At 43.8% G+C, this 72,089-nt stretch overlaps 1 protein-coding gene across 6 annotated transcripts; it reads right to left on the bottom strand.

The window, feature by feature from the left end:
- Nucleotides 1-11,777: 11,777 nt before the first annotated feature.
- RAD9 (cell cycle checkpoint control protein family) lies at nucleotides 11,778-70,412 on the bottom strand. Of its 6 annotated transcripts, none has more exons than XM_086797095.1 (11): nucleotides 70,278-70,389; nucleotides 14,919-15,064; nucleotides 14,671-14,790; nucleotides 14,457-14,565; nucleotides 14,093-14,347; nucleotides 13,864-13,979; nucleotides 13,710-13,774; nucleotides 13,307-13,602; nucleotides 12,871-13,030; nucleotides 12,668-12,747; nucleotides 11,778-12,577 (listed from the first exon to the last, which is right to left on the bottom strand). In XM_086797095.1, exons 4-11 carry the CDS (start codon nucleotides 14,542-14,544, stop codon nucleotides 12,393-12,395), a joined length of 1,245 nt encoding a protein of 414 aa, XP_086653221.1. In that variant the 5' UTR covers nucleotides 14,545-14,565; nucleotides 14,671-14,790; nucleotides 14,919-15,064; nucleotides 70,278-70,389; the 3' UTR covers nucleotides 11,778-12,392. The 6 variants fall into 6 exon arrangements, with proteins under 6 accessions (XP_086653221.1, XP_086653222.1, XP_086653217.1 ...); XM_086797096.1 differs by lacking the exon at nucleotides 14,919-15,064 and adding an exon at nucleotides 36,061-36,168 and having other exon boundaries at nucleotides 70,278-70,383; XM_086797091.1 differs by lacking the exon at nucleotides 14,919-15,064 and having other exon boundaries at nucleotides 70,278-70,412.
- Nucleotides 70,413-72,089: the final 1,677 nt, after the last annotated feature.

The raw sequence follows: 72,089 nt of genomic DNA, 5'->3' as shown, positions 1-72,089 counted from the left end.
CATGGAATAATCTATAAGAATCTCCCTAAGTCATGTTTTTAGGTGGCATTCAAGGCTCGAAGGATTGTCTTGGGTTTAGGGTGTAGCCATTTATATGGTAGTGATGTGTCAAAGTAGGCTAATAATGGGTTGGGGCACTATACACACTCTTATGACTGTGTGTAAGTGACCTTATCATGTCACTTTACTTGTATTTCATTCATCCTCTACTTTTGAGTGTTATGCTTCTCTCTATCTCTCCTTACTTGCTACCTGCAACTATGTGTGTGTTTTGCTACCTTCTTCTTCACTCCAAAAATTAGTTCTCTTGGCCCTCACCCCCTTGTTATCTTCCCCTCGGGTTGCTCTTTTCACTCATTATCTTAGATTGAGCCATCCTCTTATAGGTGGAGAAGGTATACCTATAGTGTATGTTAACTAGGTTAACTATAATAAAAAAAAATCAAGTTTTGGGGCTCATTTGCATGTTGCAAGGTTTCCATAGACATCCGAGGGAGTTTCACATTAGGGGGCATTTGAACATATTTTGGGCCTTTTACTAATGAAAGTAATTAGCAACGGACCAATAGAAATAGAGGATTGTGCACATTTGGTCTCCTTTGAATATAGGGAGGGAGACTAGGGTGTAGGGAGGGGGACTAGGCTTTCAATACTAATAATTTCACTTGTCCCTTTAAAAAAGTAGGGGGTTTAGGATAGGTATGGTCCCACCATTTTCGTGGCTCAAAAAATCTTTAAAATTTTGATTTTTTCTAGACCCCCCCAAAACTCACTTTTCTCCCCAAAAACCCATCTCAAATTTCATTGTAGTCAAAAATTTCATTTTCAAGTCCGCTTTCCCTTTCTTTTCCATCTCATTCTCATTTGCCCAACCCTAATGAAACCATCAAAGCCTGAAACCCTAAACTTTCTCCTCCATCTTAATCTCCCTCCCTTCTCGGAGCTCACCTTTCTACTCTAGCTTCCAAGAAAAGAACCAAGGAGAGATGGCAATGGAAACCCAAAGCTATCAACACCATGGGGAGCCCTAACAAAGGGCAAGGCAAAAATTATCCAATTCATGGTGCCCCATGACTATATCCAAACATACCATGAATAGGATATTCCTTCCACCTTGAACTCAAAAGCCTATGATGCAATTGAAGGCTATGAACCACCCATTTCCTTACCATAATCAGCATCCCTCTCAAGCCTTGCTAAGTGGGCCATAAATAAGTATCTCACCCTTGCTAGATGAAGAGGGATACCAATTAGAAAAACTCGTGAAAACTGTCAAAGAAAGCAAAAAAAAAAAAGAGTCAAGGAAAGGAGTTGAGATGGGCAAAGAATAAAGCAAAGGGATGAAGACATGTGAAGAAGAGTATGCAAGAAAGCCAATACTATTTATGTAAAATGGTTCTCTAATCACTAGACTATCTAGGTACATCTCAACATAGGGGGGCCATGGTGGGTGAAAACCTGGTCCATAATATGGCCCATTGCCTTAATTGCTAGTAATCAAAACACAACTAATTAAGCCACTCCATCATTCTCACCAAAAAAACCTTGTCATAGCTGTGCATGCACGTTTTCTTGTTCACATCTGTGCACGCACGTTCTCATCTGCACATGCACATTTCCACGTTCACATCTACACACACATTCTCATCTGTGCATGCACGTTTATGCACATTTCCACGTTCACATCTCAATACACACCTTCGGAGCTGAGAATGCAGGTACATGCCATGTTCTGTGTACGCACATTCCCAAGAATGGCCTACAAACATACGTACCCACCTACGTACATACGTACCCACCTACGTATATACGTTTTCAAGAATGGCTTATGAACAATACGTATCCACTTGCGTACGTATGTTCCTAGTAAATACTATAAAAATAGAGGGGCCCCCTCTCATTTTCCACTATTCACTCTCCAACTAGCCAAACTCTTGCCAATTTTATCAAAAATCCTCCTTGCCTTTTCTAGCCCTCAAACCCTCCACTATCACGGGCGACTACTGGTGCAGGCATAGCAGGGGCCTCTGAAACAACCTATTCAGATCTGTTCTCCTGACACCCACCAAGAAGAGGAAGGCCACCAAGGTCGACAAGCTCTTGGAATACCAAGTAGCCACCAACTTCTCCCCACTAGGAGTGGAGCTGCTCCAAGAAGTCAGCGGGGCTACATGATTCACAGCCACCTCCTGTCTGTCAAGAAGGTGGAGCACAAGTTCACCCACCACACCCCCATGAGTGCTACTAGATTGCCACAAGAATAGAAATCATGGAACAGTTGCACAAACTCAAACTCGGTAGGCTGGCATCTCTTCAAGCTTGGGGCCTAGACCTCAGCACCACCTGCTTTCGATTCATATCCTTTTATGACACCCACCTCAATACTGACACAATCCATGACCTTGGCCCCCCTCATAGTCAATGTGGTGCATGAAGTCTTACACCTATGCCAAGCTGCTAAATAGAGAGTCCTACCGCCCGTAGAAGGCTGAGCAGAGCACAAGGAATACTCAAGGATATCATTAGGGGCCTAGTCACAACAAAGATGGAGTCAAATGAGAGGACATTACTCGACCTAACCTACTTAACCCATCTCGAGTCCTAACAAAGATGGAGTCAAACCGGAGGACATTACTCAACCTAACCTGCTTAACCCATCCCGATTCGTCACCATGCTAAGCAACCTCTAATGGACGGACATCCATGTATAGTAGGTGCAACCTCTCCCTCCTCGCCTACCTTTAAGCAAGGTCTACCAGTGAACTGGGCCAACCATTTTCATCATCACTCCACAGAATCTACACACATCCGCGGCAAGTTCGGAGCAGCCATGGTCCTCAGAAGGTTCTCTACTACACCATAGGATGGGAAGAGCTCTTTGAACCCCATAGCTACCAAAGTGCCACCACGTCAAGCAAGCCTCCTTAGCAACAAACTCTAGTAGCTCCCTCCCGTGCTGACTCTCCTAAACCCAAAATCAAGAGACCTGCCACCGAAGCAAATCCTTTACTGAATTTTTGGAAACGAACCTGGACACCCCCACACGACCACCAGAGTAGGCACAAGTGGTAGCCATGACCTAGAAGAGCTAGAATAGTCTGATGCTACCTCCCACCATTGGTCATTCCCTAGGACTAAGGCAGTTCTTCAGGGACGTGATAGCATGTAATTTGAGGGGAGTAGATTATCCAGTTCTTAAGAGGTGCAAAAGCTTACAAAGACCCACCACATGTTGGATATAGGAAGGGCATCTCACGTCGCCTAAAAGCTTCTCCCAAGCCATCTTCAACTCTCAGGGCTACCTCCTAGACCACCTGAGTCGACTCTTGAATCAATTGTCATCTTTGCAAAGAGAACTAGAGGTCCTACAATACAAAAATAAAGGGAGCCAAGGAAACTAGATCATAAATACGGGAACCCTAGCTACTACCATTGCACTCCAAAAAGCCATGACCATGGCACGCAATAGATTGTAACTCGTGTGGATGAGGTCCGCAAAACAACCAAATGTCTAAGCAACACCAAGATTTCTAGAGGGAAATTGAAGCTAGGTACCAAACCATCGCTCTACTCAAACATACTATTACAAAGATGAAATCTATATCCTAGTCAGACCATGTCACCTTAAAGACAGAGAGGAAGGTCGACAGTCTTATGGATGCAACTACCGACCTCCCAAACCTCACGATCCCTCCCCAACCACCCTCTGGCCCTCCTTGAAATGCAACACAAAACCCTCTAGCTAAATCTCCTCCAACACAACATCTTCCTTGATGAACGAGCTTCCCACCTCCACCTTCTCCACCATCCTCTTCAAAGTCTTGTACAACTTCCACACCACCCTTACTATGCTCTTCTTCCAGAAAGCAGGAGTTTTTGCCTTTTAGGGTGGTTAATAGTCCACGAAGGGTTAGAAGATTTCTCCAGCAAGCGCATAAGTTGGACGCACACATGAGTAGCAGCATGGCGTGGATGAGGCCTATCACCATCTTACCACAAAGCCAAGCACATTGTATGCAACCATTGACATTGTCATCTTATATCACAGAATCTGGAAGCAGCCTGCAACTTAAGCACCACCTCTTACACTATGCATGTGGCCTACCCCCAAGATGTCTCAAATGAGGAATACAAGGAGGCACTTGAAGTTTATCGATCTACGAAGCCGACACTCAAGGTAAAGGAGAAGAGGAAGAGAACACCACATAGACACTGCCAAAAAAGGACAAGAATGACGACCTCAAGCAACAAAGAATTTTTGGAAACGAACCTAATGGACACCCCCACATAGCTGCCAGAATAGGCTCAAGTGGTCACCAGGACCTAGAAGAGCTAGCACAGTCTGGTGCTACCTCCCACCATCGATCATTACCTAGGACTAAGGCAGTCTAGGGATGTGCCAACACGTAATTTGAGGGGAGAATATTATCTAGTTCTTAAGAGGTGCAAAATTTTACAAAGACCCACCACAGGTTGGATAAAGGAAAGGCATCTCACCTCGCCTAAAAAGCTTCTCCCAAGCCATCTTCAACTCTCAAGGCTACCTCTAAACTTTCATGTCACATTCTCCTCTATGATCCATAATCTCGCTCAGTATATGATCAAATTTTAGGCATTCCAAAAGGAGCAGACGAATGCAGAGCCGAGCAAGCACTCCTCCTGGCACATGTGAACATTTCCCAACTAGAGACTCAGAAGAACGCCGCCACCCATCGCCCTTAATGATAGGCTATAGGTCCCAATCCTTGTAGCCGACTCTTGAATCAATTGTCATCTACAAAGAGAACTAGAGGTGACAACACAAAAATAGATGAAGCCCAGCAAACTAGAGCACAAACAGAGGAACCCTAGCTACTACCGTTGCACTCCAGAAAGCCGAGACCATGGCACGCAATAGATTGTAACTCGTGGGCGAGGTCCACAACCAAATGTCCAAGCAACACCGAGATTTCTAGAGGGCGATTGAAGCCAAGGACCAAACCATCGCTCTACTCAAATAGACCATTACAAAGATGAAAGCTAGATCCCAATCAAAGCACGTCACCTTAAAGACAAAGAGGAAGGTCGACAATTTTATGGATGCAGATATTACCAACCTCCCAAACCTCACCATCCCTCCCCAACCACCCTCTGGCCTCCTTGAAATGCAGCATAGAATCCTCCCAGCTCAATCTCCTCCAACACAACATCTTTGTTGATGACGAGCTTCCCACCTCCACCATCCTCTCCAAAGTCTCTTACACCTTCCACACCACCCTCGCTATGCTCTTCTTCCAAAACACACTGAGCCCTCCACCATATTTTGCTCCCCTCACCATGTCCTCTGCCTAAACCTCCAATCCTAGTGCAACGTCCTTACCTTCTTCAAACGAGGATGACTTTATCGATCTTTTTGTTCCCACTAACTTATGCCCATACCTTGCATACACAAATATCATCAGTAAGGCCATTCAGTGGATGCACACACATCTCACCACTACAAAGACAAGCACATAATCTGGAAGCAGTTGTAACTTATGTGCACCAGCAAAAGCGCATAAGTTGGATGCACACACATGGGTGTGGCAGTTGCAACTTATGTGCACCAGCAAGCGCATAAGTTGGATGCACACACATGGGTGGCAGCACGATGTGGATGACCACCATCTTACCGCAAAGGCAAGCACACTGTATGCACCGTCAACATCATCGTCTTATATCATAGAATCTAGAAGCAGCTGCAACTTAAGCGCCACCTCTTTGACACTGTGCATGTGGCCTACCCCCAAGATGTCTCAAATGAGGAATACAGGAAGGCACTCGAAGTTTGTTGATCCATGAAGCTGGCACTCAAGGTAAAGGAGAAGAGGAAGAGAACACCATGGACATTTCCAAGGATAAGAATGATGACCACATGCAACAAAGATATTTTTCCAAAGAAGGCCCCCCAACATGATTAGCTGCCCGCGTGTGACGGGTGCCCCAGGCAAAGCTTCGCAAGTGCCTTCAACATCAGGCCCCTCTTCAACTACACATGCTTCAAGAAATTTTTCTGAAGGCAAGGAAAAAGAACATGCCTTCTTGAACTCCCTTCCCCTAGACCACCAACCCTCTACATCAGCTCCTCCTCTCCTCGCTTTCACCTCACTACATGCTACTCCTCCTTAGACTACCCCACTTGCATCTCCCTGCCCTCCCTCCTCTCATCTCCCAAGCTACCCCCACCACTTACCTCTCTAGGGGACATCCTCAATGGACTCACCAAGGCCTTAACCCGGTAAGCTGATCACCCCTCTCTCCCATCACAGGTCTTGGAAGAAGACAAAATCCTAGAACCCCTGTCAAACAGTACAGCAAATGCATCCATGTGATTTCCCATTCAACTAACGTGATCCTCTCAGGATTGATATTGACAGAGCCCTCACAATCCTAGACTAGTGACTCTGCCCCCCTGACTCCTAACAAGATCACTGCTCGCCTCGATATATGCCTCGATATTGACAGAGCCCTCACAATCCTAGACTAGTGACTCTGCCCCCCTAACTCTTAACAAGATCACTGCTCACCTCGATATATGCCTTATCAAACTTTCTTTGGAACAAAAGTCCAATCAATGGTCTAGATCTCATCGCAAGAGCGACAAATGACCATAGACCAGGACAGCCCCAATAATGCAAGACCTCATAGGGGAGCAACCTATGTGGCAATAGCGACCCTACCTTCTCCATGCATAGTGTTGGAAGGAGTACTACTATGCTCCAAGGTATCTCATGATAAGCCCTCTATATTTACCAATCGAACGTAAATGGCCTCTTCGAGCAAGAACCTAAAGCTATAGTTCAATTTTCCATGGATACCTCTACATTGACACCACCCCTACTCCTACATGAAGAATGGATGCTTCACACAATGTGCCACGATTACGATGCAGTGCCGAAACATGGTACCATCCACTTTTTCAAGCTCATCATCGACCTTTTGGTAAAGTTCCCTGATTGGCATGGATTTGATAAAGGTCAACTGGGCATGGCCTTCGACATCAACAAGGTTCCAACTCTTCACCAAATACTTGGCTACTATAAGCGAGTAGAGTGGGATGCAAGGCTGGCACATGCTCACATTCAAAGATATGTTTGAAACAGCCTTCAGGACGTCCTACAAAGCCTTTCATCGAACCACCCATGAAGTCCCACTTTGACTTTTACTAGAACTTCAGCAGCTTCTACCACTACCTCCCACACAGAGCTTCACTGTCAATTCTGAGGACAGAACCGTAATTAGGGAGGGGAGTATGTTAAAACCACATTGGCTAACATTACTCCAAACATGCAATAACATCTTCAAGCCATATTTTTATACTGTGCAATGTGCTTTATGGGAAAACTCTGAGCTTATGACTTGTGTAATGTCGGAAGATCATCAAACACTAAGCTTACAACTTGTGTAATGCTCGTAATTTACATTTAAAGTAGGAAATTAGCCTAAACTAACTTATTGGGCCACTGGACATTATTTGGGCGGCCAGGTATTATACAAATGAGTCTTGTATATAAGACATTTTGACTAAGAAATGACATAATCCTACTCTCACAATTAAGTTTGAGTCTTCTTGCTCTTGTGATTCAAATAACTTGTATGCTTTCTCTTCTTCTTTGTTAGATGTATGCTTAGGGATTATGTGGGTGAGTGATGGTGTTGATGTACATCCTCTTCTCCCTCTCTCCTTCTCTTTTCAACTCTCTCATGCTCTCACTCATCGTGGCATCGAAGTAGAGGTCGAGCTTCCCATAGCTCTCTCTCTCTCTTTCTCTCTCTCTCTCTCTCTCCCCACACAATTATAAAGCTCCTTTGTGGTGACAACCAAGGAGGCAAGGTTGAGAACCCTAGCTCTACACAAGAGAGAGTTACTCTACCAAGAATGGCTTAAGGTGCAAAAACCGGTAAGACCCTTGCATTCTCCTCCCCTTCTCCCTATCGAGTGTTCTCAATTGGTGTGAATAGTACACTATTAGGCATATCTACCTCTAGGCTCACGTCTCTAGACCGTCTGCAAGGCACACCTCCAAACTCATGTGTCACATGTCTAGACTCATGGCTCACATGTCCAAGCTCGGCTCATGTTTAGCTGGACTTACGACATCTTGTTTTCGTAAGACTATAAGCTCAACCCAAGAGATAGTTTGGCATGGATTTCATAGTTTTTTGAGAATTTATAGACTTAATAGGAGATAATTAAGGTTTCGAATCCTAGCTCAACCCAAGAGATAGTTTGGCATGGATTTCATAGTTTTTTGAGAATTTATAGACTTAATAGGAGATAATTAAGGTTTCGAATCCTAGTTTAATGTGTTTATGCAAGTAATTAAGTGCTTTTTGATTGTTTTTTGTTGATTTTGCATGCTTCTAAGCTACCAATTTCAACAATGCATGAAAAAATATAAAATGCATGAACAAAAATTAATATTTCCACTATAATCCTTAAAGCTTATGTTTTCGGAATTAACCACAAGCATTAAGGTATTCCTTGGCTTAATGTAACAAGATCAAAGCCATGTGGGCTTAAGATCATGCAAAAAAACAATGAAATCATGGTTTTTTCCTTCTTCCAAGATATAAAATATGATTCCCTAATACAACCAAGCTTCAAAACAAAATAATACACAAGAAAGTAACACATCCAAATCTCTAAAATCGTATGCCTTTCAAAGTATGACCTCCTAATCGACATCAAAAAATATTGGGTGATCCGAATAGCTAAGAATGGATGAAATGACGAAGCTAAGCCCTAAGCTAGTCCTCGGCACAGCGGCGCCAAATATATTCGAGTCAAGAGCTTGTCTTAGCCTTGAGGAATCAAGTGTTAGTGGGTCTTGCCTTCAAGCCACAAATGTAACTCCTTGATGTGGGTGCCATAGCTCGCCGCATCCTCGCTCTATTGTTACACCAAAATGCTCCATGGTTATGGGGATGAAGGAAGAGCTCTCTTTGCCTAGATGGAGGCAATAAGGGATTAGCCTTTGGCGATGGTTCCCTCTCACAAAAGGTGGATGGAAAAGAAGCTAATGAAAGGGAGCAACGTACAATCAAGCCTATTTAAGCAACAGCATGCAAGAATCTAATAGCATACGAGCAAGTAAGAGTAGAGAAGAGAAGAGCTCACAAGTATTCTATTGCAAGGGAATAAATGTGTATTTCTTGATGTCAAAATTGACTTACATACAAGTGACTAGTTTTCACACAAGGTCGGCCAAAACTTAAAAATGGTTCGGTCCACTATTACTAGTCTTAAGAAATTATATGTATATGCAGTTCTTAGACAACTCATGGTAAGGTCGTTTTATATGTTCCAGTGCCATCTTACAAAAGGTCGATGCCTATTCAAGCACATAAGATGACAAAACACCTTACGATAGGACTAGACCATGTTAACCATAGCTAGTAATACCTAACTATATGTTTCTTACACAAATATACTTAAGGGCAATATCCCATGCTTTTGTAGGATTATTATTAATGCGGACTCATTTGCATTTGCATCGATAACATGTAAGGATTGAATAGTTTTTTTTTTGTATAACAAATACTTCATAGGGTCTTGCTTCTCTTCCTTCAACATCCTATAAAACAAGTATGTGCTTCATTATTTACTTTCAACATTCATACCGAATTTTTTGGCACAACTATATCGATAGAAAACATGAGTTTGGGAGATAACATCGTGTTATTTGGAAACAATGTTAAATGCACTATCAATGAGGAACACATTTTAGGGTTCTAGTAAATAGATTTTAGATGTTCGATGTACAAAATCTAGGCAAAACCTCATGTGGTGTAGCCATCACCAAATCATGATTTGTGAGTCCACTTCAATAGCAACGGTGTTGTCATATTCAATGTGAGTGCCAATGTTGCTAGTAGAGACAAGTGGCAAAATAGCTTGAATATGATCGTGACTTCTAATGATTGGGCAAATATGGACACAAGCAAAATAGCTTGAATATGATCTTGATTTCTATTTATTTTGCAAATGTGGACACAAGCAAGATTTGGCGTACAAGGTTGAACTCCTAAGATTTTTTGTATTTTAGTACCAAATCTTGGCAAAACCTCATGTGATGTGGCCATCACCAACCATGACTTGTGAGTTTATAGCAATGTCATATTAAATGTGAGTGGGAGTGTTGTTAGTAGAGAAGTGGCAAAACAACTTGAATGTGCTCTCAATGTCTAATGCCTAGGAGATGTGGACACAAGCAAGATTTGGCATGCAAGGTTGAATTCCTAAAAAATTTAGTGTTTTCAAAAAATAGAAAAAATAGTTTTTTGGAGCACCAACTAACTATTTCAAAGATGCCAAATGTATGTGAAGCTTGCTTTTGATGGCCAAGTAGCATCAGCAACCCTTTCCATCATACCCTCGCTCCACAGCCAAGACTATTCTTTAGCTCTATGGAAAGGTAAACATTACCAATGTGTCTGTGGTTCTTCCCACTCGTGTCATTGAACTACAATTGTAACACAGAGATATGGGTATCAAATCAATTAAACTTCCAAAATTTGTACGATTGCTTATGTAATACCAGAACCAGGTGGCATTCATTTGCCCAATTCTAAGAGAGATAATGTTCCTTAATGCAAACTCGTCAGGTAAGAAAATGGCAAATCTCTTCCGTGTATAAGCTGAAATGATTGCTACAAAATTCTTGCAAATCAACCATTAAGCTGCTTGCAAAGCTTCCTTAAGCACTTCTAATGCCCTAATTAGTCGATCTGAACTACCAAAGAGATGATAAATTGGCCAATGCTCAATAAATTAATTTTTAATTATTGCTTCGAGTTTCATTTGGATCATCAAGAAAATCCTCAACTGTGCTCTCAATTCGACCACGATTAATTGTCTAAGCTTGATTCGTAATGGTTTGATCATATCAAGCAACAGCAAACTATGACTTAGTACTATTATGAGCTCCGAAGGGGCTAGTGTTATGATGTGAAACATAATACATCAATATATCAAGAACAGGTTCACGAGCATATAGAGTGAATTCTTAGTAGAAACTATATACAACATACGAGGTGATGATGTGCTATGCAATACTCTCGTATAGGAGACTCAACAGCTCTGATAATCTTCTATAGTTAGTGTGTGGTTTGAGTCATGATATTTGGGTTGACTAAAGCTCATGGCAACTTTCCAACAAAAAATGAACAATTTGTGTCGTCATTATTTGGGGAAGTTTCCTGGTCATACATTGTAGTTCATCATATTCAACATCGTCCAATTTAAGGTGCACTTTCCTAGAGAAGGAATTTCTCGCATGGCTTGAGAGTGAGATCTGTCTCAAAGATCTCCAACCTCCATGTTGGGAGGCAAGCACATCATGTAAATCCATCACCTCAGGAGTCAACAATTACTTTTACACATGATCTTAACATTCAGAGCTTGCCTCTTTGGCTATAGCCCAATAATAGTACCCATAACTCTCTAAAGTGAGGTATTGGGTTCGAATCTACCCTAGTGGCATCAATACCCTCATATTAGCATTCAAAGATTGCACAATATACATGGATGATGTATGCACATTATGTTCAAAATAAGATAACTTTCACATATTTGCTATGCATGAGCATACCAAAAAGTACATATTGCTATGCATGAGCATACTGAAAAGCACATATACTTCATCCACTTGAAATATATTGACAGCCCAGTATGATTTGACAAGCATTGGTCCTATGAAGGGTGCCATGTTACTTGCTTGTGCTAATTTTGTGTACTTATGGACATATATAACCTCTTCAAAGAACTAGCTGAGATTGGTAACAAGCAGTGATCCTACGACAGGCACCATGTTGCTTGCTTGCGCAAATTGTGTACTTACAGCAAAAAAGAACTGGCTGAGATTGGTAACAAGCATTGATCCTATGGCAGGTGCCATGTTGCTTGCTTGCGCAAATTGTGTACTTAACAGCAAAAAAGAACTGGCTGAGATTAGTAACAAGCATTGATCCTATAATGGGTGCCATGTTGCTTGCTTGCGCAAATTGTGTACTTATGGACATATATAACCTTTTCAAAGAACTGGCTGAGATTGGTAACAAGCATCGGACTCCCCCCTCCCAAAAACAACTTGGAAATCTTATTTTAAGTCCTCAGCACAAAAACTTGTTGGAAGCCCTTCATCCCCAACAATAAGCATCCCAGAGCACACGACTTTGGACCCATGCCTAACTTCTAAACGTGCATGAGCGCATTCTCGATTCACCAAAACAATGGCTTTCAAAAGAATGAGAAGTCCATAAGTCAAGGATTTGATAGCTTGTGCTCATCTCCAGTCCAAATGCACAGGAAAAGCTATACAGGTTCTCATCCCTTTCCATCACATGCACTTCACACACAAATCAGCAACATTTTATATCATGCCTCTTCTTTGGGGTGGGGTTGACTGTACACATAAATCATCACCGTCGTCCTCATCTTCATCTTCCTCAATATCTGCACTTAACCAGTTGCCTGGATTTTTTTTTAAAACGATGTTCTGATCACTCGAGATGGTAGGCACTTGCTCACCTTCAGACCAAAGAAAGGAGATCAAGCCTGTAAAAGTGTCACAACACGCGAGCCTACAGCATGAAAGATCCTTTCGATAATAAAAAAGACTTGACTTGAAGATGAGGTGCGGCAAACCTGTCCCTTCACGTGTTTCCATTACATTAGGAAGGCAGTCAGGATCGCCCCTTACTAAATCAGATGAAGCTGGTGCCCTTCTGACATTGATTAAAGAACCACAAACACTGTTGGCATGTCGGAGCATGGGCTGAAGTTCAAAAAGCATACAACAAACACATAATACCATGCTCACTCCATTTAATTGATATATATCTGGATACAGATGAGCCATTCTTCCTATGGTAGTGGCTTGATTGGCATTTGATTGATGAAGCTGCTGCTGTAGACCAACAAGGATCTCCTCACTAGCATCATTGCTGTCTTGCATGTATACAGGCCCTCTAGCAGCGTCTCTGTTGTCCCAGCTTTTTGTTGCACTTCCTGCCATCAACATGTGCAGAAATCCATCTGTATCAACTGACAATGATTATATTTCCCCATCAACGTGTGCAGAAATCTATCTGTATCAACTGACAACAATTATATTTCCCCTTTGAAGTGAAGCTTAGTACCAGGTTAATCCTAAAGAAATCTTCCCATTGAGCTATAGCAGCAAAGCCCTATGGACAAGCTCAGTATCAAGTTAATCCTTCAGTAATTCGTCCCTTCCAAGGGAGATTTCATAGCAGTAGAATTAAACCAAGATAAGATGCATACCAGAAATCTCAGACCAGATTTTTGTGTGATCCGAGTCTTCACCAGCAGACTTTGGTGTTGATAATGAAGTTCGCTGCACTCTTTTAGAAGAGGACCTGGGTCCTAGAGCATCATGTGCAGTTGACCCATTTGCCTGTGAAGTTGGTCTTGAATTAACTGCCGCCTGTAGGGGAGCAAGCTCACTACTTTCAGCTTCCGTCAGCTGCGAGCCAAGCATGGTTGCTAACACAAGGGTTGCATCAAAATCTGCATGATCCGAGTCATCCAAGCCGAATCTCGGTGCAAGAAGGATTGGGCTGGCAGTTGTAAAGAGGTTCTCAGCTTTAATCCCATATTCACATTCTTACTTTGCACAGACCATTCTGAACTAAAAAGGAATAGTAGTTATAATGCAGCTCCATACTTGCCAGCCCTTTCAAAAAACACATGCATGTCTGCTTCGGATCCTTCACAGAAGGCAAGGAATGCCTGAAAACATAGGCATTTTGTTAGAGGTAACAAATCAAACTTCAAAAGTCTGATTTATGGTGCTATACATATGCCACCCCTTCCTTTACCTTGAGCTCCTTAAGGCTGAACGTTACATCAACTGCAGCTCCTCTGTGCACATACTCTTGCAGCTCCTCAGCAGGATCAATCCAAAGCTGAGTATGCAAAGCTGCATCATTATTCTCTGCAGAACAAGTGTGAATGTTCAAGAAAAATGAACAAATAAAACTTGATTGGTTCTCGTGAGTTCCAAAATCCACAGTAAGGATACATAGCAAAACTTGTAAAAACGTCCACCTTTCACAGGGTCAATATAGCTCCTTAACTCAATAGCTTTTCCTTCTGGAGAGGTCCTCGAGGCTGAATAAGACACAGGTGAGGGCTCTGTAGCAATGAGAGTGATTTCTTGAAGTGAAGACTGAAAGTTTGCAAGCAACCGATTGAGGTCACAAGGCTTGACAACTAGGTGACTTGGAAAGCTTTTGCGATCCAAAGCAACATGTTGCATTTCAGGTTCATTAGTACAGGTGGTCCAGTAAGTTTTCCTGATGCCTGCCACAAGGCACAGAAACTCTCAGACCACAGTGTTGACATGCAATAAATCCTTCTTTTCCTAGGTTAAATCTTTATGACGATTGCTATATGAGTTGCTTAGGCTTACCATGCAAGCATTCCAGAGTCCACTTTACTTTTGTAGCTGCCATATCGGGTAAGCTTATTGCTATCCGCTCCATGCTGCTTGGTGCCATTCTAAAAACGGTGCAAACAGCCTTCAAACATAGCCACATGAATCAGGGGATCATTGTGCTACGGTCTGCACTGGACACTGCTAGACCAAAATATGAAATCAGAAACATATCAAATCAACATTATACCTTCAAAAGCACACTGCACTGTGCAACTGGAACAAGCAATCTGTATGCATCAAAAAACTTAGCCTTGAAGGATATTGCCAGAAATGCTGAGCGTGACGCATTCAAAGTCCGTAAGATAAGCTGTCCACACAAAAGTTCATTGAAATAAACTTCATTATTGGTAGAGGCAAAGAAACATTAATATTTCTTCGGTTTGCCTTTCTTAACAATAAACATATTGAACATAGGTCACATTGCAAAATACTTGCATTGAGGTATACCGCAGGGAGCCTTGTTAAGAATATCGTCTTGAAGACACTCTATACTGCAGCTGTGTTATCGTCATCTTTTTTTGTTGAGATTTCAACAGGTTAAAGTTTTGTGTCAAGTATATATCCTGGGCACTGAACCCTACCTATGAAGACAAGTCCTTATTACGATGACAAGTTGACAAAACCACACAAACAGCAGATTGCAGCATTCTGAAATGCGAAAGATGATGAAAGGACAACCAGTAGATAAGACAATCACCAGCTAGGAATTGGCGGACAAGAAGAAGACAAACTCAAAAATATTATATGTTGTGTTTTCACACATGGGCCCCTTCGGTCATGGGTGCCTAAGCCCGGGCACTTGTCTTACCCTCTGGCCTCACCAATGGGCTGTCCACAGCCCATGGCCCCAAATAGCCACTATAAACCCTAATGTATGTTGCTAGTTTCCAAGCATTCACACATACAAGCTCCTCTACCTAAACCTATGAATCTAACAGATACCCGTTCACCCGGCTACAAGCCTAATACGTGCCTGAAGCATCAATACATCATTCAAGATGGTAACATCGGTGTGTGGGACAAGTACGGTGGACAAGTGCGGGACGTGCAACACATGGCCCTGAGCTTTCTATGGTGGCGCACTGGGTGACATGTCCCTCAACAAGGGCTCACAAGGGACCAGGTGTCCAACCACAAGGATTGCACTCTCCCGTACAGTTATGTCCACGGCATCTAACATTGATCAGCTTTCACTGGTGTATTTTGACCAGATGTGAGCAGCGTTGACATGTTTTACTTTTGAGGAGTATTGACCAATTTTGGCAAGTGAGAAAAGGCAATGGGCTTTCTTCTTCTCTCACATGCATGCATACATGGATGGATGGCTGGAGAGCAAGAGAAAGGTGTGACCAGCAGAACATGAGGCTGTACTAGTGTCTCTATAGGTTTTGGGTTGCCCACAAGGCCGCTTGCAAGGAAGGGGGCAGCTTCAAAGAGAGAGACTGTATGGGTTGTACGGACAGCAGGCATAAAAGGGCATGGCTTAAAGGAGGCATTGACTACCTTTGAAGAGTATTGACCAGTTTTGGCAAGTGGAAAAGGCAATGGGTTTCTCCTCCTCTCACGTGTATGCATACATGGATGGGTGGCTGGAGAGCAAACGAAAGTTGTGACCAGGAGAACGAGAGGCTACAGTGTTTGTATATGTTTTGGGTTGCACACAAGGCTGGCTGGCATGTATGGACAACCCTTGTCTAGGGGCATGTCAACTAGTGTGCAACCACAGGAAGGCCGGGGCCATATGTGCACGTCCCGCACTTGTCTATCGGCTTGTCCCGCACACCGATGTAAACCTCTTGAATGAGGTATTGATGTTCTGGGCACATATTCGGCTAGTAGCCGGGTGACGGCACCTATCAGAGTCATAGGTCCAGGTAGTGGAGCCTATATGTGTGTGAGCCCATCATATGCATGGAAACTAGCAATATATATTAGGGTTTATAGTGGCTATTTGGGGCGATGCGCTGTGAATAGTCCAATGGCCAGGTCAAAGGGTACGACAGGAGGCCACAGGAAGCCCCATGCATAGGCACCCGTGACAGTCTACAGAAGGGGCCCACGAGTGAAAACACAACATATAATATTTTGGGTTTTGTCCTCTTCTAGTCTGCCAGCTCCTAGCCCTAGTCCATTTGTTTTCCAGCCCTATATCCCCTATTTAAAGGTGCTCCAGGCCTTTGTTTCAGCATCTCAGACCTTTGCCAAGAAGCCCTTGCTTGTACACATGCCCTAGGCAGCCCACAAAACAAGGAATCACAAGGAGAAGAGTGGTGGAAACTAGTCGACCTGCTGTGAACAAAAACACAGCCTGTAGGAGGGTCACCAGGAGGATTAACACAAGTACCGGTGCTGTCCAGCAGTACACAGCAGAAAGACTGCGGGGCTGCCATCTTCTCAAGTGCTTTGCAAAGATCCTACGTCAGTTGTTTGGTGCTGATTTGCAGCCACAGTCAGTCCCATACATATTCAGCCCAATAAGGTGTACTGTCTCCCACTTCTCTCTTTCATTTGTGCATATGAAATCGTCAAGTTTAAGTTCAGAATTTGTGATCTACTCAAGTTAACCATTCTACTCCAAGTCTTCTACATGCTACATTGCTACATTTGTCACATAGATCCCGCACTTGGATGCCGTTTAAGGAAAATGCATACTTATGGTAGTGCTACATGTCACCGCAAACCATTTCCCAAGGATGGAGCTGTTAAATTACAACTCATACATAGTGATGTATGTCGTCCGATGCGGACACCATCCATGGGGGGCATCTTTGCTTTGTCACATTCATTGAAGACTACTCAAGGTTTGCTTGGGTATATCCTTTGAAAGTACAAGCAGATGTGTTCACATGCTTTCAATACTTTGTGGCAATGGCTGAAAATATGTCTGGATGTGAAGTGCAGACACTTTGCACAGATAGAGGGGGAGAAAACATGTCTAATGCATTCAAGGATTATTTGCTTAAGAACGGCATTAAACATCAATGCAATATGCCTTATACGCCACAGTAAAATGGTGTAGCTGAGAGAAAGAATAGGTCTCTCATGGAGATGGCAAGATGTATAGTGAAAGCACACAAGTTGGCTCATACTTTTTGGATGGAAGCCATCATGTGTGCAACCCATGTGTTGAACAGATGCCCAACAAAAGCTTTGAAGACCATAACACCCAAATAGTGGATTATATGGGTACATTTGGGTATTTAGCATATGCTCATGTGCCAGAGCAACTCAGAACAAAACTAGATGATAAAGCAATCAAATGCATCTTTGTGGGCTACAGTAATGAGAGCAAGGGATACTGTCTCTATAATCCAGTGACACCCGGATTTTTGTCAATAGAGATGTGGTATTTGCTGAAAACTCAGTTCAACCCATGCTCAGCTTGTATAAAAGTCATGATACACACTCATAGGACATGTTTGATGGGCTTTTACCCATAGCCATTAGTAGGAATTCAGTTCAGCCAGCCCCCCTATTCAGGATATGCCTCAAGTTGAACAAGATGTAAGACATATGGAACACCTTCTATGGAAGAGACATGTTGTCAGGGAAGAGCGAACTATTGGGATTCGGAGTCGTATGTGTACATGTCCATCTCTTGTGCCCACCCTATGTATCCACCAATGTGTAAGTGTGTAGGTGTGAACACCTGTCTAGGTGTAAACATCCCTTAAATATGTAAATGTGCTTATATGTGTGAACCTATTCTCATGAGTAGATTAGATAAGTGTGTGACACATAAGCAGTGATGCCATGGCATATGCCAAGTGTCATTGTTTAGTGTGTTTGAATGAGTCAAAAGGCTTCCAGCCTACAAAAGGGCATTGTACTTTGTGAAGAACATTAACAATGAGTCGTGAAATATTATCTGTCTCTAGAGCATTGCTACATTCTCTCTCTCTCTCTCTTTTTCGTAATGGTTGGTTGATTAGATTATGAAAATGTAATACAAAGCAAAGGTCGCATGACCAACTATACAAACATGTACATAGAGGCTGTCAGACCGCGCACGCTAAAAGTCCACATGAGGCATGCCCACCGTACGAAGAGCATGTAACCAGGGGTTATGCTTGCGCCCTGGTAATATGTGCATCAATCAAAGAAGAAACTTGCCAAAGCAATAGACCACGAACGCGCTCGACATGACCTTTCACCCCTGATTGTGAATCAAAGATGAAAGCATTTCGCATGAGCCAATTATGCCAAAGACCCAACCATCAAAGGAAAACAAAGAAGACCTCATGTTGCAGCTTGTTCCCCCCGGGATGATCATGTCCAAATACCCACTGCCTAGGTGACAAAGTGTGTCCAGTCACCATTTGCCACACTGAAGCGAGTAACTTCCATATCTAGCAAACCACCAGGCAAGAAATAAACCTATGCCAACTAGATTCTGGACAAGTCTGGCAAAAGAAACAGTTGCCGTGCGAAAGTCTCCGATGCCCAAGGAAACTGGCCAAAGGCAGGTCCCGAACCATGACTCGCCAAATAAACACTTTGCCCTGAAAAGGAAGCTTTGAATGCCAACCACAGAATAGGATGCACTTCCACCAGGAGGCCGTTTTCTTAACATTCCATACTTTATTACCTTTTTCTGCAAGCCATCTCTTCTCTTGGACCAAAAGATGATATACGACATTGGCGGAAGCCTTCAACAGCCAAGCCTTGCGACCCAACACCCGATCATCCCATGCATGAGAAGAATTCGTCTGAGGAAGGCGCCCCAAAGACTGCACTTGTTGCTGCAACTGCAACCAAATACACTCGTAACCTCGGGGGACACGAAATCTATGACGAGCACGACTGAATGATAACATTCACGCTATATATGCAAAGTACTATTGCTAAAACCTTGGCTAGACAAATAAGGAATCAAAATTCCAGACACAATGTTTCCTACGCAAGTTCAGCCTCACAGGAACCATAAACCGTTAGCTATACCTAGTATCATTCGGGAAGATAGTGAGGATAGGACATCAGGAAGTGGGCAAACACCCTTCTTGCTGGAAATAATGTTTAGTGAGGGAATGCCTGACCCCATCGAAGAGGAAGTAATTCCATCTTCACAGTCCCTAGTCAAGGGGCGATGTCTCGAAAAGTACCGTTGAATGTGTCTAAGCTAATGGATTTCATGTCCTCTGAAATCAGAACCACGATCATATCCAAATTATACGGAGATCCTGAGCTATTCTTAGCTCTTCGGGCATTTCTCAATGGAGAACTAAAGGCGGGGTTACCACAATTTGCAAATATGGATAGACCTAACACGCTTCAAGATGAAGGGGAACATTGGGATCTACAACCCAACCCAAATGAAGATTCGGTACCCTTTACTGCCACTATTGTAGCCCACAGATATGCACTTAGTGGCTTTGTCATCAAGCTTACCTCGCAATTGTTGAGGTACATGTGCATAAGCAATATATCCTAAAACTCTAAAGTGATCAACTTTAGGTTTCCTCTCGTGCCAGGCCTCATATGGCGTTACGGTTTTCAATGCTTTGGTAGGACATCTATTCAATACATGTGTAGCACACATGATTGCCTCCATCTAGAATTTGTGAGGCAAGCCTTTGCCTTTAACCATGCATCTAGCCATTTCCATCAATGATCTGTTCTTTCTTTCAGCATACTTTTATGCATAAAAATCAATAATGATAAAAGTAACACTTTTATAATAATAAAAAACTCTTTTATGCACATTTTGTTGAGTAGAATATGGCATCATGCATTGATGCTTTATGCCTTTTTCTGCCATGAAAGCTTTGAAAGCAATGGACATGTATTCCCCCCCTCGATTTGTACGAAGGCTCTGCACTTTGCAACCTATTTGATTTTCAGCCTGTGCCACAAAATGTTGAAAACATGCAGGATTTTGCTTTCAAGGGATACACTCAAGAAAATATGGAGTGATCATCGATAAAGGTTACAAAGTATACATGCTTTCCAATAGATGGTGTTCGCATAGGACCACACACTTTGCACAATTTGTAATTTCCAGACAGTCCTTGTTGATCCATCTTTTGGGAATGCATTTTTGTGCATCTTACCCAATATGCATCCTTCACATACATGTTTTGGTGGCAATTCTACATGCGGCATGTCTTGCACCATTTGATGCCTTTGCAATAGCATCAGACTGCCATAATTCACATGACCAAACTTGGCATGCCACAATTTTGCCTCTGGCATGGCAAGTGTACCGTGTAAGAGTGCTAACTACATGAGCATCACGCTCTCTCCTGTCAAACTTGTCAAGCTGATATAACCCATGGTACAATGTGCCGGATGTGACTAATGCGTAGCTACCTTCACGGTCTTTGACTATTCACTTGTCATCCTCAAAGTTCACTACATATCTTCTTTTAGCAAAAGAGGAGACAGACAATAAGTTCTTCTTAATCCCATGCATATACAATACATCTGGAAGACATAAGTCTCACATAGTTACTACCATCCAATTTGTCCTCTTGGGACAAAACCCGAATATATCAGTTGTATTTCCAGCCATAATGCTGAAATCTCTTTGTCAAGAGATATGCAAACACTTGCAACCAAGTACGTTGTAAAAAGCACCTGTAGACAAAAACCCAATGCACCGGAGTGCTATGCCAGGCAATCACACGTTCTTGAGCAAACTTTTTGCCTCAATTCAAGGTTGCAGTAAATGTTTGGAGTATCTTGACAACACAAGCAGTGCAAATCTCTCCACGATCAATGCATAAACATCCAATCAAGGCTTGTAGAATGGAAAGCCCCAAACTTTTGTGCACCGGAGAGCTGAATGATGTGCCAATTGCACACAAATGTGAAAAGCCCCAAATCTCTATGTACCTTGTAGCTACAATTGTGCAATTAAGCACGAATTTTTGAAAACCCCCAAATTTTTGCAAAGCCTACACCTTTAATTTTTTCAATTAAGCAAAAATTTTGCAATTGTGTGCATGAAATTGTCTTGTTTGCCTTGAATTATGCAATTAAGCATGAATTTCAAAAAATCCCCAATTTTCACTGCATCTTGCACGTGAAATCTTACATTGTATAGTTGCCTGCACTTGGAATTTTGCAATGAAGCATGTAACTCACAAAAGCCCCAAAACAAAAATCCTCAGATTTTGTGAGTTACATCAGCCAAGAAACGTAGAGCCCAAATAACACAAAAAATAGCTCTGTGTCACGTCAGCCACAAAGTGGGCTAAGCCCTGCTGAGTTGCGTCCACCGCAAGGCCGGGTGGAGGCAGTGATCCCCACACTAGTATCGTTGGGTGGGGTGGTCGAATCAGGCCACTAGTGGGTGGCGGCCCGGGAGGCAGTGTTGGCGGTGGAGTAGAATAGAATGGCGCGAGATGGAAGCTTCGCGAATGGACGGATAGAGGCGCAGAGCTAGGAGGTGTCTCACGCGAGAGGAAGTTGCCACCAGAGTAGCTTTGATACCACTATTGGCCGAGGAGGGGAATTGTAGGAATTGAACTAGGGTTTGGCACAACTACACACTCACACAGAGAAGGAGGTACACACAATATGATGAGAGATGCAAAGAATAGATTGCATTGGAATGTGTGGAGCTAGAAGGTCAACTCCATAATATCATAATACATCTAAAGTAGAAGGTGTCCTTTCACACTAGATCTCCAAGGGGAAAAACCCAAAGGAAAAAAGTGCCCTTGGTTAGCCCATGTTCACATGTGGCACTACTCATATCATATATGCCAATAAGTGATAGAATGTGCAGCGGAAGAAGGGAAAGTGGAAACACAAGAGAGAGAGAGAGAGAGAGAGAGAGACAGAGAGAGAGAGATGGAGAGGAAACACAGGGGAGACTTCTCCTCAATAACACCACCAAAAGGAATACATGTCCCTGAGCAAGAGGGGAGAACCTCGTAAGTGAGGGACTGCAGCTAGACAAGCTAGGCAAGCAATGCAAGCAGTGAAATATGAGGAAGGCATGCCGGCTATATATACCCCTAAATGAAGGCAGCCGACTGGTGATAAATACCTCCACGACTGGGGAAAATTTCAAGACCATAAAATGGGGAATAAATATGGGTAAAATATATGTGAGGGGTGACCAGCCCCTCAGACTAACATGGTCAGCCCTAGACGCTAAAATAGGACACCAAATAGGAAGCCAGCAAGTAGGGGATGATGTCTAACAATAAGCATCTATCAATCAATCATAAGCATCATTGTACGTGCTACAATCTCTCTCTATCTTTGAGCATTTTTGTGTACCACAGATCCCGGACATTAGGTCCAAGATTCTTAAGGAGTGTCACGACACCCCGCCTGCCCCTTTTGCTACCCCCCCTCCCCCTTTGCTGCCCGCCTCCCCCTGCCTTCTTCAATCCCCACCTGCCCCTCTGCTACCCCCGCCTGCCCCTTTGCCCTTGTTTCCCCAGCTGCTCCCCACCTTTGCCCCCCTTCCTCTGCTCCCGTTTTCCAGGCAGCTATTTTATCTGGATTCAAGTCGGCCGCCCACTTTTCTTGATTGGTCTTATGGCTTTTTCTGCCGCAGCCAATCTCTCATCACCCCCACTAGCCGGGAGAATCATCAATTTTTCACAAGACGAGCTCACCTCTCTCCACCACGACGTTGACCTTGAGGTCCACACTACCCTTGTTGCGAGAGTTTATGGTTCCCACCCCTCTCGTTCACAAGCCCGTGAATGGCTTCTAGCAGCTCTCCCTTCGGAGCTGATTGTGCACTTTCAGGATACTCGTTTACTTGGTCGAGGATTCTTCCAGGTGGACTTTCATTCTTCAGAAGCTACTTCTCAAGCTTTGGCTAGCAGCCCCTTTCCTCTTGATCCTAGGAAGATTTTCTTCTTTCAGTACCACGTGGGCTTTGATCCAGTGGTGGAGGATCAGCGCCTTACCCCAGTCTCACTACGGTTCCCTGCTCTTCCTCGGTCCTATTGGAAGCTTATAGCTTCCGTAGGGGCATTCTTTGGCCAGGTTCTAGGGGTACCAATCCTCCCGAGCTCTCCTGCCTCAGCTTCCGCGGCCGTTACTGCCACTCTTGATGGTTTACCCCGAGTCCTTGTGCTTGTTCCTAATCCATCGATTACTGATGATCATGTTATGCTTCAGAGACCTGACGGATCTCATTTTCGCCAGAGGATGGAGATTGCAGGCACCAAAGCGATAAAGAAACTCTCACATAAGGATGGATTGGGAGCCTTTGGATTCCATGAGGGAAGCTTATGTGGCGTGGTCCTGCCCATCAAGGCCTTCTGCAGATGCCGCGACTCCAGCTGCTCCTTTGCCACAGCAGATCACACAACATTGGGTTGTGGTTAGGGATGGCAGGCACCTTCGGACCCCCGTACCTGCCCCTTCACCCACACCCCCTGTGGAGCATCCTAACCCCTATGCAGCTCTTGCCTCACAGGATGTTGATCCTTTTTTGGAGGATGAGGCCTTGCAGGCACATGATCTGGCTCCCTCACAGGAGGATGCTGCATTACAGTTACAGGATGATTGCACCCTTGAGGATGATGTTGCACATTCGCATTGTCCTAGCTTTTCCCCTGAGTGGGAGAGAGAGGTAAGGTTTACATCGTCAGATTTTCCCTCTTCTACCTATCCGAGACGTACTTCCGCCTCTAAAGGGGGTCCTTCGTCGACCACGAGATCTGGTCGTTCCTACTGTGAGTCTTTATGAGGATTGTCTCTTGGAACATTCAGGGTCTTGGGGGTTTTTTTCTGCGTCGACGGAAACAAATTGTAAAAACCCAGCTTCATTGTGCATGGACCTATGGATATATTGCTCTTGCAAGAGCATAAACTGGATGCTAGTCACTGTGGGAGATCAGGCAAGCTTCTCTCGGGACACACCTTTTGGTCATCGGCTGTTGGTACCAAGGGTGGTGTTTGTATCTCTATTTCAGCTTTGATCTTGCCTTGCATCATTGGACATGGTGTCATTTTGCCTGCGAGAGTGAAGTGGATCCTTCTTATGCAGGATACTACACGCATTGGTATTCTCAACCTCTGTGCTCCTAACCATAGAGGTGAGAGGATTACCTTTTGGAAATCTCTCTTTACATTGATGCCTCTAGCCGACCATTGGATTATTGGTGGGGATTTTAACATGGTTGAGATGCCAACAGATAAAAGAGGTGGATATGAGGGCTTGGTGCATCCTCTTGAAAGAGCGTCTTGGGAGAGGTTTATACTCTCCATTCATGGTAGAGATTGTTGGCATGAGGATGACATTTTGAGGAGTCCATCCACTCTTCTTTATTCATGGTCTAACAGGAGAAGAGATGTAGGATGTATCTATGCACAGTTAGACAGATTTTATTTTTTATTTTTATTTTTATTTTTTTAAAGCAGGTACAGGAAATTTATGTGGATGATTGGGTGCTTGACAGAGGTGGACATACTTTGATTGCTACAGGCACCTCCAAATCGGCTCATTGCTCGGTGGTTTTATGTATTAGAGATCCGAATTGCCATGGATTAGCACCCCATGTACGCATCCCTGATCATTTGTTTTCAGATGCAGAACTATCGCGTCGTATGCTTGATATTTGGAGATCTCATGACTTCTTATAGGCCTCTCAAAGCCTGGCCTCTGCTCTCTATGATATTAGTGACTTTTATCACACATGTGCCCTGTCTAAGAGGCAAGAGGCCTTGGACTTAGAAAGGGCTATTAGATGTAGATTGGCTGCTGTGCAGAAACAGCACGAGAAACATCCTCATGCTCAATGGGTTGCAGATTCTTTATGTACTGTTGGAGCAGAACTTCATCACTCTCTTGAGCAGCGCGCGGAGTACCGTTTCCATGCCCAGGAATCCTTTTGGACACAGATGTTTTTGGGATGAGATTTGGGCTGAGATAACATCAGCTTTGCAGGCGATGTGGGACACAGGTTCTATGCCTTCTTCTCTCACTGAGGGGCTTATTTATCTTATTCCTAAGAGTGGGGATATTGATTGGCCAGTGGAGACCTATCACCTTACTTGGGACTACCTATAAGATTCTTGCTAAGGCAGTGAGCATCAGGTTGCAGCCAATTTTGCAGGATGTTATTCATGATACCCAGAATGGATTCTTACACGGCAGGAGCATCTTTGATAATATTTTCTCGTTTTGGGAAGCCGTCAAATGGGCTAAAGCGAGCAATCAGCCCTTAGCCATTCTGCTCTTGGATTTTGAGAAGGCCTATGATAGAGTGGATTGGGACTTCCTTGAGGGTACTCTTAGTCATATGGGCTTCCCTCACAAATGGATCAAGGGAGTTTCATGCATGTATCGTGATGCCCACAGTAGGGTTCTTGCTTGCGGTGATAGAGAAGAGCAGTTTCAGATTTCTCGCTCAGTACGATAGGGCTGCCCATTAGCCCCTTTATTATATATCATAGTTGCAGAGGCCATGAGCATCTTTCTCCGCTCCACTGCTGGTATTTCAAGATTGAGGTTGCCTCTTTGTAGTCATGAGGAGTTGGTTGACTCTAAGTTAGCTGATGACACAGCCCTGTTTTTGGAGGCTTCACATATATGCTTATGTTCCTTCCGGGTAGCACTAGAGAAGTTCTGTTTGGCAGCAGGGGCATTCATTAATTGGCACAAATCTGTTGGTTTTTGGGTTAGTGATTCACCGAGAGTTGATTGGGGTGCAGAGCTTGGTGTTACTTGGATCAGCAGAGGATGCACTGCTAGATATTTGAGATGCCAAGTTGGGATTGATATTTCTCCTGCACAGCAGTTTGCTCCGGTACTTACGAGTATCCGGAAGAAGCTCCTCCATTGGAGCTCCGGGAGATTAGATTTAGCCTCCAGAGCTTTGATGCCTAATTAGGTTTTGCTTGCCTCAGCTTGGCTTATTGCCTCTTGTTGGTGCTTCTCTCGTGCGTGCATTGGCCAATTGCGGAGATTGATCCGCAATTTTCTCTGGTCGGGCTTGGATGGCACCTCAGACAGGGCGTTGCTTTGCAAACTTGTGGTCACAGGTTTCCTACCAGGCACTGAGCCTTGGAAGGATTTTTTCTTGTCTCAGATTTCCAGATGTACACCCAGGGTCGGGAGAGACTGGATGCCCAACACACGTTTTTTGTTCACAGAGGCTGATATTAGGGCACCATCTTCCCCTCTTATTGCAGCCATCGTCAGAGCATGGAGAAGCATGAGATATTTTTTGCGACAAAGGCTTCCTAGGTCTTTGGACGAGGCTGACCGACAACCTATTATGTGGAACAAGTTCATTAGGGATGAGGCTGGTCGGCCACTTGGTGCATCTCGTTATATGCAATGGTCAGGATGGGAGAGATGCGCATACACAGTTCTTGCTTGGAAGACCTTTAAGAGTCTTCCGGAGGATCGGAGAGTTACATCCACTCGGCATCTTAGGGGCTCTTGCATTCGTATTGATCAGATTGATGCAGCTATCCGCATGAGTGGCTTTCTGGGACCTTTCACGGAGACTATCATCCGAGTTGGCTGGGAGTTATTTCGAGGATAGGCATACCTATGCAGGTCATTGCTCTGCCAGGCCAGGAGGATACAAATTTCCTCATTTATTCTATCATGCATGCTGGGAGATTGAGGAGATGTAGTATGGAGGAAATTATACCAGATACTAGGCTTAGTCCAGTGAGATTTGTTGGTCGCTCGGGGAAGCACTGGTTCATTGACCCTTCTCCTCAGATAGTGACTCATGGCTCTTGATGTTTGTGGCTATATGGTGGCAGTCCTATCAGGATATCTTCAGTGGGATCCAGGTGGGAGTGGATTGATGCCTTCGATCCTTTGAAAAGCCTTCCTTTTTTCAGTTTCACTGTTCGGAATGCCAGGCTTCTCCTCACTCGACAGATGCATACGATCCCTACTCTCAGGCCTCATTGGGAGAGCTATGATATTTCTCCAGTGATACAGCGCAGATATTGGCATAGCCTTTGGCACTCATACAGAAGGAGCCAGATGTCTCATTTCTTTTGGTTATTCTTACATGGTGGTCTCCCCAACGATCAGTGGAGATCAGTTTTCAGTGTAGCACCTTCCTGTCCTAGATGTGCGGCAGATTCTAAGTCTGTACAACATTGTCTATGGGGATGCAGCATTGCACAGCAGATTTGGGGTCCTGTGGCCCAACTTATGGGCAAATTGAGCGGCCGAGCCATGCATGTGACTTGGGGGGCAGTTGCTTGGCTCTCCCAATCCGGTCCGCAACTTTTTTATGAGGGCAGTGGCACAGATTCTGTTTTTTTCATTCGTAGAGGTATTGCCCAGCATGGTTTATTGCAGGATGTTCCTCACTCTGATTATACACCCCCTAGACAGAGGATTGACACCAGTTGGGAGATTATTGTCAATATTACAGCATGGCAGATCTGGAGAGCTAGATGCACGGAGGCTATTGAGATTTTTGGGTCTCAGTGCATTAGTACTATATGGGGTGATATCATCCACACTCTTATGGCTACTTGGACTCGCATTCAAGGGCCCTCTCATTCTGCGCAGGCGAAGCGTGTGATATTTATGCGGGAATGGGACAATGGCATCTTCTTTTCCTCTAGTACCACAGGTCTTACATGGCATCATGATGCTCCTCAGTGGTTGAAATCACCTTACATATTGGGGTGATTCTATTCTCTTCCGGCTTATAGCTGTGATTGTTGCATGTTTTTCTCATACTTAATAGAAGTCTCTTTCTGGGGGGGGGGGGGGAAAAACCAAAATTCCATTAAAACCAAGTTGAAAACATACATAGATGTTAGGCTAAAGTCTAAGTCATACAATGCGAGGCGCTCTAGGCGCATGTAGCCGTAGTAGTTAGTACAAGTGGTGCACAAAAAAGGGAGACTAGAGAGTTGGGACTAGAATCTAGATGGAGAAGTGATCACTATCAAAATCAGAGCTCTCGCTAGGATCATCTACATCAGAAGAGTGCCTATCAGAGCGCTTGCAAAAATCACCCTCGCTAAGGATGCTGCCCTCGTCATCAAACTCGGGCTCTCTAAGCTCCTGTGACAAGGCAATCGGAGCATCCTCATTTGCAAGAGTGGAGGAAGAACTACCGGAACCTCATCGTGTGTTTTAAAAAATTACTTATAAGCTTAGGTATTTCCAATTTCGAGATATGGAGTATTTTAAAAAGGAGGAAAGCATCATAGTACAGAGGAAAGCTCAACAACCATAGACAAGTAAAAACAAGACCATTAATCTCAAAAATAAATAAAAAAATATTTTAAAAATTTTTTTTTTTTGAAAAAAAAAATTAAAAAAAAATTCTCCAAAAAAATCCATACGAGTCCGTACGGTATCGTGCCGTACGGTATTCCATACGGTATGCTGTCATACTTCGTACGGAGACAACTATGACCCCAGTGCAGGGTGCACGTGACAATTGCCTTTACTCAGGTGTGAACAGCCATTACAAGGTCACAAGACAAACATAGAAAGACAAACATAGAAGGCAATTTGATGTCAAAGAGAATGATTGGGTATTGCTGAAATTTAAGAAAGCAAGACTTGCAAAGAGGCCTGGCAAAGAGGGTGCATACCCTAAGCTTTGCAACCAGGTACTATGGGCCTTTTTGAGTGATCGAGAAGATCAATGTAGTGGCTTTGAGGTTGGCATTGCCTAGTCATTGGCATACATGTAATATTGTGGACTGGCTTTCCATTGGAACTTGTGCCTGTGTGTACATGCCCGGAAATGCTTGGAGGATTGGTGTTCCATTGGATCAGGTACCTCGTGTACTTGCCTGGAACACGTCTATTTTGGTATAGTCTCATGAACGGGGATTGTCCATACCAATGCTGCATTGCATAGCATCTTTATGTGCTTGCCTGCAATTGAATTCGCATATGTTGCTTTCGTGCTTGCCTGACTAATGTTAGTTCCGGATAAGAGGACTCTCGCTCGTGAACCGAGTGTGTGAAACTATCTTCTAACATGGTTATGTTACGTGGTCAATATTGGTCAAAAACCTAGCCTTAGGAATTAGCATTAATTTATAAGTAAGTGTATACACAATTCATTAAGTTTTGGGCGACCAGAACTCACTTATAAATTATGACCAACCCTGTGTTCGGAGACACTGATGTCTCAAGACGAACAAAGCTCAATGCCCACCGCCCAGACCTTATCCCCTTTGTTCAAAGAGAGCAACTAGCCATGTGTCCATCCCAGATAGCACCACAAGTCACTTGCCCTCTCTGCGCCTGACACCCAGGATGGACATCTCATCACCACTCTCTTCACTCTCTCTCTAGCAGTAGACGCCTCCCTTCATGAGGCCTTTTGGCTGTATTTTCTGCACTTTTCTCCTTCCCAACTCCATATTCAAGTTTAGTAGTGTATTTTCCAAGCTTCCAAGAGTGTTTCTAAGTGGTATTCACTCTCCTAGGCACTCCAAATGACTGAAATTCAACAAACCAATCCTTTCTTTTGCTGTGATTTATGGTCTTTTGGATAAAAACCCTAATTTCAACATTCCTTTCTCAAGTTGAACCATAGGGGAAGCTTTCCCAGGGTTCCCTTCATCCTCTTTAGACTTTTGTCACAAAGGATTGCGACAAATTGAAGATTTCAACACTCTAGATGCTTCCATCGCGAAGACTTGTGCTGTCACTCTACTTGCAATTGGTAAGCTTTAAATTTTAATGCTTAACTATGGAAGCAAGTAGCCGGAGGGAGGAGAAAGACTCCATGTTCACATACCTTGTGTAGTGTTCTCTTGTCCTATATGCTCTCTTGCAAATTGTTGCTACCATGTGTTGGTGGAACAATAGAGAGCAGATGGTAGGGAACATGGGCACTTCAGAGGGTAGTGTGAGTTACATATCTACACCAACAACCATATTGTTTGCATATTGAATTCATATGCATTGGTATCGAAATCTGGTCAAAAATGCCCATGACACTATGTACTTGATTCTCCCAAGATTAATATACTCTATTTGAGGGAGGGATCGGCCATTCCAGCTCATTGTGCGCCTCTTGTCAATTCAACAAATTACATCTTGTATTGAGCATGTTGTCCATAAAATCTTAGTGTATTTAATTGTAATGATTAGCATCATGTTCAACTAAGTATTCCACACCGACCGGTGAAATTACACATGTTTCTTGGAATCACATGAAAAGGAGTCGTATGACCTCTGAGATCTAGGTGGTATCCCGTCGAAGATGAGACTAAGGATACGACCACCGAGATCGAAAGGAAATCCAAGCCAAGACAAATCCAAAGTAATGGCTCTCCAACCGCCTGGGTCAAATGAAAAATGTAGAAAACCAATATCGATGATGAGACTAACTATGCTCCCGCTTGGATCAAAAGGAAATCTGAGGCATGAGAACTCCAAGACAATAGCTCTATGACAATCCAGATCAAACGAAAAAAGATAAGGACCCACCATCGATGACGAAGCTAGTCGTGTATCCTCTAGGATCAAAGGGATAGGCATGGTATACATCACGGACTCCCAAAGCCAATGTAATAGTAGCTCCCGGGTCGAAAGGAAATCTCTAATCTGAGGTAAAGCTCACCAACCCATTCTCACAGTCAGTGTGAGAATCCGGTATTAAAGATATCCACCAAATGAGCTCAAAACTCATGGTCCGAATGTCAAACAGTCCTGGCACAAATGAACCATCGTGTAGGCGAAGACCTGAGAGTATCGCAAGTGCATATGAATGTGATACCACATAATTATCCACCATGCATCTCAAGTGGCATATGATGCACCCAAAAATGAATGTCCCGGCTCCAAAGAGAATAGGATCGTGTCAACAATCATGGAAACCAAAGGAACATATCTCATGGTCAACATCGTGCAAGAACAAATGGCTCTCCAACTGCTTGGATCAAATGAAAAAAGTAGAAAACCAAGATCGATGATGAGACTAACTATGCTCCCACTTGGATCAAAAGAAAATTTGAGGCATGCAAACTCCAAGACAATGACTCCATGACAATCCAGATCAGATGGAAAAGATAAGGACCCATCGTCGATGACGAAGCTACTGGTATATCCTTTAGGATCAAATGGATAGGCATGGTATACATCACGGACTCTTGAAGCCAATGTAATAGTAGCTCCCGGGTTGAAAGGAAAGCTCCAATCCGAGGTAAAGCTCACTAGCCCATTCCCAGTGTTAGTGTGTGAATCCGGTACTGAAGATATCCACCAAATGAGCTCAAAACTCGTGGCCGGAATGTCAAACAATCTTGGCACAAAAGAACCATCGTGTAGGCGAAGACCACATAATCATCTACCATACATCTCAAGTGACATATGACGCATCCAAAAATGAATTTCCCAACTCCAAAGACAATAGAATTGTGTCAACAATCATGGAAACCAAAGGTACATATCTCGTGGTCAGCATGGCACATATCTCGTGGTCAGCATCGTGCAAGAACAAATGGCTCTCCAACCGCCTGGATCAAATGGAAAATAAAGAGAACCAATATCGATGATGAGACTAACTATGCTCTCGCCTGGATCAAAAGGAAATCTGAGGCATGCAAACTCCAAGACAATGGCTCCATAACAGTCGGGATCAAATGGAAAAGATAAGGACCTATCGTCGATGACAAAGCTACTCGTGTATCCTCTAGGATCAAATGGATAGGCATGGTATATATACATCACGAAATCCCAAAGCCAATGTTATAGTAGCTCTCGGGTCGAAAGGAAAGCTCCAATCCGAGGTAAAGCTCACCAACCCATTCTCACAGTCAATCTGTGAATCTGGTACTAAAGATATCCACCAAATGAGCTCGAAACTCGTGGCCAGAATGTCAAACAATCCTGGCACAAAAGAACCATCATGTAGGCGAAGACCAGGGTGTATCACAAGTGCATCTAAATGTCATATCACATAATCATCTACCATGCATCTCAAGTGACATATGATGCACCCAAAAATGAATGTCCCGGCTCCAAAGAGAATAGGATCATGTCAACAATCATGGAAACCAAAGGAACATATCTCATGGTCAACATCGTGCAAAAACAAATGTGAACTAATATCATTATCCACTGATGTAACTTGTATCAATGTGTGTCTAGGCAAGATCCAAACCATGCACCATGTACAAATCCCTCTATGTGTGTGTGATCCTCTAAGGTAAAAATATGATCAACAGGGTCACCATAAGCGTCATCATCACTGAAGACGGACAATGTATCCACACATGAGAAATAAGTGAAATCACTAACCATGGAATCCCCAAGGTCACCGAAGTCATCCTCATAAGTATGGTCTATCTCCATCAATGCTAGATCTAAGAAAATATCCAAGTAAAATGCAAAAACTCTCTAGATCTAAAAAGTCATATTTTGTGTCCAAACTATGCCCAAAAGGTGTCCCAACCATTGGGCTACAGTCTGAGAGCCTGTAGGGTTACAAAATCCGCTCTTAATCTGCCCATATATTTGCTAATGAGAATATCCATGTCTACCAGCATCAGGATTAACAGATGCACATGACATCCCCTCCTGCTAAGCTTGGAGCACTAGGGTAATCCATACACCTTTGCTCCAATTTTGTTCTAATCCAATTGAAGACTGCACTTCATATCCATCGGCTCAATCCCCAAGCTCTCTAACTTGGTCTTCAAGTTCTCTGACTTTTTCATCAATTTGTGTTGATATATTATGTGTGTAGCCATAGAAACTAGTATGATCATCGCCAAGAAATCTATGGTGGTTGAGATCTCATGATAGGATTTATAGGGTATATTTTACCTTCCATTCAAAGGTCAATGTTCTTCTTTCCTTATTTTGCCGAAGATTATTTACCTCTAAGCTTGTTAATGTATTTTGTTTGTTGTGCTTTCACACTGATGCGTACTCCTTTTCAAGCTCTATGTGTTAATGATAAATATCCACATCTTCTGAATTACATGTAGTCTCTTTCTCCTCCTCACAAGATTCAGAGAGATCACCTTCTTGGAAACTACCAGATTGACCTCATCCTGCTCCAAATAGGATTTGAAAAGATCCACCTGCTTGATCTGTGGTTCTGGTTTTGGTTTGGCTTCTAGCTCTAGCTTTGGCTCTAGTTCGGGTTCCGACTCTGGCACATGAATCCCAGGTAATGACACCTCCTTAGAAACACCTCCTTTTGTGATCACATCTCCCAAGAACTCTTGTTTTAGAAGCTCTCTTTTCATTGTGTCACTCATGGGCTACTTCACAACCCTAGGTGATTCCTCCTTGGACTTTGTTGATGCTGCCATGAACTAAACCCATGTTTCCTTGAGTTGTGCCCATCTTTGCTCGTATAGAAGCTAGCCTTGATGCGCCTGTTCTTGAAGCTTTACTTGATGTGCTTCTTTATCGCGTTACTAACGGTCCTCTTCTATGAATTGTTGCCTATACTCGGCGATGATTTGTTCGTACTCGGCTTGGCGCTCTTGTTCCCTTTTGTATCGTTCTTCATCTTCCCATCTCCAACGACTCTGCATAGTCTCATACTCACACCGTAACTCTTCTTTCCACACATCATTGCTCTCCCATCAAGGTGAGGTTTTGGTGGAGGGAACAGAAAAAAGAAGTCTTTTCCTACCTAGGTTAGACCTAGGCTAAGTCTTGTGTAGATTCTACCCTACATGCAACCTATGCTACATGCAAAAATGGGCTGAAATCCTATAAACGAAAACCCTAATTTGGTTTTTCCACTTTCCTCATTGAACCTAGGACTGAAAATACTATTGCTAAGGCTGAACTCATTCAAAATATGAAAACCCTAATTTTGGTTTGCAAATCCTAAAACACAAACCCTAATTTTCAACATGCATAGGTTCTATATAGGCTCATGCAGGATTAGCCTAAGCTTTGATACCAATGTAACATGAGTTTCGAAAGCATGTTCATGATTAACGCTAAGCAAAGAAGATTAACGCTAATAGCAAAGACACAGAAGAGAAGGAGAGAGAGACCTAATCTATTGTATATTACCAAAACATGCTATATATGCAATGATCTTGTGGATTCACAGCTTCGTGTAAATGGTCTTGCTTATTCATAGCTTCATGATGCATACCAAAGATCCCTACAGCCCTCTACTTGCAATCAACCAAGAGAAGCTCCTACTGATCCACCATTGTGTCGTTGCTGGCTTGCAGACTCTGACAAATGTATCCTCTTGATCTTTAAATGATGATTCTAATGAATGCCTAATAATCCTATTTATAGGAAAAAAGTATGAATTCGTATTCAAGTCGGTTTTGCCTATTTTTCACACAAAATATTGTCCAAAAAGTCATTTTTTGTGTCCAAACTATGCCAAAAGGTGTCCCAACCATGGGGCTATGTCTTGGGCACTTCCGAGAGCCTGTAGGATTGTAAAATCTGCTCTAAATCTGCCCATATATTTTGCTAATGAGAATATCCATGTCTATGAGCATTGGGATTAACAGATGCACATGACAAGTATAATCATGCCTCCACTATAAGATCTAACCACAGTAAAGTCATCACTAACCTCACGCTCAATGCCTGCTCAAATATATGCACTATACCCACATAAATGCTGTTAGGTAAACTATGAAAGCTAGTTGTAGTGATATCGTGAATGTCACCACATGTGAAAGTCCTAGAAGAATAGCCTAACACATCTAACACAAGAAACTCAAGCCTATGCTCATAGATATCTCATGACTCCCCATGCGAAGTATCACTAATCTCGTAAGTACAAATGGATGTAATAGATACATCACTAATCGAATGTTGGGCCACATGATCATGAAATGCATCCTATGATCCCCAAGAAGATAGGTAGGCCTAGGTGTACCAACACTCGTAATGCTCGATGACATGCCTGCCCTCAAAATCATGCCCACATCATCCTCATGTGCATGTATGTTCATGTCATCACACGCATATGTATGACTATCATCATGTGCATGTATATCATCATGTGCACGTGTGTGCGATACATCAATATCATGTGTGTGTGTGTGTGATACATCATCATGTGTATGAGTATACAATACATCATCATCTAGATCTGTGTCGATGTAATCTACATCATCAAAAACATAATCATGGTGGCTCAAGAGCAAGGTAGTTTCAAACATACAAAACGTACGAAATGGCACAAGTTTAGTACGTGGTATAGAACGTTGTCGACCGATAAAGTACGTCAAAAACATTACATACTTTACAATGTTAAAATCATATATATGTGTGTGTCTGTGTGTGAGAGATTGGTCGAGAAAGCTCAAAGTCTATATCTAATATCCTTTGATAGACAAGGAGTGATGTGTCAACACATGTCACATTCTAGCATTTCACCCTATCTAAGAATTTCAAAATCAGCACTCACAACATAACAATGTCTAGACATACCCAAATACACCATGATTGGAATTTTACAATTCAAAGTAGATAGTAGAAACAAATGATAAATCAAAATCAAATGACAATGTCACATTTGTCTGATGTCATGAGAGCAATTGGGCTATACAAAGCGATCGCCAAACATAATAAATAGAAAAAAGGACACGGGGGAAGAAACCAAAACACCAACGTTTTTTAAGTTTGAAACGTTTGGAAACGTTCAGAAGTCCAAAAAGTACTAAATAATAAAAAATGGGTTTTAAATGCAACCTTGCTCAAGCGTGTAGGACACTCAAAGTCGTCCCATGCGAACAATGTCGAACCATCTGTGTTGAGGTAATCAAACAACAAGTCGATGAAGTCGCCGTGTCAAACCATCTGACACATGTATCCTCCTCATCAAAAGAATGCCTCAAATGACTAGGCAACAAACCCGCAAGCTCGAACATCAAACAATGGCATGAGTATGCCGCCTCATCATAGCATGAAGTCAACAAATGAGGGTCTAGAGGTCTAAGCCTCGAAGTACCAAAAGTATGTGTGAATGCGACAAAGGATATGTGAATCATGACACAAAATGGCAACTCGATATATCAATCATAGAGCCATGAAGTCAATGCATGAGCAGCCCTCCTAAGATCAGGATCTGAGATGGTAACATAGTAATGTCGATGACGATGATGGTGTATAGTGTGTCAGTCATCAAAGGGATAGAGACAATAAGAATAACCCATAGCGTGTGCAAACACCACCCAACACACTCAAAATATGTGAAAACACCACCAAACACAAAACGTGTGAACAAGGTCTACAAAAGCCCCCAAAAAGTGCGAATCAAACCCGCAATTGCGCTAAGCGTGTGAACAAGTCCCAATTGCAAGGATAAACCCTCACACTACACAGGGTAAGCTACGTGAGAGCAACCTCTTACAAAAATTAATGTAGAGGAGGTGTGAAAGCAAGAGAATGGGATGGGGTTAATGGTCTGCATATCAGAAAGCTAATGGGTTGGGCAAAGGGTTATAGAGTGTAGGTTTGAGTGGACAAAGTGTGGGAACCAAATTCTTGGCAAGAGTGTGAATGGATCCAAAAAGAAACCCTAGAATTGGATGGTAATAGACGCCTCCTTGCTCAAAATTTTTCTTCTCATGCTGGTGCCACTCCCCCCTCTCTCTCTTGTGCTGCTGGCAGCCAACTAGCCTTTTCTCTCTCTACTTAGAGAGCCATGGTTTCACTGTGCTGAGCCTTGAGGAAGGGCGATGAAGCCTTCTTTTTAAAAAACTATGCAACTTCCTCTGTGCTGAACCTTGAGGAAGGGCGATGAAGCCTTTTTTTTTTTAGGTGTGCCGTGTTCTCTCTATGCTCAGCCTTGACAAAGGGCGATGAAGCTTATATATATATATAACTATGCTGTGCTATGCTCTCTCTGTGCTGAGCCTTGAGGAAAGGCAATGAAGCTTTTGTTTTTTTGTTTTTTTATTACTGTGCTGCACTTAGTGATCGTCTCTTCCTCCTTGCGCTCACCACTGATCTGCATCACGCGCTTGTCTTCCACCTTCTCCTTCTCTACCACCTGCACCTTCACATCCTCCTTGGCCAGACCAGGTAGGTTGGCCTTGAAGATGTGGGAGTCCGGGGTCTCAGTCTAGTCCACCTGCGTATTGGCCAGCGCAGCCACGTCTCGGGCGAAGCTGGAGTGCTCCGGGAAGCTAGCCCGCAGAGAGGAGGAGAAAGATGGGAAGGCAAGAGAATCGAAGAGGAGTGAGTCGAAGGGGTTCTCAATCTCCTCCTCGTTGCGCTAGCCACTGAATAGGTTCCAAGAACGCAAAGGTGCCCAATGCAAGCTCCTGTACAATGAGCTATTGTGCTCTGACCTGCCAATGGCAATGGCAATGGCAATGGTGATTAACAGATATTATTTGCAACATAGGCTACTGTCAGGGCAAGAAGTGGTTACAGATAGATAGCAGTGTGCAACATGACGACAATGCTTCACTCTTGAGCCAGTGGCCAACCTCTGACATTCATTTTGTTCATTTTCTTCCTTTGTTGCTGCCTCCAAATCTACTGAATTGATTGCTTCCTCTGGAGAGCTTGGCATGCCTGCCAGCACTTGAACCACCCTGTAATGGACTTTCTGTCTCTTGTGGTTGAGAATTTGATGTATCCGCTTGGATTTGCTAGGGCCGCTACTAGTGCGCTTAAGTGAACTTATGTGCAAACGATGACTATGTCCGTTGTGTGAATGAAGATCAAAGTGTTGGCCGCCTGGAAGTGAACAAACAAGCTCTCTCTCCGTCTTTTCACAAGGTCACCATGGCCAAAACACCAGCCTGCACAACTGCTCCAAGTGCTACAACTTCATTTGGGCTCCTCTCCGACCTTTGAATCAATTTGCTTGCAAGTCTAGCTTGAGTCTTTAACTCCTTTTAGCTATAGGCTGTAGACTACTTGAAATTCTGATCTTTGAGTTACATTTGGTGTCTCTACTCTGCTATCTCCATATTATCTCAATTCATGAGATCCCTAAAGAGAATCATTCATGCATGTAGAAATAAGTAGAAGCTTTAAGGTTTGCATCACAAAGCATTCTGCATTGCATAGCATTCATCCCATGTGCATGTAAACCCTTGCATAAGCCTAAGAATATTATTCCACCATTTATCCATATTTATCATCTAGTTGGTAGCATTTATTGCTAAGTCGGCCAGCTTATTAGCATAATATTCAGCATTATTAGCATGAACAAGTCGTGTAGCAACAGTTGGCCAGCTCTATAGCCAGCCGACCAGCCACTCATTTCCATATAAATAGTCATCGTTTTGCATCATTCCATTATCTCAGCATATTTGAAGTATGAAGGCATTCAGCCAGCAAAAAACGCATCATCATCATCAGCCCAAGGAAGAAGCGTTTCAGTCCGTAAGCGTTTCTCAGCCTCCAACAGATTTCAGCATTCATACACTTTATCGTTTTCTCCATCCTCCCGGGTGAAGGTAAACGTATCATATTCAGTCATCCCCCTTGCATATTCACAACCTAGAGGCTAGAACAGTCCCAATTCAGCCCATCTCTCAACCACAATTTGCAGCCTTCCTACAGCCCCTTGGAAGAGTGCATTGGCATTGGGATTGAACATCATTGGTGCTTCTACAATAGTGTGCAGTCAGCCCGACTCTTGGTCTTCCGAAGGTCTTGCATTTGGCTTATCTAGAGTCCAAAGTCGGTCATTCTCTTCAAAGTAATAAAGCAAATACTCCTAGCAATAGGAAGGCCCTTCAATGGGCAATTTGGGACCCAATAAGACGTACAAATCTATCTCTCTCTCTCTCATCTCTTAATGTGTGAAGTAATAACATGGATTGCTTGCTAAAGACTCACGAAACTCAAGATAAAGAAGGTGGTGTAAGACTTTGTGTGACAGGATTCTACATCTACGCATAATTCTGTTGCATGTTATAGCGTGTCCCACGCATTACTGGCGTGTAAATCCCACATAACAGTGTGTATGAGTCCCACATGTAAGGGTCGTAACACTTGCATGTAATTAGGATGCTTGTCACATGCACGCCCATGCCATGGCTAATCTCCAGCATGAACAACATAATTCCTGTTCAGTAAAGCAATTAAGACAGCCAGCATCAGTATTAGAACCATCATCATCAGCATCAATATTAGACCCATCATCATCACCATCACCATCACCATCACCATCATGGAGGGTCTAGGGATCCAATCGGCAACCATATAGGCCCTAAGGCAGCAGTCGAAAGCCAGCCAAGGACCCTAGCAAACAATCGGCAACAACCAGGTTAAAGGCCAGTAAGTGTGGGCAAAACAATGAGCAAAGCGCAACATTTAAGACATATTTTCATGAATATTCCATGCCCAAATCTGGCAGACAACAATCCTGTTGGCCAACCAACACCTCAGCATATTATAAAAGAAGAAATCATCATTCAATCATTATTCAAGTCAGTCATACCAAAGTAGAAGTCAACATTATTCATGTAGAAGGGACCAAATGTCACCCCTCCGGGGCTAACCAAGGGCCCAAGCATGTACAAACATAAAGTCACCTTTTTGTACCATATTAAATACAGAAAACCCTGACACCAATCTCTCTTCTTCTCTCTCTTTCTATCTTAATCATGTTTAAATCAGCATCTTGTTCTTAATCAAGCTTAGGGTTGTGGATCAATACAGCAAAGGCTTCCGCGCATGCAAAAATGCTAATCACATACAAATCCATAGTGCCAAAGTGATTACAAGAGGATGCAATAGCCTTTCATAAGCCCAAATCTATGTGAGCAAAAAGGATCCAAGATTATGCCGCGTGATCAAAAGGTAATCATAGATCAAAAGGTGTACCTACATAGGCCATTTTATAGTCTCAAGGCCACATGTGCCCTAATTCCATGTGTATAGGCATGTCCTAAGCCCATGTGCATGCGCACCCTAAGTTGTTGCTTCATTACAACTGCTACAATAGATTGTGTATGGCTAAGGAGATTATTGGCTGATCTTTGTGAGTGTCAACAGACACCCACTACTAATCTCATTGACAGCCATAGTGCTATGGCCATGGCACAAAATCCCATATTTCAAGCACGTACCAAGCACATTGAGATCCATTATCATTATGTCAAAGAGAGATTACATGCAAGGGAGATCAGTTTATCTTACTGCCCTACACAAAATAATGTTGCGGATCTACTTACAAAGGCTTTGCCTAGAGAGAAGTTTGAAGCTTTCCTAAGAGCTTTAGGCTTGCTCTCATACAAAGAGTCGTCTGCTACCTTGTACAGGTTCACACTTACACTACACGGGGAATTTGCAACCCTCTTGAATGATGTATTGATGTTCCGGGCAGGTATTAGGCTAGTAGTTGGGTGAACCCATCATTTGCACGGAAACTAGCAACATACATTAGGATTTTTGGGTCCATGGGCTGTGCACATCCCCTTGGCCAGGCCAAAGGGCAAGACAGGAGGCCACAAGAGGCGCCCAAGCTTAGATGCACATGATAGAAGGGGCCCATTGGCCACGCCAAAGGGCAAGACACGACACTGCACCAATGCTTAGGCGCACATGATGATAGAAGGGGCCCATGTATGAAAACGCAACATATATATTTTTGGGTTTGTCCTCTTCTAGTCGGCAAGCTCCTAGCCCTAGTCAACCTGTTTTCTAGCCCTATATTCCCTATAAGAAGGTGCTCAAGGCCTTTGTTTCAGCATCTCAAACCTTTGCAAAGAAGCCCTTGCTTGTGCACATGCCCTGGGCAGCCCACAAGACAACGAAACGCAAGGAGAAGAATGGTGGAAACAGGGCGACCTGTGCTCTCCAGCACTGTAAGAGCAAACCACACCCATAGTGGATGGTTTATTAGCGGTCAGAAAGAGCCTTGATTGCTGCTATGGCAACTTTTGACGATGAGAGAGAGCAAGAGGTACACGAAGGATTGGCAGCATTGACTGACATGATGATCAGGAGCGGAATGCCAAATCCGGCAGCTGTCTTAGTTAGCATGCTGCCCGAACAGCATATACAGATGTTTCAAGCTATGATAAAGGATGTTTTTGCAGCCCGTGGGCTGGCTGTCCAGCAGCCACTGCACCCGACCACCTTCTCCGACGACGACTCCTTTATCTCCAGAGCATGCTTTTTCTTAGGAGCAACAGAAACTTAGCAAGCTAATGCTATGGCCATGCGCCAGATGGAACTCTAGTTCGACGCTCAAAAACATGACCAGCAATGGCAACAAAAGGTGATGCATGACAACAGCAGGAGCATGATCGTTTCCTGCTCAACCTCAACCACAAGATTTCACCGGCTTGTTCGAGTTCAGGGAACTATTTTCCGAAAAGGTTGACCTTCACTAAGTATATATATATATATATATATATATATATATATATATATATACACTTTCATAAGGTCAGAAAAATCTGAACTTACGAATTGAGAGATTTGAGAAAGAAATAATAGTGAAGAAGGACAACAACAAAAACAAAGCATTTGAAAGATCAAAAATAAATAAACTAACAACCCTAGCTCCTAAGGAGAGGAAATCAAAAGATAAAATCAAACGAAGACTTTTAATTAAGACATAATCAAAAAAACCAAAAAAAACAAACAAAAAAATAAAACAAAACAAAACCCAAAAAAACAAAAAAATAAAAAAACAAATAACAAATAACAAAATAACAAAAAACAAGAAACAAGAAAACAAAACAAAACAATTACATGAATGAAAGAAACTATTTTTTTTTCAACACAAAAGCATACACACACTTCTTCTTAATAAGAACTTAAACCTTTTGAGCTGAGATACTAAACAACAACATAAAATAGCAAAACAGAGAACTGTAAACTCTAGACCTAAAGCACTTAAGAGCCAGAACCAAACATTAAGCTAAACTTTAAAAAAGACTTCGACTCAAAAGTAAAACCATTGACTCCAATGTCTGTCCGAACATGAAGTGTAGGTTCATCAACTCTATCATGCATAGCGTGGACAATAAGCTATGACATCCCTACTCACATCATCAATGCCCAAGAGTAGGTGCAGGTTTGTATAAGGTTAGTCCAAAAGAACATGCTTTATAAAACCAGCGAACTGAGTTTCTATCACTCTTCGGAGGTGATGATTAAATGTTACATTCTTGGTTACATCATTTTGAGGCTTATATTTTTGCTATGGATGGAACGGATAGCAAAAAGGTAGTTTTGGTTGACTGCCATTTGACAAGAGATGCCATCGCTTGGTAGGAAAGTTGGTCTGCAGAACACACCATTGCACACTATGAGTGGGACTAGTTTATCAAGGATTTGAGACGGTAGTTTTTACCACCGCACTATCTTGATAGACTTGAGGACGAGTTTCAAGTTTTGCAACAGAATTCACAACCGATCCTCGAGTTTGCCAAGGTCACTCAGTTGGCCTTCAAGTTTGGTGAATCTGATGCGGACAAGAAAGGGCAATTCCTATTTGGGCTAGACACGCAAATCTAGTGGGATGTGTGGATATTCAGCCCATGGACCTTGAGGCTGCACTTCCGCTTGCACAAAGATGAAGTACAACCATGCAAAGCCCAGACCGTTCAGCCCCAAGCACCCAAGGCATCGAATGCGAGTGCAAAGGGCCTGACCCAGACCCAATCAAGGGCAACCCTAGGCCACGCTTCCAAAGCCTCCGACTCTAAGCTGGCCACAAACACTCCAAAGCCCAAGGGTTCTCCCGCATAGAACTTGTAGAACCCAGATCCAAGATGATTCTTCTACAGCTTCAATCTTGGGAATAGTTGTCTTCTTCTTCTTCTAGCTTGAATGGAGACTTTCACTTCTGAAAATCAGAATTCAGCCAGCTTCTAAGTGTTTTGGGGAAATAAAAACACTATGGTATGGCTGGAAAAATACTCTAGAATAAGTGCATTAGATAGAGCAATAAACAAAAGCCAAGAAGTACTCTTGAATGAGGCTGGAAATCTGAATTTATAGAGTTCCATTCAGCCTAGAAGGAGGCACCTAGATGAAGCCAAGAAGTAATGCACCTAGAATAAGTGCATTAGATAGAGCAATAAACAAAAGCCAAGAAGTACTCTTGATTGAGGCTGGAAATCTAAATTTATAGAGTTCCATTCAGCCTAGAAGGAGGCACCTAGATGAAGAGGAGTGGAGGTTATTGCTCGTGAAAAGATGTGGTAGGGAGAGGTTTGTGCAAGACTTTTGGATCAAAGAATGGCTATTAGCAAAGTAGCAACTCGTGTAGCTAAAAGAGGAGGACAAGTTTACTTTTTATCGTTTTCTTTTGAGTTAACTAGCTTGCATGACTCTTTTGGAGAAAAGTGAGCTTGCATGCTTTACTTTTAAGAAAAGTAAGCTTGCATGGCAAAATTTTAGATGCATGAAAAGATAAAGCATTGTATGATGCATGCATATAGCTGAAAAAGCTTGCATGTCACATGCATGGGGGTTTCTAGCCATGCATGTCGCATGTATGGGGTTTCTAACTATGCATGTCGCATGTATGGGGGTTTTAATTATGCATGACTATGCATGTCGCATGTATGGGGGTTTCTAATTATGCATGACTATGCATGTCACAAACATGAGAGTTTCTAACTATGCATGTCGAGGTTTCTCATCACGGAGAAGAAGTTGATCAACAATACTTAGCTAGATTGTCTGCATGTATGCATGCATAGAGATAGAAAACCCGCATAAGAGTGGGCTGCCTTCAAAATGTCAATTATTCCTGTACAAATCCATCAATACAATTTAATTGAAGACAGGTTATGCAACATACTAACCCATGGGTGCAATCCAAGCGTCCCCAAATGTCACATGCACTCTGCACTCAGTGCATGGTGACAAACTGGCTCATCATCAACAGTGCAACATTTGTACATTATTAGAACCCAGTAGGATGATATTTGTCGTACGCCGTGACCCCATTGTATATCCTCAGTCCAAGATAAGTCAAGCACGAGCTACGTAGGTCATTCCTCAGCCTTAGCGGGTCAGTCACTCAATCAAGTCCCTTAACCCACTTGGAGAGAATCATTCATGCATGTAGAGTCAATAGAAGCCTTAGGGTATGCATCAGAAAACACTCTGCATCCTGCATAATATGCATTCATATGCCTATGCATCATTTAGAACATCCCAGAAACCTTAGGGAATTTACTAGGATTTACCTAGTATTTTTTCCATATTTTATGGTATTTATTTAAGCATTTATTGTCATTTATAAACATAAAGTTTATTAAATTATCACCAGCCAACTTGACCAACCCCTATCTAGTATAAATAGGCTTGCATAGGGCTTAGTTTCTCATTCAGTTTTCAGTGTGCTAAGAGCTTCCTCCTCAACCCTAGGAGTACCCTTGCCTTCAGCCCTAGACTAATCCAACATCCTTGGAGCTTCTGTGTTTGCTTCTCCAACCTTGAGAACCTGCATTTTGCTTCCAATCCGCCCCTGTAGATCAACGCAGCAGTCCAACAGCACCTACAGTTCAACGCAGCCGTCCAGGTACACTGCCCAGCAGCTCTACAGTCCCTGCAAATATAGGCGCAGCCAATCAGGTCATAGGCGCAGCCAGACAACAGTTCAGCAGGCCCCAGACAGAATAGATCTCTGCATTTCTGCACTTAACAGAGCCGGCAGGTGTTCAGACCAGTCCTTCCCTGCGTTTACAGTCCCACAACAGCCATACAGTCTGCATTTCAGTCCAGCATCCGTCCTACAACAGTAGTCAGACCTATAGACCTGCGTTTGCAAATTTCCAGCAGTTTCAGCCTTGATTCATCAGTCTACATCAGTATCCAGCATTCAGTGCATCATCGAGGCATACACCAGTCATCTGGTAAAGGTATTCTATCATTCATAAACATTTACAGCATTCTAACATAGCTTAGAACAGTCCACCGCCTTCTTTTCTCAGCCTCAGGTGTGCAGCCCTTCCTCATGCCCTTGGGTAGAGTGCATAGGCTCGAGATCAGTTCATTGAGGTGTTTCTACAACCGTGTACAGTTCAGCTAGGCTTCAGATCCTCCGAGATCTTGCGTTTGGCGTATCTTCAGTCCACAGTCATTCTCTCTAAAGTAATAAAGCAAATACTATCTTGTTATCGGGATAGGGGGCCCTTCAGTGGGTAATTTGGGACCCAATTTGGTGTACAGTTCTCATCTCTCTCTCTCTCATATGTCTTTAAAGTTTGAAGTATTAAAGTGGATTGCTAAACTCACGAAACTCTGGATACAGAAGACGGTGTGAGCATTTGTGTGACACGATCTTCCAATACAAAGACTTCCGCTACATATCACATTGGTATCAGATTCAGACTGTCCACACACACTGTATCCTAGCGTGGGGGCATCCTTGGATGGTTAGATTGCGCTCCGGCACACGACCACTGACTTCAGCATCATGTCTACAGAAGAGAGTACTCATCAGCCGGAAGACGTCTTCCCCGAAGGAGACCATGTTCTTCCGCCTACAGCAAACACCATAGCTCTTCTGAGAGCTCAGAACCACTTGCTCATGGAGCGTCTCCAACTCTTGGAGGCAGCAACAGCACGTCCTTCTCCGCCTTCAACAGCACCCAACTACATCTCCCTCTTCTTTCAGATGGAACAACAAAGGAGAGAGGATGAGGCCCGAAGGAAAGAAGAAAAAGCAGAAAGATGGGACTATGAGAAAGCCCAATGTAGGATCGACGAAGACCGGCGTCAGGCTAAACTCGCCGCTCGGGAACACCAACGTGAGCTTGATCGAGAACGCATGTTACTCGAGCACCAACGGGAAAAGGAGGCCATACACTTGAGGTATCAGCAGCTCTCCTCAGTCTCCCCAGTCATACGTGTCACCAGCTCGCAGTCCACAGCAGCATCCACCACCGTCATTCGCAGTCAACCAATCAGTAAGTATGATGGTAAGTGTGATCATTCATCAGTTTAATGCTCATTTTCCATTAGCTAGGATCACAGACCCACAAGATAAAGTCCACTTATTAGCGGCTCCCCATCTCACTGGTGAGGCAGTCACTTGGTGGCAGCATTGGTCTAGTATTCATACAGACCAGGCCACAGGTGTCACAGCCTTTGATTGGGACATCTTTGTCCATGACCTGAAGACCAGATTTCTCCCGCCCCAGTACATGACCCGTCTGAAAGATGAGTTCTATGGACTCAGACAGAACGGATCCCCAGTGCTTCAGTTTTCCGGAAAGGTTATTACTTTAGCACAATAGTTAGGGCTATCTGCGCAGACCAAGATGGAGCAATTCATTCGTGAATTGGATCCTAACATTCAGTTCACAGTTCGTAACTTTGAACCCAATACATATGACCGGGCTTTGACTCTCGCTCAAAATGAAGAAATGATGATGAACGGAGGCAAGCCCAAGCAGTCATCACACTCCAGTACCAAACCCCAACAGGGGAAGGGTAATTCGTCTTCTAAAGACACTAAGACAGACAACAGTCCTAGCTCTAGTTCAGGGGGTAAGGAATCCAAGCCTAAGAAAGCCCTTGAGGAAAAGACTGAAGTAGGCATTACTGGAGGTTATCTTCCTCCAGAGGAGCAAAGACAATATCAGTCAGAAAACCGATGTTTTTTCTGTCATACCATTGGGCATGGTAAGAAGGATTGTCCACAAAGACAAGCGGAGCAAGCCTCCAAAGAGCCTTCTGCCACAGTTGCCGCAGTATCTCCCGCTCCTCCAGACCCGCCTACTACCATAAACGCAGTTCAGATCTTACCTTCTATGCATTCCATGCCATCCGTGGTACTTGATGCTAAGCAAGAGGGTGAGGCAACAACCACTGAGAAAAGCCTGATCCGAGCTTATGGCTCTGCCAAGGGCCGACAGTTCATAATCCTTTTTGACATGGGCAATTCTGAGGACGCCATCTCTCCCCAGTTGGCTACCAACATGAGCTGTACCTTAGTGTCCTATCATTTGGAGGTAGACGAGTTTACACCTAGTCTCCGCACCCACATATCTCAACAGGCACAGCAGTTTTCTTTTCAAGTTCAAAAGGCCTCATTCCAGCGAGATTTCATTGTCTCTCCTCTTTTGGGATGTGACATGATCTTAGGAATCCAATAGTTTCATCAGTATGAACCTATTCCCAATTGGAGACAGGACACCTTTATTATCTCTAAAGGTTTTCTTGAGCCTGTCATGATTCGGGGGGATAGGAGCATTCTTGGCGTTCCTATGATTTCTCATCTCCAGGCCCGACGAGCTATGTGCAAGGGAGCAGCAAAAGGAGCATTGATTTATGCTCAGACAGCTTCTATCTCATCGATAACCGCTATCTCATCTTCTTCAGTCCCTTAGTTGTTGGTAGATCTCCTTTCTCATTCAGACATTTTTAAGGATGATCTCCCACCCAGTATCCCACAGTTAGCAGAACCTCCTAGCAAGTTTCCCTCTTGTCTTTCCAAGACTTTCACGGGCAAGCTAGAACAACAGTCAGTTCTCAAACATTTGGAACCTGTTCCTTATGGACACATTTTCACAGTCACCACAGACCACCAAGCACTTAAGTGGCTCCCGAGGATGCCAAGTGCCCAGTGGAGTGCTCAGCACACTAAACAGGGTCAGCTCTTCCACCAGGCTGGAGGAATGATTAAGTACATCCCTAGTCAGCATAACCCAGTAGCAGATGTTCTTAGTAGAAAGACCAGCATCTAGACCAGTCAGGAGTCTACCATTCTCAACATCTCTAGAAAAGACTTAGAAGATCAGTATGTCGATTCTACAGAGTTTGGTACTCAACCCAGTTTGGCCCTCAATTTTGAGCCTGGCCATTATTCAGTTCACAAACAGGCAAGTAAGTTTAGACAAGATCCACACTTCAAGGAAGGGGATTGGATCTATTTGCGTACATTCCGTAGTTTTGGCCCTCTTCCAATGGTTAAGAAGTCAAGTGATGTCTCCATGAAATTAAAGTGCCTACCAGTTGGACAATGCATGATGTTTTTCATGTTTCTTGGCTAAAACCATATGTTGGTCCAGAAGTGTTTGATGTTTCAGATGAACAGCAGCCAAACGTGGTAGACGAAGCAGAAGTTATTGAGCCCGAGCAGATCCTTCTTCATCGATGGAAGCATGGTTCCGATCGACGGATACGTCAGTTCTGTACGAAATTCCGAGATCGAGGTACCCACGAAGCCGTATGGCTAGACGAAGAGTTCTTCTAGGAGTACCCCCAGTTGTTGGCGGACTACTTGGAAGTCATGAACCTGCCGCCAAGCTAGCAGGAGGGAATGTCACATGCACTCTGCACTCAGTGCATGGTGACAAACTGGCTCATCATCAGCAGTGCAACATTTGTACATTATTAGAACCCAGTAGGATGATATTTGTCGTAAGTCGTGACCCCATTGTATATCCTCAATCCAGGATAAGTCAGGCACGAGCTACGTAGGTCATTCCTCAGCCTTAGCAGGTCAGTCAATCAGTCAAGTCCCTTAACCCACTTGGAGAATCATTCATGCATGTAGAGTCGGTAGAAGCCTTAGGGTTTGCATCAGAAAGTACTCTACATCCTACATAATATGCATTCATATGCCTCTGCATCATTTAGAACATCCCAGAAACCTTAGGGAATTTACTAGGATTTATCTAGTAATTTTTTCCATATTTTATGGTATTTATTTAAGCATTTATTGTCATTTATAAACATAAAGTTTATTAAATTATCACCAGCCAACTTCCAACCCCTATCTAGTATAAATAGGCTTGCATAGGGCTTAGTTCCTCATTCAGTCTTCAGTGTGCTAAGAGCTTCCTCGTCAGCCCTAGGAGTACCCTTGCCTTCAGCCCTAGACTAATCCAACAGCCTTGGAGCTTCTACGTTTGCTTCTCTAGCCTTAAGAACCTGCGTTTTGCTTCCAATCGGTCCCTGCAGATCAACGCAACAGTCCAACAGCACCTGCAGTTCAACGCAGCTGTCCAGGTACACTGCCCAACAGCTCTACAGTCCCTGCAAATATAGGCACAGCCAATCAGGTCATAGGCATAGCCAGACAGCACTTCAATAGGCCCCAGACAGCATAGATCTGTGCGTTTCTGCACTTAACAGAGGCGGCAGGTGTTCAGACCAGTCCTTCCCTGCGTTTACAGTCCCACAACAGCCATACAGTCTACATTTCAATCCAGCATCAGTCCTACAACAGTAGTCAGACCTATAGACCTGCGTTTGCAAATTTCCAGTAGTTTCAGCCTTGATTCATCGGTCTACATCAGTATCCAGCATTCAATGCATCATCCAGGCATACACCAGTCATCTGGTAAAGGCATTCTATCATTCATAAGCATTTACAGCATTCTAACATAGCTTAGAACAGTCCACCGCCTTCTTTTCTCAGCCTCAGGTGTGCAGCCCTTCCTCGTGCCCTTGGGAAGAGTGCGTAGGCTCGAGATCAGTTCATTGAGGTGTTTCTACAGCCGTGTACAATTCAGCCAGGCTTCAGATCCTCCGAGATCTTGCGTTTGGCTTATCTACGGTCCACAGTCATTCTCTCTAAAGTAATAAAGCAAATACTATCTCGTTATCGGGATAGGGGGCCCTTCAGTGGGTAATTTGGGACCCAATCTGGTGTACAGTTCTCATATCTCTTTAAAGTTTGAAGTATTAAATTGGATTGCAAAACTCACAAAACTCAGGATACAGAAGACGGTGTGACAAGATCTTCCAATACAAAGACTTCCGCTGCATATCACACCAAATCCATGAGCTTCTCATGCAATAAAATACAAGCATTGTCCAAGAAAACAAAACAATACACGCAAATAAAAATAAGCCATGCACACAAATGTATGCATTTAAACACATATTTTGGAAGAAACCCCATCTATTTATATGTACTTGATATTTACAAGGACTATGGTATTTGGCTCTCCAAGATCCATCAAATGCTTAACATGCTTCTATGCAGCCAAGATCTCGTAGATACAGCTAGCATACACATACATGGGAAGCTTATGTCAGAATACGCAGCGGAGATGATGACCAGATCTTGGGAACACGAGCAAAAACGCAGGCAGAAAAACAGCACAAGAGAGAGAGATGTAGGCGAGTAACTCTGCTCTGATATACACTAGAAGATCCCGAATATGATACAAAGGTAGTGGGGAGCATGGGGCATATTTATATGCCCCATAGATGCAGTCGGCCTGTGCTAGAGGCTCTCCACGACTGCATAAAGCAGTCGGCCAGCAATAGTAGCCTCCACGACTGAAGGACCAAGTCGGCCAGCCACCCACCAGCACCTACACGACTGTGTAAAACAGGTCAGCCAGCCATGGGGTGCAGTCGGCCAGCACCATAGGCTCCTGCCAACCATCTGGCATCCATCCACACCACGGAAAAATGGGAAAAAATAGGGGAAAAATGCGGAGTGGGGAAAAATGATAAAACACCTCATAAGGGCGGGCACACCCACAACAAAGGCCCTGGTGTATAAATCTAGACAGGAGATGACTTCTAACACCCCCTCTCAGCTTGTGGCTGTGTAACCAACCACTGGGAGCTGGGGTGCCGCCTAAGCAAATCCTGAGAGAGCGACTTCGTGAAGAGGTCCACCGTACTGTCCTCCGTCGAACAGAACTCTAGCAAGATGTCATCAGCAACGATCTGTTCACGAACAAAGTGCCTCTGGATGACCATGGGTTCCTCCAATGAAAGCCCAAACCTGCAATGCAACCTCTGCATCCTCACCACCTCACAAGCAACATCACAAACAGCCCGGTACTCCGCCTCTGTTCTCGACAAGGCAAAAGATGACTGTCTCCTACTGCTCCAAAAAACTGCTCCTGGGCATGAAGTAGATCTCCTCGTGTCCTGATATCCTCCCCAAACCGAGTCACTCCAACCGTGGAGTCGGACTCTATCCAACAATCCCCCTCCTATGTACCAGAGTCCCTGATCCTTTGCATGCCGCAGAAACCACAGGAAACGCAATCCTGCCTCCCAAAGAGACATCTGCAAAACCATGAGCTCAACTGCCTCATCAGGAAGCTCTCGTCCAAACTGGTGTCCATCAACCAGATCAATGAATCATCCTGCTTCTGAGTCAAAGAGGCATCACACTGCTCACTAGGATCAACACCTGTTACGGTGCACAAACAAGTCCTGGAAACCTGATGAAACCTGTCAACCACCCCCTCCGAGTCCGGAACCACAAAGCCTGGAGAAACCACCTCCTTCTACAAGTAAGCACCTGCCACCTGCCTAGCTTTCCGAAAGGTCCCCGTAGAAAGAACATCCTCAACTACTGGAAGTTCTATGTCCCGAACACTACGAGACATCAGAGCATAAGTGACCTGTTCAGCTTCCTCTGACTTACGAACACAAGAACTACCAACATCAGTACTGGAAAGTTCCTGCCAACTGCTGCCATGTACTGGCAAGCTATCCACCACCTGGTCTCGGAAAGCTCGCTGGCCATTACCAAACTGCCACTCATCACAACCTTGAGGACCTGGGAGAGAGAGTGCTGAAAGCCTGTAAACTCCATTCTCCACTCCGTCTTCCCAAACCACTTGGCCTATTGCTTTGTCCCGGAGAGCAACAAAATGCTCATCAAACTCCACCCGTACGCCAGTCTTGCAAACCTAATGCACTGACAACAGATGAAAACCAAGTGCCGGAACATACAACACCTGGGAGGAATGCTTCCCTCCTCTGCCGTCGGGAACTATCTCCATCCTGCCCTCACTGTGAACTAGGATAGTGGACGTATCCCCAGTAAGAATATGACCAGAAAGCCTGCAGAGATCCTGTAAACCAGAACGAGAAGGAGTCATGTGCCTGGAAGCACCACCATCGAGAATCCACTCCCAGGTATCCGTTGCGGAGAGTCCTCCAATCTCCTCCCTGCCTGAAGAAAATGAAACATCGGTGTCCATCACCTCCAGGTGCACAAAAGCCGGAGTCTTCATGATTGCTGCTGAGGAATCTTCACCCTTCTCGGTCTTCGGCTTGAGACACTGCCTCCAATAGTGGCCTTTCTCGCCACAATCATTACAGGTCCTCTCTGCCTTCAGTTTCTCGCGGTCAGCGTCGGACTTCTTCTCAGAAGACTTCTCCGATGAAGCCTTCCCTTTGCCCGAGTTACGGCCTTTCGACCGTTGGCCAGTTAAGGCCTCCGAACCTCCACCCTGAGAAGGGTTCGTGAATCGTTCCTCCTGGTCCAGGACCATGGGCACAAGCTCCTCCCACGTGATGGTGCTGAGCCTGCCACTGGTAATCAAAGAGGAGTAAAATGGTGAGTACGAAGAGGGCAAGTGTGACAGCAATGTGATGGCCATGTCCTCTGACGATATCTCCTTCCCAGCCTGAAGAACTTCTTGCTGAAGAGCCTGCAACTTGTTAATATGCTCCCGCATCGTCGACGACTTTGCAGGGCTCATAACCCGCATCTGTACTTCCAAGGAAATCCTCTTCATAGGCGATACCCTGTTGTAAAGTGAGGCCAAATGCTGCCATATACCTCTGGCCAGCATCATATGCTTTACATGATTGATTACCTGTGGTGTGCAGTTGAGAAAGATAAACGAACGGACCTTGGCATTGACACGATCCCACATCTGTGTCTGGGCCTCCCGGTCCTTTCGGGTTGACGGTAACTCCCCTTCCTCTACTTCCGGCCGTGGAATACCAACAACGACGAAATCTGCGAGATCATAAGACTCCAAAACAGATTCCATCATCACCTTCCATATGCCGTAGTTGCTCCCGTCCAACTGACGGTCCACCAGGAACATGGGGAGTGTCGGGATCTTCACGTGCCTCTCGGCCATCTCTAACAGATCTGCCATTGCCGGGATGTACTCTGAAAAGGGTGGGTGGGTGGGAACAAAGAAGAACTGATACCAGCAAGTGGCTGTCCAGCAAATCAGCCCGCCGTCCTCTTGCTTCTCCTCTTCCCGAACAGTCCAAAACAGTCCACCAATCAGCCACAAAACAGCCCCCTCTTGCTCACACAAATCCCAAGACCTATCTAGAGCCTAGGGCTCTGATACCATGTCAGAATACGCAGCGGAGATGATGACCAGATCTTGGGAACACGAGCAAAAACGCAAGCAGAAAGAGATGTAGGCGAGTAACTCTGCTCTGATATACACTAGAAGATCCCGAATATGATACAAAGGTAGTGGGGAGCATGGGGCATATTTATATGCCCCATAGATGCAGTCGGCCTGTGCTAGAGGCTCTCCATGACTGCATAAAGCAGTCGGCCAGCAGTAGTAGCCTCCACGACTGAAGGACCAAGTCGGCCAGCCACCAGCACCTACACGACTGTGTAAAACAGGTCGGCCAGCCATGGGGTGCAGTCGGCCAACACCATAGGCTCCAGCCAACCATCTGGCATCCATCCACACCACGGAAAAATGGGAAAAAATAGGGGAAAAATGCGGAGAGTGGGGAAAAATGATAAAACACCTCATAAGGGCGGACACACCCACAACAAAGGCCCTGGTGTATAAATCTAGACAGCAGATGACTTCTAACAGCTTAACCATAAACATTCCATGGCTAAATGTAGTGTCCAACACCCATGTCCATGGATAATAGAGAATTTACAATATGAATCCCAACAAAATTAGGGAGTAGTTGCATCCCCCCCGGCTTCTAAACAGTTGTCCTCAACTGAAAAGCTTCCAAGTAGTTGTTGAGGAGATCGGGATATTCTTTAAGATCATGTTCTTGCATCCACCTTGAATCCATAGGAGAATAGTTTTTGAATTTAACCAAATACTTGTGTATGACCTTGCCTCCCTTAAGCTTACGCTCTTGATGGAAGACAATCTATTCGGGTTGTAATACCTCCTCTAAATCATCGACTTCTGGTGGATCTTCTGTAACTAGTTGAGAAGGTGGAGTTCCAATAAATGGTTTCAACATGCTGATGTGGAAAGCATTATGTATGTTTCAATGATTGGGCAAAGCCAACGTAAAAGCCACATCATTAATCTTTTGAATAACCTGAAATGGACCATAATACATGTTGGCAAGTTTGAGAGCCTTGCCTTCTTGTCCTGGCCGCTTCTGGAGACGTGCCTTTTCAAACTTGAGAAGAACCCAATCGTGCTCTTTGATGTCCATATGACGCCGATGCCGATCGGCAGCTTTCTTGTGCTTTGCTTGAGAGCGTTGTATGGCTGCCCGAACTTGTGCATATGTGATATCAGATCTCTAACATATTCATCAGCAGCAAAAATCTCATCCTTGTACGAAGGATGGGTGGAAGTATTACCTTGCCATAGATACCTCAAATGGAGCTTTGCCACTGGAGGAATGGACTGTATTATTGTATGCAAACTCAACCAAGGGTAAATATTCTCCCATGCTGCCTTTTGATCATAAACATAGCATTTGAGTAGATCGAGGACCACTGAATTTGCTATTTCACTTTGCCCATCAGTTTGAGGATGATAGGCACAAGAGAAATTGAGCTTAGTATCCATATTGTCAAAGAGAGCTCTCCAAAATAAGCTCGTAGTCCTTGGATCTCTGTCTCCCACAATGGACTTAGGCATTCCATGATGTTTAAAAACATGAAAAAGAAAGAGTCGAGTCATATGATTGGGTTTGATAGTCTTTCTTACGAGAATAAAATGAGCTTGCTTACTAAAGCGATCAATAATAATCCAAATAGCATTATTACCATAAGCAGATCGAGAAAGATCTGTGATAAAATCCATTGCTATGCTATCCCAAGGTGCTTGAGGGATAGCCAAAGGCTAAGGTAAACCAAGCAACTTATGCCTATCATACTTAATTTTCTCGCATACCACACACTCACGAACATATTTTTCTATACTTTCTGGCATACCACACACTCACAAACATATTTTTCTATATCAACCCGCATAGAAGGCCAATAGAAATATCTTTCCAAAGCTTGAGTAGTGGGCAAAATACCTCTATGACCTACATAGGGAGATGCATGTGCTTCATCCATGACCTTTTGACGAAGCTCCTTGACTACACAAATGGCTTGATGGTGATATGAATAATCATCCTTGATGGAGAAAGGATGGATTGATTTTGCAGCCTGTAAATCAGCCATATCTCTTTGAAATCTTCATCAGTATTATACATTTGAGACATAGATGAAAGGTCCTCATGATAGGCAGTGGTGATAGCATTCACCTTGGGCCTACTAGATAATGCATCAGCTACCAAATTATTCTTTCCAAAAGTGTGAAGAATCTGAAAATGAAACATGGAAAGAAAATTAGCCCACCGCATCTGCTTCTCTGAGAGTTTTCACTGTGTGAGAAAATGCCCGAAGACTCTAATGATCTGTTTTGACCATAAATTCAGTACCTAAGAGATAGTGCTCCCATATGGTTAAAGCATGAATCACAGCCATTAATTCTTTTTCATAGATGATACTATGTGTCTCTGCATCTTGCAATCTTCAACTTTTAAAAGCCACAGCATGGCCTTCTTGATTTAACACTGCTCCTATGCAATCACCACTTGCATCACATTCCACAACAAAGGATTCATGCAAATCTGGTACAAAAAGAACTAGCCGTTGACTAATGGCATCCTTTAGCTTCTGAAAAGCTATCTTTTGTCTAATACCCCAAACAAAAGCAATCTTTTTCTTTGTAAGATCATGTAATGGACCAGCCAAAACAATAAAATGCTTAATGAACCTACGATAATATGAACATAAACCAAGAAAGCTTATGACTTCATGCACAGAAATCAAGTCAGGCCAATCAACAATAGCTTGAATCTTGGCAGGGTCCATGTGTACACCATCCTTAGAAACAATATGGCCAAGATAATGAATTTCAGCCAAGAAAAATTCACTCTTTTTGGGATTGATATAAAGTTTATACTTGCGGAGTTCTTCAAAAACAATAGCCAAATGGTGCTTGTGTTCCTTCTCGGATTTGGAGAAAACTAGCACATCATCAAAGAAAACTCCTATAAACATTCTGTGATTTCTGAAAAATACGATCCATCATGCGATTAAAAGTAGCAGGAGCATTAGTAAGACCAAAAGGCATCACTAAATACTCATACAATCCAAATGTAGTCCTGAAAGCTGTGATGTGTTATGTACATCTTGCGGAGCTACTCTTATTTGGTGATAACCACTTTTCAAATCACTACGGCTGAAAACAGATGCCCCTTGGGGTTTATCCAAGATATCATCAATTCTCGGTACTGGAAACCAATTCTGGATGGTTATCTTATTCAAGGCCCTGTAGTCAATGCACATTCTATATGAACCATCTTTCTTTTGTACCAACAAAACGGGTGAGCAATAAGGTGATGAGCTAGGTTGTATCAATCCCTTCTCAAGAAGATCATTGACTTGTGTCATGATTTCTTCTTGTTGACTTGCACTCACTCTATAAGTGGACTGATTTGGAGGTGAGCTCCCAGGAATCAAATCAATGCGATGATCCTCAGGACGCTGCGGGAGAAGTTGCTTAGGCAAAACAATCTTCATAATGATATAAAAAATCTTCCCTAGACTTATCTAGATGTGTCATACTTTCATCTTTAGATCTAATTTGCTCTTTGACAAAAACCAAGTACAAACAAATAGACTTCTTTATTTGCTTTTTAATGGCAATATGGCCTACAACGGAAATAGTTGCACTAGTAGTGCCTGCATGAATACAATACTGCTTGCCCTTATGAGTAAAGGTAAGCGTCTTCTTTTTAAAATTTGAAACTGAAAGCATGCGAAAATGTCAGGGCCTGCCAAGTAAAACATCATATCCCGAAGAAGTAGGACCTATGAGGAACTCCTCATGATCACCATAGTTGCCAATTTGAATGCAAAGCTTGCCAACCACTGGCGTTACATGTGCATTCAATCCTACAAAAGCAGACTCTGCATGCATACTAAACTGCGAAGCATATGTCCAATCAGGAGTAGGTCAACCATACCAAACAACCGACAAAATTTGTCGAGAATCTCCCGAGTGTACTTCTGCTGAGAGAAGAAAATGCCCTTCGAGGTCTGCAAAATCTCAAAGCCAAGAAAATAATGCAAGAGGCCAAGATCCATCATCTCAAACTCTGTCTCCAAAGCATCCATAACAGAACGGATCCGCACAGAATAAGAACCGTAAAGATGAGGTCATCAACATAGACCACAATGATAACAATCAACCCCCTCTCAAGGAGGATATAAAGGTTCGAATCTGCGTGAGAACGGCGCAGGCCGAGCTTCTGAAAGAACTCATCAATCCACTGGTACCAAGCCCGCGGAGCCTACTTTAGACCATATAAAGCCTTCTCCAGCCAGTACACATGATCCTGTTTGCCCGAAACAACAAATCCTGGCGGCTAATCAATATAAACCTCCTGTGTAAGCTCTCCATTCAGGAAAGCCGACTTGACATCCATCTGAAAACGGGCCATCTATGATGTCCCGCAAGTGCAAGAACGGTGCGAATGGTAGTCATCTGGGCCGTCGGAGCGAAGGTCTCATCGAAGTCGACACCAGGGCGCTGAGCATAACCCTTGGCAACCAACCTCGCCTTGTGGTTGTCCAAGCTGCCATCAGCTCGAAACTTTGATTTGAAGATCCAACGCACACCAATCACCTTACACTGCAGTGGCCGAGGCACCAAAATCCAAGTGCCATTCCGTTTGATAGCATCCAGCTCTACCTGCATAGCACAACGCCAAGGCTCATGAGAAAGAGCCTCGCCTACAGAAGTGGGATCAGAAGGACCATTAATGATAGTAGACATAAGAGCATAATTAACAAACATGTTGCCCTCATGAATTTGTTTCCCTGTAACTCTGGAAGAACGCCGAAGAGAACCAGCCGAAGGAGCAGAAGAAAGCTCACGTAACCCAGAATCACGAACTGTCTGATAATACCAACCAGGTACAGATCTACTCGAACTCACCGGAGGAGGAGCAAGGTCATCATCATCTGACTAAGTGTCCTCAGTTGGAGGTGTAACAGAAGCAACGGGAGTAGGAGGAGGAGGAGAAGGAGGCAGCGACGGAGGTGAAGGAAGAAGAAGCTCACCACCCCCCTCTGAAGATGTAGGAGTCTCGTCGAACACCACATCACGGCTCACAACAACTTTACCGGCCTGAGGATCATAAAGACAATATGCCTTGGACACAATGCTGTATCCGAGAAAAGTCATGCACTGAGACTTCGAGTCCAACTTGGAGCGATGCTCCTTAGGCACATGAACATACGCGGTACACCCAAATATCCGGAAATGAACAACGGAGGGCTTCTCACCATGGAAAACCTCATATGGAGTTTTATCGGGAAGAGTAGCAGTAGGAGACCTGTTCTAAATGTAGACAACAGTGGAAGCCGCCTCAACCCAGAAACGTCAAGGTAATGAAGAATGCTCAAGCATAGCACGGGCCATCTCCATAATGGTCCTATTCTTCCTCTCTGCAACTCCATTCCATGATGGAGTATATGATGTAGTAAGCTGTCCCCGAATGCCATGTGTCTTGCAATATTGCTTAAACTCCTCGGATGTGAACTCACCCCCTCCATCCGAACTAAGAGCCTTGACCGAGTGACCGATCTCTTTTTCCACCTCAGCTTTCCAATCACAGAAGTGCTGAAAAGTCTCATCCTTGGTCTTCAGAAAGAAAACCCAAGTATATCGGGTAAAATCATCCATGGTCATGAAGGGAAAGTATGCAGGCTGAAAAAGACCTTGTATGGTTTGAAACAAGCTCCACAAGCTTGGTATGCAAAGATAGATGCTTTCCTACTCACTCAAGGCTTTGTGAACAGTCCATCAGAAGCCACTTTGTATGTAAAGAAAGAAGAGAAAGATCTGCTGGTCATCAGTCTTTATGTAGATGATCTTTTGCTCATGGGATCAAATGATGACAAAATTGCAGCTTTTAAAGAGATACTGCAACAGACATTTGGCATGTCTGATTTGGGGCTCGTACACTACTATTTGGGCATACAGTTTGTGCAGGATAATAGAGGCATTGGGTTGTTGCAATCTCGGTATGTTGCTAAACTTCTGGAGAAGTTTAAATTTCAGGATTGCAAGCCTATTAGCACTCCTATGGAGCCTCGGATGAAACTGTCACTACAAGATGACAGTATTTTATTTGATGCCACTACATATGCTCAGGCTGTTGGGTGCCTTATTTACTTGTGTACTACACGGCCAGATATTCAGTATGCCGTATCTCAGTTGAGCAGATTCATGCACAGCCCACGATTGTCACATTGGCAAGCTGTGAAGCGAGTATTTCGGTATTTGCAAGGTACCTTGTCTCTAGGATTCCTGAGGGGAGTGACATGCAGCTATATGCTTATAGTGATTCAGATTGGGCTGGTGATTTTGATACCACACATTCCACTAGTGGAAATTGTTACATTCTTGGCTCATGTATTTCTTGGCTAAGCAAGAAACAGACCACAATGGCCACTTCGTCTTGTGAGGCAAAGTACAGAGCAGCCTACACTACTACCGTTGAGTGTGTCTGGCTGCGTCGTCTCATGATTGATATGGATATTTCAGTGGAGGAGCCTACACCTATCTATACTGTCAGAGTGCCATTGCTGTGGCCAGGAATCCTGTGTTTCATGCTCGCACGAAACACATTGAGATTCACTATCATTTTGTTCAGGAGCGACTCCAGGCAGGTGATATCAGTCTGATCTACTGTCCTACAGATCAGAATGTGGCAGACATCTTCACCAAAGCATTACCACGTCCGAAATTCGAGGCATTCCGCACTGCTTTGAATTTGTTTCCTTTTGGTGGATGATGTACAGTGATCACATATCACTCCAGGGGGGTTTGTTGGGTTTTATGTTGTGTATGCACCCAGAGGAGTGCTAGTGATCATCAGTAGATTACTGGGGCACTTTTTACTTCAGTTAGTGGAGGTTTTTTCCCCAGTTTTAGCTTAGTTTCACTTATAATAGTTTGTAAGTGATTTGGTCCACCTGGCACACTTTATGGCCGGACCATGTGAACACAACTTTTAGGTCACATCTTTATGTGACTATTGTACTTCATTTTTTCACTCTCAATACATGAGCAGTCGTGTTCCTCTCTCTGCTTCTCACGTTTCTTGCTGAAGTACCTTCCAAACCCTAACCCTAACAGCTGAGCTCCTTCATTTGGTATCAGAGCTCCCAGGTTGGCCTGCCCTGCCCGTACTGCTCCACGGGCCCTGCCCGTACTGTTCCACGCCATCAGTGTCCGTACATTATCGCCTTCAACTGCAGCCACGTACAGGTAGTCGCCTTCAGCCGTACACTCCGTACAGGCGCCTGTCCTGTTTCGTACTCTACTCCGTACATTAGTCGACCAGCTATACTGTTCCGTACACAGCACCGTGCAGCGCCTACTTTGCCCCGTACACAGTTGCCCAGCCCCCCGTACAGTACCTGCAGGCGACCTACACTCGCCGTCAGCTACTCGCCCAGCTCCGTACAGTACCTGCTGCCAACCTATCGACTGTTGTTCCCGTACAGTACCTGCTGCGTGTACCTGCTCCGTACAATCGCCGTACAGCTGTTCTGTACAACGTGCAGTCGACCTGTACCTGCACTGTACCGTACACTAGTTCCGTACAGTCTACAGCGCCTGTACCTGCAAAATCCCATTTGTGGTAAGCTTTACTAGTTCTGAAATTTGGACATTTTCTCTGTGAAAATTTTCTGGCAGATACAGGCAGATTTTCTTGCAAAGAAATCTCTACAGGTTTTTTGCAAGGTTTTGGGTGCAGTAACTTTGGGCATTTTTGGGCATTTTGGCACTGTGTGAGCCATTTTTGGTGCTCTACTCAGTCAGTGGTGCATTGTGTTGCACATTCAGAGGATTGAGAGTGCAGGCATATTTGGGTTAGCTGTATTCAGTGGAGTACAGTTGCTTTCAGGGTTGTTGCTATTGGGTTTTTTGATACACAGGTACAACATTGTGCATTGGCATAATGGCAAATCAACAGCAGAGTGATGTATTCACGTATTTGTCTAAGGAAGACAAGTTGGACGGCATGAACTACTCCTTGCGGAGTTTTATGCTGAGAAATGTGCTCGTGGCAAAAGGTCTTTGGGATTTTGTTAGTGGTGATGAACCACGTCTAGGTCTATTGCCTCCAGAGACTCCTCCCCAAGGGGATGCTCGTGGACGAGGACAACAGGTACAGGCACCAGGTCAGCCATTGCCTGTTCAAAGAACAAATGCTCAGAAGACATGGGATGCCAAAGATGCACAAGCCTTGTCACTTATTGCATTGTCAATACAGAGGTCTATTATACCTCATATTCGTTCAGCTGGCTCTTCACGGAATGCATGGGTGACTTTGGAGCAAATGTATGCTGCTCGTAATGAGGCTCGGATCTCGTTTTTGAAAAGAGAGCTGGAAAATCAGAAAATGCATGAAGGAGATGATATGTCTAGCCACTTGAACAAGCTGCAGGATTTGAGAGAGCACCTCATCAATGTGGATGAGATTATTCCTGAGACACAGTTTGTGTCCACCATCTTGAACTCTTTGCCAAGATCTTACTTGGCTTTCATACCTCTTTGAACCTCAGCATGAGGAATGCTGTTGAACCCCTTAAGTATCAGGAACTTGTTGCTCTCTTGCTACAAGAAGAGCAAATCAGGAAGAACATGAATATGAATACGAGTGCTGAACAAGCATTTACTACAGGTCAAAAAGGGAAAGGCAAATCTCAGCCAAAGAGTTCAAATCAGAATTCAGGTGATGGTGGTTCATCTCAGGATACCAAGAAAGGTGATGGACAGCCCAAGAAGAAGGGCAAATGCCATTACTGTAAGAAGCCAGTTCACTACATCACAGAGTGTAGGAAGAGGATTGCCAAAGAGAAGGCAAAGGAATCTGGGATGTCTGTAAATGATGCCTCTAAAGCTCCTCCAGAGACTGCTTCTTTTGTTGAGGACAAGGATTACTGTTTCTACACATGCAGCTATGATGCCACTTGGTCTTCACAGGCACTCAGTGTGACAGAGCATGCATGTACTTGGTATTTTGATAGTGGTGCTTCAAAGCATATTACATCTCGCAGGGATTTGTTTTGTCATGTAGGCCCTGCCCCTGTTGGCAAAACCGTTCAGTGTGCCAATAATGCTTCATATCCAGTTCGTGGCATTGGGGAGATTCAGCTCACAGCCATTGATGGCTCTATTCTTCGCCTTACAGATGCCTTATATGTACCAGGGATAAAGAAGAATTTGTTGTCCATTTCTTCTTTAGCACAGTGTGGTATGCAAGTCCACTTTGATGATGACAAATGCATGGTCAGAGACAAAGCTAATGCTTTGACCTTGATGCTTACTGGTACATTATGTCATGGACTTTATCAGTTGGATGCATTTCAGCCAGTGGATCAGTCTGCTTATAATGCATTCACTCTTACTCCAGCTATGGTTGATGCGGAGTTATGGCATGCTCGCATGGGGCATGTAAATTTTGGTAGTCTTATGCTTATGCAGCGACATAACATGTTGACAGACCTACCTCTTATGGAGAAGCCTCCAGATCACATATGTGAAGGATGTATTTTGGGAAAAATGCATCGGTTTTCCTTCCCACGTGATCAGACTCTACGAGCAACTGCAAAGTTACAGCTTATACACAGTGATCTTTGTGGTCCCATGCAGACGAAGTCATTAGGAGGTTGCTTCTATTTTGCTACATTTATTGATGACTTCTCTCGTATATGCTGGGTCTATCCGTTGACACAGAAATCACAGGTATATGATGCATTTTTGGCCTTTGTAGCACTTGCTGAAACAGAGTCAGAATGCAAGGTTAAGACTCTTCGTTCTGACCGAGGGGGGGAATATGTGTCACATATGTTGAATTCCTTTCTTGAGAGTAGAGGTATCAAACATCAGTATACTACTCCTTATGCTCCACAGCACAATGGGGTTGCAGAAAGGAAGAATCGGTCACTCATGGAGATGGCCAGATGTATGTTAAAGGCAAAGAAGCTACCACATATCTTTTGGGTGGAAGCTGTAATGTGTGCTTGTCATATTTTGAATCGATGTCCCACAAAGGCATTGGTTTCCATTACTCCTTTTGAAGCTTGGCATGGCCGCAAGCCTTCGGTATCACATTTTCGTACTTTTGGGTGTCTTGCATATGCACACATACCCAAAAAGTTGATGAGGAAGTTGGATGATAAAGCCACAAAATGTATTTTTGTTGGGTATAGCCGTGAGAGCAAGGGCTACCAGTTATATGACCCACTATCCAAGAAGATATTCACTAGTCGGGATGTGATTTTTGATGAAAAATCAAAAATATCCATGGCTGGTTATGATGTAAATCAGGCTGAAAATGATCTGTTTGAAGGTCTACTACCTATGGAGTTTCATTCCACAGTTGGTGATCCAACCCATGAGGGTACAGGACAACCAGCCAATCATGAAGGTGGTGCAGAAATTCAGCAGCAAATTGAGCCAGAAGTTGAGCCAAATATGGGACAGCAGGCTCCACAGGTCAGACACATACCTAGATGGTATTTGAGGACATTACAGGACAGCCATCTAGAGGGTCCTCTTGCTGGTCGTACTCGTAGGGAGACACGGACCAATGAGCATGCACACATCATGGATTTGAATATGGTTATGGCAGCCAGTTTACAGGATGATGATGAGCCTGATTCATTTGTGGATGCACGAGACAATGTGCATTGGAATAAAGCCATGCAGGATGAGCTTGATTCTATTGAAAGGAATCAAACATGGGATTTGGTTGATCTGCCCAAAGGCAAGAAAGCCATTGGTACTAAGTGGGTCTATAAGTTGAAAAGACATGCAAATGGATCCATTGACAGGTACAAAGCCCGTCTAGTTGCAAAGGGCTATGCACAGAAGGGGGGCATTGATTATGAGGAGACATTTGCTCCTACATCCCGTATGTCGACACTTAGGTGTGTCATTGCATTGGCTGCACATCGTGGTTGGGTTGTTCACCAGTTGGACATCAAGACTGCTTTCCTACATGGGGATCTCGAGGAGGAAGTTTATGTACATCAGCCCATAGGTTTTGCAAAACGTGGTCATGAAGGGAAAGTATGCAGGCTGAAAAAGACCTTGTATGGTTTGAAACAAGCTCCACGAGCTTGGTATGCAAAGATAGATGCTTTCCTACTCACTCAAGGCTATGTGAACAGTCCATCAGAAGCCACTTTGTATGTAAAGAAAGAAGAGAAAGATCTGCTGGTCATCAGTCTTTATGTAGATGATCTTTTGCTCATGGGATCAAATGATGACAAAATTGCAGCTTTTAAAGAGATACTGCAACAGACATTTGACATGTCTGATTTGGGGCTCGTACACTACTATTTGGGCATACAGTTTGTGCAGAATAATAGAGGCATTGGATTGTTGCAATCTCGGTATGTTGCTAAACTTCTGGAGAAGTTTAAATTTCAAGATTGCAAGCCTATTAGCACTCCTATGGAGCCTGGGATGACTGTCACTACAAGATGACAGTATTTTATTTGATGCCACTACATATGCTCAGGCTATTGGGTGCCTTATTTACTTGTGTACTACACGGCCAGATATTCAGTATGCCGTATCTCAGTTGAGCAGATTCATGCACAGCCCACGATTGTCACATTGGCAAGCTGTGAAGCGAGTATTTCGGTATTTGCAGGGTACCTTGTCTCTAGGATTCCTGAGGGGGGTGACATGCAGTTATATGCTTACAGCGATTCAGATTGGGCTGGTGATTTTGATACCACACATTCCACTAGTGGAAATTGTTACATTCTTGGCTCTTCATGTATTTCTTGGCTAAGAAAGAAACAGACCACAGTGGCCACTTCGTCTTGTGAGGCAGAGTACAGAGCAGCCTACACTACTACCGTTGAGTGTGTCTGGCTGCGTCGTCTCATGACTGATATGGATATTTCAGTGGAGGAGCCTACACCTATCTATACTGTCAGAGTGCCATTGCTGTGGCCAGGAATCCTGTGTTTCATGCTCGCACGAAACACATTGAGATTCACTATCATTTTGTTCGAGAGAGACTCCAAGCAGGTGATATCAGTCTGATCTACTGTCCTACAGATCAGAAAGTGGCAGACATCTTCACCAAAGCATTACCACGTCCGAAATTCGAGGCATTCCGCACTGCTTTGAATTTGTTTCCTTTTGGTGGATGATGTACAGTGATCACATATCACTCCAGGGGGGTTTGTTGGGTTTTATGTTGTGTATGCACCCAGAGGAGTGCTAGTGATCATCAATAGATTACTGGGGCACTTTTTACTTCAGTTAGTGGAGGTTTTTTCCCCAGTTTTAGCTTAGTTTCACTTATAATAGTTTATAAGTGATTTGGTCCACCTGGCACAGTTTATGGCCGGACCATGTGAACACAACTTTTAGGTCACATCTTTATGTGACTATTGTACTTCATTTTTTCACTCTCAATACATGAGCAGTCGTGTTCCTCTCTCTGCTTCTCACGTTTCTTGCTGAAGTACCTTCCAAACCCTAACCCTAACAGCTGAGCTCCTTCAGTAATCCCTCAACCAACCCATCCTTCGAAGCTTGCTGCAAAAGCTGATAACTCAAATGGCCAAACCAAGCATGCCAAAGAGCAGAAGAACCAGAAGAAAGCAGAGCGGTCAACTTGTAGAGACCACTATCTTGGGCTCCCTCAGCCAAGATGCTACCAGTCGCCTTATCACGAATGGTAATCTCATAACGAGAAAAGATCACCTCCGCACCCTGAGCTGTAAGAGCACTCACTGACAAAAGGTTAAAAGCCAAATCTGGAATATACAGAACGTCAGAGAAGTACCTCTTGTCCTCGTCAGAACGGAAGATGGAGATAGTGCCATGTCCATGCACTGGCACAGAAGAAGAATCATCCAGAGTGATCTCTCTTGCTTGCACACAAGCAGGCTACACAGAGGCGACGCCTTCTTTCCCACAAGCGAGCAGCTATAGGTGACTCGCTTGCATTTCATGCTATCAGGCAGCTGCAGGCGACCTTCTCTCTTGCACACAAGTGGGCAGCTGCACGCAACCTCTTTCTCTTGCCCACAAGCGGGCTGCACCCAGGTGACTCCTTCTCTTGCCCACAAGCGAGCTGCACACAGGCGTCTTCCTCTCCCACAAGCAGCTATAGGTGACTCGCTTGCATTTCATGCTATCAGGCAGCTGCAGGCGACCTTCTCTCTTGCACACAAGTGGGCAGCTGCACGCAACCTCTTTCTCTTGCCCACAAGCGGGCTGCACCCAGGTGACTCGCTTGCATTTCATGCTATCAGGCAGCTGCAGGCGACCTTCTCTCTTGCACACAAGTGGGCAGCTGCACGCAACCTCTTTCTCTTGCCCACAAGCGGGCTGCACCCAGGTGACTCGCTTGCATTTCATGCTATCAGGCAGCTGCAGGCGACCTTCCCTCTTGCACACAAGTGGGCAGCTGCACGCAACCTCTTTCTCTTGCCCACAAGCGGGCTGCACCCAGGTGACTCCTTCTCTTGCCCACAAGCGAGCTGCACACAGGCGTCTTCCTCTCCCACAAGCAGGCAGCTACAGGCGTCCCTCTCTACCACGCGAGCGACTGCAGCTGGTTCTCTCTCTCTCTCTCTCTCTCTCTCTCTCTCTCTCTCTCTCTCTCTCTCTCTCTCTCTCTCTCTCGCCGGCGGCCAGCAACAGCAGCAATTGGGCCATCTCCTCTCATGCGAGGGTGCCCAGCTCTATTAGAGGCCATATTCATTGTTTTACAGGGTACCTTGATTGAGATTCAAACGAAGGTCTTTGGTGTAAATCTTTCGAGAGCTATTCACTGCTGCTAACACCCGTTCGGTGCCGGGTAGTCCAAACTTTGGGAGAACCACGGTCTGTGGGTGCCGAGATCGGGAGAGCCAGGCGTTAGTACGGGACGGGAGCGCCTGCTTGTGCGTGGTCCTGGAACACCAGTGGGGCGCTCTTTGCGGATTCCAGTGAAGGCACGGAGACCATAGAGACTAGACTTCTTCAAGTGGTTCGCTCTACTTCGAACGTCTACTTCAAGACTATTGTTTGGTTACTGTATTCATTTCAGTTGTACATGGACATCATCTGGTTCATCGAACCCATGGAACATTGTACCCCTTAAATACTCCCAATAATATATTATATATATTGAGGGGGGGGTCGGCCCGTTCCGGCCCCAGTGCTGGTGTCCATTGATCTTTATTTCATTTCAGTTTTTCAATTGTTATTGAGTTGTCCATTCATATTGTGATATTTAAGTTGTGCTATTACGCGTGTGGGTGTCCAACGGAGTCTACTCCCACTTGACGAGATCGGTTTCATATACTGACCAAGATGCATATAGAAGATGGTGTGGAGGGTTGATTTGCAAGCCGATCGGGTCTCCTTCTCCTGGCAACTCATGAGCCTTGCGTTTTTCTCCTACAAGCTAAGATGATGTGCATTTTTTGCATAAATGTTGTTGTGGGCTGAATCGGACCTGATTTGGGCCTAAGATGACCGTCTTCTGCTCAACATTTTGCTACCCAAGCAGGCCGCACTGCTACACTGAAGATGGGCTGCATTTTTGCTCTAGTGGCTGCCTTGATGATGTGCGCTAATCTTTGGATGGCTGCCCTTTGCTTGCTGATTTGGCCACCCTCCTTATGCAATGCTTTTGCCTCCCTTTCTTACTTAGGCTGAGAGGTATATATGCCCCACTAGAATGCTGGTAGGTTGAGAAAACACATAGCTCAGATGAGAAAACGCATAGGTTTAGAAACAAAACGCAGTATTGACAGTGATGATGGCAACATCTCTAATGAGAAACACATAGAGAACATGTGGCTAAGGTGGCTCTGATACCATGTTAGCATTCGTGGTGGCACGATGGAGCATGTGCAAAGAGAGATTAGGGTTTGTTGAATGGCTGGTGGATGGAGGATAGACATGGTGAGTGTGTGTGTGTGTGTGTGTGTGGAGAGAGAGAGAGAGAAAGATGTGACAAAGCTCAAGAGAGAAAGATTGCACAACTCAAATGATATTCCATGTAATGATAGAACCACCCAAGTACATGCTTTTATAGGCATCAAGCCTTATCTTTTGACCAAAATTTAATAAGAGTTATTCACACCCAAAGAGGATATTCAAACTAACTCCCTCCGAAATACCCAACAGTGAGCACCAAGCACCCGACAGTTTCCAAGATTAGACATTGGATGGTGGCCAAATGTGACCAAATGATTAAAAGACTGCTAATAAACTTGGCATTCTGCCAAGTAAAATGCATGCTTGTGCGGATTTTGTGACCACATCGGTGTTGAGCGCTGGACAACAAACTTAGAACGCACTATTCTCTGGTTGCATGACCCGTTTGAGGGCCCAAACGGTATCAGATGGCTGTGGGAGTTGCACATAGTCCCTACAAAACTATGTTGTAGTCTAGACGGTCTCAGATGGCCATGGGAGTTGCACATAGTCCCTACAAATCTATGTTGTAGTCTAATATGGTCCGAATGGGATGATATGGTTGGTTGGTCATTTTGGACCAAGTCGTGGATTGGCCGACATGGCTGACCTACGTCCATGACGACCCTAGCCACTATATATGTCTAGACTAGTTTGACAACGTGTGTTATACATCGAGTTCATTGTGTTCAAGCACTCTTGTAAGCAAGACATCCACCGGCCAGAGCCTCCCTGGATTGCCATCAAACCCTAAGCACACGGGTGGACGGACAACCATCAGTTTGTAATCAAAGTTTGCAACCATTAATATTGTTTACTCACCACTTCTTTTTGCAATTTAGTGCTTTGTATTGTGAAGATCATGCTTCTGCTATTGTGTTCTCTTACAAGGAACCCCTCGAGCTGGAAGCTCCGCACCAAGGAGCCTAGAGGGAAGAAACCTCCAAGAAACATGACGATCAAGAGGGGACTCCAAGTACGAAAGGACAACTCTCCAAGTGTCATGACACTTTGAGCGGCCTCTCAATGGTGGTCTTGTTTGACTGCCAGGGCAGTTCCAAGTGTTTTTGAGCGGCTTGCTCAACAAGCTCACTAGGACTTGACAACCAAAAGACTGGACAATCTCACTGGACTTACCTGATGGAAGGAATCTACAAGTTTGTTGCCCAAAGTGCCACACTAGTCAGGTGGAGTTTCCAAGCAATTTCATAGTCACAACCTTGGTAACTACTTGGTGCGGACGTGGTTTTGGATGTAAGGTGGCTTCGACATTGCAAACCCATATTGAATGGGATTATGGTTATTTGTGGATGACAAAGACGCTACCTAAAGCAATAATCATCCCAAGTAGACTGAAGAATGGACTGAAGTCTATAGTCTCTAGTGTATAGGTTTTGAAGTCCAGAAATTGAGGTCTTCCCTGTTGTTGATGACACTGTTGAGACTAACCATGTGAATGTGTTTTCTCAGATCATGCACAAGTGGTACTGCATAAGAGACGCAGAGCTACATGTAGAAGATCATAATCTAATAGAGAGAACAAGGAAAATTTGGGAAAATCAAACTTCTTCTCACGAAAGATTAGGAACGAGGAAAAGGAAACGGAAACGGAAATGGAAAAGGATCCTGGAGTTTCTGCAACTTTTGGCTTGGAAACGGCAGTCTCTTGTTACTATGGTTATAAATGAGCCATAAATAATTGCATACAAGATTGCTAATGTTGACAATGGAGTGCCATCCAAATGATACGACCTTTTGCCAATGTTGTTGATGCTGTGACTAAGGGGAAAAATTCAAGAAACCCATGAGAAGTTACTGTAAAGAAGAAGCCTTGATGCAGTTGACCAATAGTAGCAATCCAAAGGAGTTTCTGTGTATATACGCATGTGCTAATGTTTCACATCTATAAGTGCGCCCTTATATGTATATGTGAAATGAAATGTAATTTGCAGGCATGCATGTATGTATGGCTGCTCAAAATGAACAGCAAGGTGATATAGGCCGCGTCAGACGATACTGAAGGTTCAAAGAGCTGACCTTGTCTGAAAGAGCTTCGATGAGTAGTTCATTCCCGATTCTCGTCAGGCAAGTGATGGCCCTGTGGAAGCCCTTGATCTGATTGGCGGTAAGCAAACACTCCATGGCGCGACCTCATAGAAGTGGAAATTTCGAGCGTTTTTTATGTTTGATAATTGAGACGAAAGTTTTGTTATTGGCGATAAAATTTTATTTATTTATTTATTTTTATATTGATATGCACCCAAGATGTGTTTTGGGTGAAATTAATTAGTTTGGTTAAAATTTTGCAAGCTAGCTCATATGTAAGGTTTTAGCCCTTTTATTCTTTTTTCCTAAAGCTATAGCGTGATCTTTTATAAGAATAGTAAACTTGGCTTTGTCTCCGGTCACATGTCAGCTTGCATGCATCCTTGTAAAAAGAACCTCTCTCTCTCTCTCCACCCGAGTTCAAGTCCAACCGTTGGTCGTATATGCCCTCGTGTTGCATTTCCTACCGACATTGATACCTCTCTCTCTCTCTCTCTCTCTCTCTCTCTCTCTCTCATTCAAAAAAATATTGATTTCTTCTCTCTACATGTAGCAAAATTGAGTCAGACTTTGTTACTCTACTCCACCTAAGCCAAAACATATAGTGTCTTATGCTTTGTTACTCTACTCCACCTAAGCCAAAATATATAATGTCTTATGCTTTGTTACTCTACTCCACCTAAGCCAAAATATATAGTGTCTTATGCTTTGTTACTCCACCTAAGCCAAGAACTGTGAATTCTTTAATAATTCACTAGTTTTTGACACTTCTCTCTTTCTTCAATCCCCATGGCATGGGATAGATTGACACATAGTTGTCTCCGTACGACATACGATAGCATATCATATAGAATACCGTATGGATTTTTCCGAGGAAAATTTATTTCGAAATTTTTTTCCCTAAAAAGTATATATATTTTTTCAATTTTTTTTGGGGAGTAATGGTCTTGTTTTTACTTGTCTATGGCTGTTTGATCTTTCCTCTCTGCTATGATGCTTCCCTCCTTTTTAAAATACTCCATATCTCGAAATTGAAAATACCTAAGTTTATAAGTAATTTTTTAAAACACAAGATGAGGTCCCGGTAGTTCTTCCTCCACTCTTGCAAATGAGGACGCTCTAATTGCCTTGTCATCACAGGAGCTTAGAGAGCCTGAGTTTGATGAGACGAGGGCAGCATCCTTAGCGAGGGTGATTTCTACAATCGCTTCGATAGGCACTCTTCTGATGGAGATGATCCTAGTGAGAGCTCTGCTTTTGATAGTGATCACTTCTCTATCTATATTCTAGCCCCAACCCTCTAGCCTCCCTTTTTTGTGCACCACTTTTTATACTTATTACTACTATGGCTACATGCGCCTAGAGCGCCTCGCATTGTATGACTTAGGCTTTAGCCTAACATCTATGTATGTTTTCAACTTGGTTTTAATGGAATTTTGGTTTGAGTCATCATCATGTGACAACTTGTCTTCTCTTTGAAATTGAAAATACTAAAGTTTGTAAGTATTTTTCTAAAAGACCGTACAATAAGGAATTTTTTAATATCATACCGTATTTTCCCAAACAGTATCGTATTGCACGAACCGTACTTTACCGTACCTGACAACTATGGATTAACATTGCCCAAGGAAGAAGGAGGCATTGGCATTCTTCACCTTCCTTCTCACACAACTGCCAAAATTGCACTATTGCTTCCTAAATGCCTGCAACAAGAGGAAATTTGGGCAAAGATGTTTAGGGAAGTTCTTGAAGATCATCAAGCTTGGGTTGGAGGTAATTGGCAAGGACTAGATTGAAAAGACA

Source organism: Cibotium barometz, chromosome 65 (genome assembly GCF_041138505.1).
Source record: "Cibotium barometz isolate CiBa-2024 chromosome 65, ASM4113850v1, whole genome shotgun sequence".
NCBI classification, from domain to species: Eukaryota; Viridiplantae; Streptophyta; class Polypodiopsida; order Cyatheales; family Cibotiaceae; genus Cibotium; species Cibotium barometz.
Note: the sequence above shows the minus strand (reverse complement) of the source record. Positions and strands in the feature narration are given on the sequence as shown.

Coding starts and splice junctions, on each gene's coding strand:
- RAD9 (XM_086797091.1), bottom strand. CDS start 70,382: ATGGAGTGTTTGCTTACCGCCAATCAGATCAAGGGCTTCCACAGGGCC. Junction 13,603..13,709: donor TTTTTTGAAAGGGCTGGCAA/GTATGGAGCTGC, acceptor TACAACTGCCAG/CCCAATCCTTCTTGCACCGA. Junction 12,748..12,870: donor ATAGGAAGAATGGCTCATCT/GTATCCAGATAT, acceptor AATCAATGTCAG/AAGGGCACCAGCTTCATCTG.